This window comes from Mytilus galloprovincialis, chromosome 5 (assembly GCF_965363235.1).
Source record: "Mytilus galloprovincialis chromosome 5, xbMytGall1.hap1.1, whole genome shotgun sequence".
Lineage (NCBI taxonomy): Eukaryota > Metazoa > Mollusca > Bivalvia > Mytilida > Mytilidae > Mytilus > Mytilus galloprovincialis.
In genome coordinates this window covers 45,211,016-45,283,104 of record NC_134842.1, presented here as the reverse complement: position 1 = coordinate 45,283,104, position 72,089 = coordinate 45,211,016, and the positions used below count along the sequence as shown (strand labels likewise).

The window sequence follows — 72,089 nt, the reverse complement described above, 5'->3', positions numbered from 1 at the left end:
GAATTTTATTCACCCTCTATGGATCCGTAGGGGGTTAGTAGTTAACCGTATAACGAATTTATCGCACGATGGACCTTTTCTGCTGCGTTTTGTTGAAAAATAAACAACGAAACAGAACAACATTGATAGATGACGTCACCATTAACGCGTCATGAACCCCCTATGAAATTTACTAACCCCATACGGGGTCACCACGTGACGGCGTTAAACCAATCACAACGTGAAATTTTACCCGCGGGGCGATAATTGCTGATGTGCTTTCCATGCTAACAAACAGAACCACCATATTGAGTTTGTTGTGTAAAAATGTGACAGCCTGGAGTAACTTGTAACGTTTATTTACTATATGCCGGTGTGTCCTAATGTCAAAGATAAGCAAAAGCTTCATCATTTTTTGCTTGTTGCTTTTTAATAATATTTTCAACAAGGGTTTCTCCTAGTTCTGAAAACGTCTCTCCTTTTGCATCACCTGATGGTATGTTCTGTTAACCCAAAGAGTAATAGCCTTCCTCTTTAGAATTTTGAAGCCAACATAATCTGAATCTTTCTTGTTGGTGCCGTCTAGGTGTAGGCAGTTGTATTAGTTGGTATGTTTTAGGGTTTAGCTTCAGCTGCTTTTGCCTATGAAAGAACATGCGATTTAATAACAATAGTTGAGACCAAACTTATTTACCGATGTTATATTTAATAGACTTTGGCAACACAATTGCCCACTCAATCAATATATACTTGCCATATTTCGTTTTGTGTATCACCCCCTCAAAACATTTCTGATTTTTCAGTTTAATATCATCTGCCATTGTTTGTTAACCTTCAACCTGTAGTGGAAATAATTTATTGCTTATTCATATTTCTAATCGCCAGGTTTTTTCATTCATCTGCTTTTATTTCCATTGACTGATACTTACCTTTGCCGTAGCTTTTCATTTCCATTACCAGTGTGTTTTTTTTTGTTTGACACATTTTATTCCTTAAAACTTCCAACTCCTTTACTAGCTGAACAAATTCAAGTGATCAATCATTGAAAATTTCACTTTATTTTGAACCTGATTTTGTAAATCTTAATTGTAATATTTCAGTATTTTTTTTCAATTTCTGATAGCCTCCCATGTGTCTCCCATCTGCCCGTCTACCGCTTGATTGTTCAAAGGTAACTTCCGCACTTGAAAAATACGTTTGAATCAGCTCAACACTCTTTTTTTCTCATTTTCTGCTGTTAGGAAGACACAACTGCTTCCAAATTTGGTTTGGTTAATTTTTTAGCGAGTCGTTTGTTTTGATGATGATACTTGTCACTCATTAGAATGGACAGATTTTCACTAGCACCTGGAGAACTATCTGTTCTGAAATTATTGAACTTCTTATGAATGTTATTTAATTGAAGGCAAATAGTGTTTAATACAGACTGTTATTTAATTGAAGGCAAATAGAGTTTAATACAGACTGTTATTTAATTGAAGGCAAATAGAGTTTAATACAGACTTATTTAATTGAAGGCAAATAGAGTTTAATACAGACATGCATGACAAATCGAAACATCATTTGTCAGAAACTAGTTGCCTAAAAGGGTATTCACCCAATATTCAGGATGTGTCAATGGTTAGTTCTTGCAGAACAATCTTCGCCACAGAAAGAGAACATCTACCACAGACAATTATACATCTGTATGCTAATTGATTTTTAAAGATATATTTAAATGCACTGCAAAAAGTGTGATGGTTTACACGATAATTGTTTGTATTTGAGAAAAATTAATTTTCATAATTACAGAAGTAAGTTATCCATTAACGGATTTTGCGTATAAAACATACCATGTTAATCATCAGTCGATACCGAAACCGTGTGGTAAATAGTAAATGTTTATAATGTTTTATTTACTCCATTACATTGTTTAAAAACAAAAATATGTTATTATTTATTTAGGATGTAAATTACCCATGAAACAAGTTTCGTCTAAAGGAAAGAGCTGCACCTGGTTCTACAGTTTGTACAATATCGTTACGAGTATATATTAATGTCGCGTCAAGGATCATGATAATAGATTCATAAAATTTCTTATGATCAGCCTCATTAATAACTGGGCGGTGGTCAACACTGCCTTTCCCTATTCGTTTCAACTCGACAAACACGGCCTTATAGCACATATTAGCATATAAATGAATCGGATGTGCTTTACGCTATCCATCTAGCTTGTGGTTGTATGACACACTATGTAGATGTCTGTTAAAAGCATTATTATGTTTTTAAACGATGTTGTTTTTTATTGTTCATTATCTTATTTAAGTGCATTCGTGTAAAAGTGTCTCAAATTCATCAAAAATTTCGTCCTGATCAGTTGATTTCAAATAGGCATTAAGTACTCGTATCTAAATTTGGAGTCTATAGTTAAATCATAGTTAACTTTAGATTTACATTATTGTTTCATGGAAAAAAAAATTAGTTCGAGTTATTTCCATTTGAAAAGAAATGTTTTATATAAGACGAATTTCATCAAAATTTAAATTCTTATGGTTCTTTGATATGCTGATTCTAGCAATGTACTTATATTTTGGATATTGGACCATAAAAGGTAAATGTTAAATTTTTAATTTTTCACTTCCTTGACCACATTTGAGTCACAACTAAAACTGTGATTTAGTATAAGAAATACACGGTCCTTGTCAGGGTATTGCTTAAATACTGACCAGGTGAAAGATTTGAATTCGATTTGTGTTTTGACGCGATTTTTAAGCACCGCTGTTGGCCCGTTTTAATTGGTGGAGGAAGCTGTAGTGCCCACCGACCTACGATAGGAAAACTGACAACCCTGTCCATGCCACTGCTGATGGACGTTTCGTCCCCGAGGGTATCACTAGCCCAGTAGTCAACACTTCGGTGTTGACATGAATATCAATAATGTGTTAGTTTTTATAAATTGCCTGTTCACAAAACTTTGATTTTTCCGAAAAACTAAGGATTTTCTTATCCCAGGCATAGATAACCTTAGCAGTATTGGGCACAACTTTTTGGAATTTAGGATCCTCAATGCTCTTCAACTTATTTTGATATGAGCGTCACTGATGAGTCTTATTTATGTAGACGAAACGAGCGTCTGGCGTACTAAATTAGAATCCTGGTATCTTTGATAACCCTTAAGATTGAAGTCGAGTGCCCTGAACGAGTGGGGTTCGAATTCAATCTCAGTGTTGACCGACTAGCGATTGCAGTATTAACTACTTGGACTATTTACCAACGAGCCCGCCTACCCTGGATAAAAGAAATACTTGGTCTTCACGTGATGCTAAGTCGGGACAGGGATTGGTTGATTAATTAAGAGGTAAAGTAAAATGCAATTGAAAACGATTGGTAGCGCTATGTTGAAGATATCTGCATTATAATGTTTATCGGTTTGTTGTACGTTAAGTGTTGATTCTCGATAACGACTAATATGACAAGAGTTGCTTTTGATTGACGGGCTTCAATTAGATAACACAGGCCAAAACATCTTTTGGACTTTTACTGGTAACTTGACGTCCCTAAGTGCGCAATATGAGCTCTTAACTTGTAGTATTTGGTACGGCCATGAAAAGCTGGGAATTTTTTATGATTGATTTCGAGGAATCATATTAAATTTTGAATAATAATAAAGGTAATAGAATTAAAGACTTAAAAGGAATAACAATTGTTACATTGCAGATATTTCGACAAGAAACAGTAAACATTTTATCAATTTAATGATAACTGTAGCCGAATATTAGCATTTGGTGTCGTAATTCGTGCTATCGAAAAAGTTACCTGCGTTCGAACGTTCTTGCTTAAGGACAAACACTCCATAACGAAAGAATTGGATTAAAAAAAAAAGTTGTCTTTTCACAACAAAACATGATTCTAAAACAAATCGAAATAATGAAAATCTTTATTTTATCACTAAACCGGAGAAGGGAGTAAATGGCTATGGAAAAAAAACTGTTATGTAAAGAGTATGCATGATGTGTTTAATTCACAATGTCCCACACAGTTGTTACAGTGTGTAGTTAACACTGTTCATTATTAAACCAAATACATTTTCCTCCTTGTCTTTTGCACAATGCATTCTTTGAAAGGCAAAACTCCTTTTTAGGTGGATATCTACAACCTCTTGACCTTTTACGTATCTTCTGAAAAGATGAATAAGGCATTAATTATAGAATGATATATATTTTTTTGAAAGATATGCCTTCACATAAACAGTAGAGGATCAGGAATTTGTGTCCATACATAAGTTCCTGAGCTCAATCTTAAGAGTTTGGTGTGGTCGAGACTGCTCAATATTTGTTTGTACCAATAACGTTGGTCGGTTGTTTTATGTCATGTTTTGTTTGTCTTTGTTGGGTTTTCTTATTCTCCTTTGGTATATCATATTGTTTACAAATAGTCTAACTATGTTGCATAAACTTACGAAATTACACCTATTGATATACGTGTATATATTTTGTAGCTTATTTTTCAATTATTTCGTGAAAACTAACTTTTGCAGATTAATTAATATGTCAAACATGTCAAATGAAATTTCCTTCCGCATTAACTTCGAGTATTCTGCTTGTGTGTCATATAATTATGCGCACGCAGTTGGGAATTGTTACAAAACAATATTTTGTGAATATTTGCTTAACATGTGTATTTCCAGAGGTATTTTTTAAAACAATGTTCTTAAAATTAATTCAAAATGTTAAACAAGGCATATTGAACGAAAACAATCTTCAATTAAAACAACTTCTTTCTCGGAACCCAATACATATATTATTGGTACATGTAGCTTATCCGTTACGATTTTCTTATATAATATTTTCGTTTGCGAAAATATTTTGACCTCATGAAAGCAAGTACATTATTCATGTTGCATTGAATAACAGACATTAGCTGCATGATTTACGACCATATGATGTTATATGTTTCTTACTGTAAATGGAATGATATGTATTTGGCAAAACTTTTAGGAATTTTGGTTCTCAATGCTCTTCAACTGCGTACTTTATTTGGCCTTTTTAACTTTTTTCGATTCGAGCGTCACTGATGAGTCTTATGTAGACGAAACGCGCGTCTGGCGTATATACTATATTACTTTTGACTTCACACGCAATGAAATCAGCTGTTGTATTCACCAAGTTCAACCTTTCCGGTATTGAATAAATATTTGAAGTTACTAAAAACAAATTTATTTATTGCATTAGGGACATTAAACTGTAGCACTAGTAGTGCAAGTTGTGCCTTCAATAGCAGATGAGAGTGAAAACAAGTTCAACTACCCCAATTGATTTTTAAGTAGCAAGAAATATTGATTTTCGTCCAAAAATCTTACATTTTTAGAATATTTGAAGAATAATAAAAATCCTATATATGCTTTAATTATGTGTACAATACACCTATTAGGTATTAAAGCTGTATCTCAAAAACTGTAGGAGGATAACCGACTTTTTATGTACCAAAAATACCGGACATTTAAAGAAAATTTTATAAAAAAAATCAAAACCCTGTAGACATACACACCTCTATTATAAATAAAAAGCTTTTTAGGTTAAAAACTGAAGGACGTATATGTCCGGACAGAAACAGACTAACGGACAGATGGATTGACGGACAGATCTAAATTAACGAACGTGCTCGACATTTTGTCCCGTAAGGAGAGGGGGAATGTGAAATAGAATTAAGAGGACGTGGATATTAAACAGCTAGGTGAGAAGTACCAGTGCACTCCAGGAATCGGTATAGGTTTGGCATGAAATTTTGTCACTTACATAGAACTCCAGACAAAACAAAATACACATTCGAAATGGCAAACAAATACACATGTTTTTTTGTTTTCGCGCATACTTCATAAGTTTGTTTGACATGGGTCTCATCATGTATTTATGCAAGTAAAATATGTTAAAAGTAACTTCGCTATAGCATGTTTTATTTGATAATCCATATAGGATCTGAGTCAATTGAATGCTACTTTATGATTACATCTTGTCAAAAGAGAGCTCTGACACATATATAAGAAAATCATTGGTGTACCGATATATGCATAGGCTGGAAATACATAATTTTCAGTATAGTATAAGTGTAGTTAACTTAATTTCAGTATCAACTGCTCTTTACCTGGAATTATGTTTATAATTACATTTCATACTTTGGATTTAATACTGACTGCACATGCATAACGTGTAAGATTTATACTGTACGCAGATTTTTTGTCTATCATCAAGAGATTTTTAAGATGCTTAATTCTCTCTTCAATTTCAAATTCAAACTACTTAATTGTGGACAATGCACAGGTCAAGTCCTAAAACTAATGAAATCAAAAATGTGCACGAAATGGATATGATACATAAATCTGTTTTTCTGTAGATGGTTAAATAGAAAACTTCAAAGTGCAAAATATATACGTTTTGATGAAATGATTTTCTTCAGAACTACAAAAAGAGTTTGAATATATTGACAATTTATTATGAAATTCATTTGTAAGATTTCGTTGAAGATTTGAAAATTATAATGAATAAAAATTAATTCACCATATTTCAAGGGACACAACTCGGTATTTGGCTGCACAGTGTTAGACTATTTTGGGTCTAATTTCACGTACAACATATTTCTTTATGAGAGTGACATGTCTTGATGACTGGATACGACATCAAACAATCCGTACGTGATATTTTGATCAATTATGGATCCCGGAAAAATTTCGTACCCCGTGCCGTTTACTTGACGTATTATAATGACTTGTCAAAATATGTAAACAATCGGATTATTTTTCAAATTTTTAGACATGAGCGCCAACGTAGACCACCATGATATTTTATTATGTGAAAGACACATAAGAGTACAGTTGATGGTTGCAAATTTCAAGATGGTCTACGTTGGCGCTGATGTCAAATTTTGTCTCCGAACATGACAAAATTGTAAATTTTTTTTTACACTTTTCGTGTTTAGGGCTTTTCAGGGTCTCAGTTTGAACATATTTGAATACATTACACCTAAAAATAAGGTTATACATGGACGATCAGATACTGCAGTTCATTACACAGGCGTGATGGGTTTCAATTTCAAAGTTTAAAAATTCTGGAAAAAGTGGAGCCAGAAACGGCCCTTATCATACCTTGTCCTTTAGTCCTGGTATCTATGATGAGTTTATTTACCTTTAAAAGGTTTATATAAAATATAAATACCTAAATTACATCATAAAAATTTTGCTAAGACGCATATGTGAAAGAAAGACAATGTGGACAAAAGATGATTTCTACAAAAAAAAAGTTGAGGCTTCCTATATGAAGGACCTCCCTTTGATTTTTATCAAATTACACTATCATTTAAATTTGCACTGCACGACTTGGTATACAAAAATAAACGAAAAGTACCTATACAAATAGCAAAATTAAAATCATAAATTCATAATTTTTTAGGGGCCAGCTGAAGACTACCTACGGTGCCTGATTTTCTCCCTACGTTTAAGACAGAGTTGTGACCTTCTGCTTTTGTCTGCTCTTTGGTTTTGTTGTTGTCTCTGACATGTTTTTAATTTTTTTAAACGAATGGATAACATCTGTCATATTGTAACAGACATTGTCTGACGTACAAAAGGGTGAATTGACATGGTTTTAAAGCTAGTTAAACCTCTCTCTTCCATTAAATTGACAATATGTAAACAAAACAAACAGACAATTTTAGGTTAAACAGTCAAAACTGGGGGTACATCCGTCAACATTGAAAAATTATCCTAATCACCTTGAATCAAAAACTATTGTTTAGTCATAACTTACAGTGCATCTTCTTTTACAGTTAAAATTGTACGAATAAGGACCTCCAGAAAACAGGTAAAACGTCTGAAATGGTGACAGATCACTGAGTTCTCCTTTAAAATCACACGATCCGATTTTTTTAACACTATTGTTAATTCTTCCACCTGTAAGTGAACGAAATATAACAGTTGTTCTTATATATTTGTTTGAAACTCAATCCTTTTGGATCACAATGGTTAATTACATCTCGATAGAGAAGGTGTAGTTGGCGTCTTTCTTCTACTTGCTTTTTGCTATGCTTCTTTTAGATTACATGTTCAAATAGTTAAACCAGCTTTTTTGTTTGATTGCTGTACATTTCTAATTGACGCTAAAGGAATATTGTTGATCTCCAGTGGATTATTTACTAAGTGTTATATGCAGTCATTGTAAAGCTACAATGAATTATTTAAGTTATTTATATCCAGTATACATCGCATATGCATATCATTCATAAAAGGAAAATAAAGAGTTTTCTTTAAACTAATTGAAATTGGTGAACAGTGCATATTAATTCTTTGTATCATTTATTCTGCAAAAAAAGATAAGTGGATATAAAAAAGATGTGTTACAACTTTCCATCAAAGTCACAATTTGTTCAAACGAAAACCACTATTAAAAGATAAGACAAATACGGAAACAACAAATTCAATTCCTCTATGTAAAGCTAGAAAGGAACTTAAAGAAGCAAAGCTATCTCCTACTAAACACCCGGACATGTCTGAAGTTCGATAAAGATGATTTTCGTTTAAAAGAAATAGCCTTTCTCCAGATGGACGATAATAGAACTTGTCCTCCTGGTAAACGAGACAATACAAAAGAAGGAAAAGAGAGGAAGCGTGTTGAAAGACTACTTGAACAATCTGCAACATGGCCAGAAATTTGTGTCAGAGAAAGTGACAAGATTAATTGTCAGAAGAATGTGACCTACCAAGTTGGACTATTTACAGGGTTTCTAATAACATGAGCAACACAACGGGTGCCCAATGTGAAGTAGGATATGCTTACTCTTTCGGAGCACTTGAGATAACCCTCAGTTTTTGAGTGGGTTCGTGTTGCTTAGTCTTTAGTTTTCTTTGATGTGTCTTGTGTACTTTTATTTGCCTGTTTGTCATTTTCATTTTTTTAGCCATAGCGATTTCAGTTTATTTCCGATCTATGAGTTATCCTTTCCCTATGATATATTTCTCTCCTCTTTTATATATTATGTTAAGATTATGTTTGGTCAAAGTTTGTTACATTGCAGCGTTATTACACATCTTCGACTTAGAATTCTTAAGACATGCCGTTCTAACTTTTAAAAAAAAGCTATTCGGACACTAGAAATGTCTTAACTGTTTATTCAATTTACAGATGGTTGTACTGCTGTTGATGTACCACTTAGGCCTATTATGTTAAATATAATGACCAAATAATCAGACTGAGTGTATTTTACTTATGGTAACGTCATTACTACAGCAATACAGATTTTACTTCTAGTTGAGTTTAACTTCTAGTTGAGTGTATCGTAAGATAGTAATGCATGTACTGAAACAAACGGTACTGCATTTAAATTCTGTAGTATATTTAGTTATTTACCCATTAGAATTAATGACTTTCCGACCGGCAAGCTTGTTCCACAGAGAGCACTATTACCTGCAGACTCTATAACTACCTCAGAACCAATTTCTTCTGTAATTCCCTGTTATAAATGTAGTAATGAATTGGTTATCTTAAAAACAAGTTTGAAACAGCAAAAACCAGCAACAGGCTATTATTTAAACTTATAATTACTTTTAATTATGGAATTTGCATAATTTCTTGGGCTTGAAATTTTGAATAAATTCCATGTTAATTTGGTATAATAATGTTTTGAGAATTCATAGCACTTTTAATACAATTTTGTTTGTGTAGATGTGTTGTGCGTGGCACAGACCATTCTAATGAAAATATTTCATCTTGTTTGTAATAAACAGTGTTGTGCGCAGCACAGACCATTAAAGTATTGAATAAACATGGAATTTATTTACAATTTCAAGCACAAGAAACTATGCAAATTCCATAATTAAAAAAAAATGCAAGTTCAAAAAATAAGCTGTTAAGCGTATTTTGGCGCTGATGTACGGATTTAACGAGTAGAACATAAACTACTGAAATAATCAACATTCCAAAAATTTAAGTGTGTGCCTATAAGACTCCACATGTGGAGCAGGCTCTATATCCTTCAGAAGCACCTGAGGTCACCCCTAGTTTCTGGTGGGATTCGTGTTGTTTATTCTTTAGTTTTCTATGTTGTGTCATGTGTTCTATTGTTTGTCTGTGTGTCCTTTTCGTTTTTAGCCATGGCGTTGTCAGATCATTTTTCATTTATGAGTTTGACTGTCCCTCTGGTATCTTCCGTTCCTCTTTTTTTTAAAACAAGATAATGAAACTCTTAGAAAAGTTTGTTTTAATTGTCGAATAAATGTATCTCTTAATTTACAAAACGAATATCCGTCAATATATAGATAAAACTGTGATGTAACAATGTGTTATGTGTGGCTTGTATTCTTTTCATTTTCCTTACTTACGGGCGACGCATGCCTTTTTTGTTACCTCTCCCTTCCTTAATATATTCGTATAGGTTTTTATTGATTGCTATAATACAAATCAATAAAGAAAAAAAACTAACAAAAAGTGGTAAGAAAAAGTCTCAGTTTCACCTTTCTATTTTTTGTAAAACTGGCATCCTTTTTGTGTATAGAATGCAAAATTACCTCGGATCGAATTGATATGTCGTTGATTTTGTTATATTTCAACGAAAAGCGGCGTTGATCTCATTTCCCGTACACAAACACACACATATGTGTATGATGCCTGTCGCACTCTTAATTCGTTTGCATACGAATATTGGCTAATGCTCAGTCAAAACAGTCCTACCAAATTATACTTAATACCGGGCAAGAAGCATGCGCCATTTTGACCAAGATTTGCGTACTATTTATAAGCACCTGAGATATCCCCAGTTTTTTTCTAAGTTCTTATTGCTCAGTCTTTAGCTCTCTGTATTTCCTGTTGGAGTTTTCTTTAAGACATAGCGTTGTAAGTTTATTTTTCGACTGATTAGAAATGTGGTTTAACTTTCCATCCAAGTCACAATTTATAAAAGTAGAATGCTTAGTTTGAATGATCCTTTGTAGATGTTGCTATGGTGTTTTCAACAAAAAGCCAAAGATTTTCCATTTGAAAAAAAATACTGATCCATACCTTCATTTTGTAGAGAATGCTGACAGTGTATTGCCAGATCGCGTCGTTATTAGCAATATCATCAGGTGGGCCTGGAATGAACGTTTCACTGATAACTCTGCCATATAATACTGAAAGCAAAAATCAGTGGTAAAGCATACGATGTTCTAATTTTACAAAAGCACGGAAAATACTATTGGTTTGAATAAATGAAAATCAGGAGCTATGGTGATTTCAAATGTTAAATAGATTGCAAAACCGTTTCCTCTGGGAGAAAGATAATTTGAATATTAAATTTTTAATGCGAGGTTTCAATTGGCTAGCAACAAAACCAGGTTCAACCAACCATTTTTTCTTAAAATGTCCCGTACCAAGACACTTCAAATGTAAGAGAAGATCAAGGACAACAGAAACACTAAAATGCAACAGACACATAAACGAGGTACATGATATTTTAAGAACAAAATGGTGAGTTGAACCTGGTTTAGTGACTAGCCAAACATCCCGCTTTTATGGCGATGTTAAATATAACATTAAAATGGCAACATTACATGACAGGACTACAATACACATAAATGAAAGAACATACAGGACAGAGAACCAACACACAATTATCAATACAATAGCATTAATAGAATATTACGACAATCTAATAGTTATTGAAGATACCCAGTGACGCTCAGGTCAAAATAGCCAAAATAAAATCTAACAAAGATGAAAGCCTTGATGACCAAAAATTCCAAAAACTTGTGCCAAATACGGATAAGGTTATCTGGCTGGGATTAGAAAATCCTTAGTATTCAAAATATTTCATACTTTTGCAAACAGAAAATTTATAAAAATGACTATTAATGATATCAGGGTTCAAAAACCTTTTTTGATCCATTCTCCATGAAACCAAACTCGGCCACAATCATCATTGGGGTATATAGTTTAAAAATGTGTCCGGTGACCTGGCCAACCAACTAAGATGGCCGCCATGGCTAAAAATAGAACATAGGGGTTAAATTCAGTTTTTGGCTTATAACTCAAAAACCAAAGCATTTAGAGCAAATCTGACAGAGGGTAAACTTGTTTATCATATCAAGATCTATCTGCCCTTAAATTTTCAGATGAATCGGACAACCCGTTGTTGGTTTGCTGTCCCTGAATTGGTAATTTTAATGAAATTTTGCTGTTTTTGGTTATTATCTTGAATATTATTATAGATAGAGATAAACTGTAAACATCAATAATGTTCAGCAAAGTAAGATTTACAAATAAGTTAGCATGACCGAAATGGTCAATTGACCCTCTAAGGAGTTATTGTCCTTTATAGTAATTTTTTAACAATTTTCATAAAATTTGTAAATTTTCATCAACACTTTCCACTGAAACTACTGGACCAAGTTCATTATAGATAGAGATAATAGTAAGCAACAAGACTGTTTAGTAAGATGTACAAACACATCACCATCACCAAAACACAATTTTGTCATGAATCCATCTGCTTCCTTTGTTTAATATTAACATAGACCACGGTGAGCGACACAGGCTCTATAGAGCCTCTAGTTAAAGAATGTTTTATGACATTTCCATACCCCTAAAAAACAGAAAACCAAGGGTAAACTAGAAATATTTTGAAAGAGGATGACCTACAAATCAGTATAACTGTTTTATACCAGTTTAATCAATTGAATAATGTTTTAAAAGTCAAGTTCTTAGTGTTTGATTAGTGAGTAATTTGTATTTTGCGTGTAGAAGACTGTTCATTTCTTTAGCTGCTCTTCCCAGAGAATTTGACTATGCTATTGAAACTTTTCGATTTAGATGAGAGCTCGATGTGTTTTGAGCTCTTATAGTGGCTTTTCAATGCAAATCCCCCATGTTTGAAAGGTCAAACTTTTTCAGACAAAGCCTGCATTTGCCCTAGTATCGTTACTCCCCCTCACCAGCCATTTTTTGTACTCCATTTTTACTGAAATTTGCAGTTATCTGGTATTTTACTCTTTGTATAATTAGTTATCAAAGGTACCAGGATTATAATTTAGTACGCCAGACGCGCGTTTCGTCTACATAAGACTCATCAGTGACGCTCATATCAAAATATTTATCAAGCTAAACAAGTAAAAAGTTGAAGAGTATTGACGATCCAAAATTCCAAAAAAATGTGCCAAATACGTCTAAGGAAATCTATGCCAGGGATAAGAAAATCCTTTGTTTTTCGAAAAATTCAAAATTTTGTTAACAGTAAATTTGTAAAAATGACCACATTATTGATATTCATATCAACACCGAAGTGTTGACTACTGGGCTGGTGATGATCAATTATGACAAGCCATTTTTGCATGAAGCAAACTGCAACAATTATGGGATTACAGGGAACCAGATTCGGTCATATTTAAGTACCCGCCACGTCCACTTGTATTTTTGTCTATCTAATGATTATTATAGTTCGTTCTTCTGTTGTACTGTTAAACTACTGTTCCAGGTTAAGGGGGCGGGGGTGGGAATCTCTATAACATGTTTAACCCGCCACATTCTGTGTGTTTGTGCTTGTCAAAAGTCAGGATCCTATACTTCAGTGGTTATTGTTTCTTTATGTGTTACGTATTAAGTCTTCGTTCATTTTTTTGTTCATACAAAATGCTGTTAATTTTCTCGTTTGAATTGTTTCACATTGTCTTTCGGGACCTTTTCAAGCTGACTATACAATAGGGGTGTGCATCATTGTTGAAGGTCGTGCGTTGACCTATAGTTGTATATTTCTGTGTCATTTGGGGTCTTGTAGAGAGTTGTCTCATTAGCAATTATACCACATTTATTTTTATATTCAACGAAAGGACATCATCGATACATCTGAAAGTAAAATTACAGAATTTCGCAAGGTACTTTTTGTTTGTCTTTAAAAAGGTTCTGAATGAGTTCTGCTTCATACGAGTACAAACACATATCGGCCAGTAGGGTTGCAAAATTAGTAACCATTGGAATGCCGACTGTCTGTTGAACTATCAATTCTCCAAACTCAACAAAAATTGTCAATCAAAAAGTCCAGCATTTTGATAATATCATCTTCAGTATATTTTCTTCACAAAATGTGAATTATTAGAGCCCACAAAACAAGGAATTTGTATCTACGATTCACTTTTTTTATAGAACAAAGCTGTGTTGAATGATCTTTCAACTGAGCATCGGGAATAGTAGTGTAAAGCGTAGAACAATCAAAAGTTTTTATGTTGCTGCAAAATTGCAAAGATTGTAATCGAAGATTAAGCAGTAGATCTTTCGAATTTTTGAGAATCCCCATATGGTTAACACCACTTGTAGAAAATAATCATCGCAATGTTTTTGAAGCCCATCTATAACTGTCGAAAGAATAGTAGTCAGTACTTTAGAAAGACGTTAGTCGATACTTTGTAGTTGTTTTGCTTTATAAATATTTTGAAATTAGCGTCCCTGATGAGTCTTTTTTAGACGAAACGTGCGTCTGGCGTACTAACTTATAATCCTGGTACCTTTGATAACTATTAGTCGAACATTTTGATTAGTCAGCTATGTATCGTTCTTTATATAGCAAACACCAAATCTTATTTATAATGCTTTACTTATAACATAAGAATAAGAAGGTGTTGTATTACGTCCTTTTAAGTTATGACTGTAATATATTTTCTTTCTATTCGAAATAACCATAAAAAATGAGGTGCACACTTAATAACCCGCGTAAAGTGTGCACCACATTTTTGATGTAATTTCGAATAGACAGAAATAATATTACAGTCATTTCTTATAATTTAATTCTAAATTCCATCTCAAACCGGCATAAACCACGAAAATACATTGATGACAAAATTATGTCTATGAGCTGATAAACGAAACAACATCAGCCAATCAGAAGACACGTTACATCCAAAATTAAATTATTAAAAAAGGAACGACAAATAAAGTTATTACTTTGTGGATACGTATACCATACGGCATATATAAATAGTGAAAAAAAAGGTTAAACATGCAACACAGAGGCACAAGTGATTGTGGGATAATTTGAAATCTACGTACATGTATATATTCGTTTCTTTGAATAACAGTAACTTCAAACATGGTTCTATTTGGATACTCCTCATTCTTGGTAAAAACCACAACTGAATCAGTAGTATATCATTGCATTATACAGTACAATAAATAAACTCATCATAGATAATAAAGTACAATAAATAAACTCACCATAGATACCAGGACTAAATTTTATATATACGCCAGACCGTATATCATCATAACTTTAAAAAAAGGCCTTTTTCAATTCATACTATTAAATAGCTTTGCAAAGTTAAATAAACGTCCGGTTTCATTTTGTAAAACTTACCGTAAGCTGCCGAGCAGAATTGATCTTGAGGGTGAGGATTTCCATCACACCAACACCCGTGGACATCACTTTTTTCAAAGACTAAAACAATAATTGGCAGGAGAATTTTCAAAGACATCTTAGACATTCCTTACGCTATCGAATTAATTTACAGCAATGGGCTAAGTACATCCTCATATCTTTAAATATTGGATTAGTAAAACATTTGCCAACAAGTTTCAGGGGATAGTAAAGGATGATATGTTGGAACAAAAAACATGAAAGTGGGGCATGTTTCAATATCAAGGCTAGACATGTAAATGTTTACTTATTTGCATAATACAATGAATCTTTTATCACAAGCAGAATGAAAATAAGTGGAAAAAACTTACAAAACACGTTATGAATTAATTGTTCGCCTCATTTGTATTTTTAATTGCATTTTGATAGAATATAAATACGTAAAATAATGCAAAATCAAATAAATTCGTCAAAGCTTGCATAATAGGATTATTTTGAAATATAATGTATTGATAAGTTAAAGTCCATTGCAGATGTGCATATATAAATTGCAAATCGTTCATAAAAACATTAATCCCGTTAAGGTTTACATTTGATGTAAATATTTATCAAAGGTACTAGGTTTACATTTCATGTAATGCTTGCAATATCTGTTAATGCATTGTAATGGAATTTGATGCGACGGTCATACAAGTGAGAGGTTTAGCTAGCTATAAAATCAGGTTAAATCTACCATTTTCTACATAGGAAAATGCCTGTACCAAGTCAGGAATATGACAGTTGCTGTCCATCCGTTTGATGTGTTTGAACGTTTGATTTTGACATTTGATTGGGGACTTTCCTTTTTGATTTTTCCTTGGAGTTCAGTTTTTTTTTTGTGATTTCACTTTTTATGATATATGAACTATGATATGTGAACAATTTCACTGCATATTTTTAATATTATTTCTTTTTTGGCCAGTAGGAAGCACTTATATGATGCTTTGGTTATACCCCTTACAGTTGGATAAGTTTTATTTCTATGTTAACATTTATTACGCTGATATTTGACACAAAACCACAATTGCTCTCAACAAGTTTTAATTTTTGGAGATTTATAAAAATTAACTTGCTCACTTCTTTTGGCATAATGTAATCAATTAACAAATCATTTTTTAATATTTTCGATTCAGAAGACTATCATAAAATTCCTTACTTACTAAGTTTTAAACATGATGCATAACATTCTATTACAGATGACAAACGAGAAATACTGCAAATAACGTCAAAGTCAATGTACTTAACCTTATTTGTACATAATACTTCATAATAATCCTATTATGCAAGCTTTAAACTAAAATAGGCAATTTTCTGTAATAACTATAAAGTTAACGCGTTCATTTTGTTTTTATTTAAAAAAATTACTGGCGTACTTGTACCGTAAAAAAAACCACTGCAGATTAAAAACTGTGTCTACAGATTTTACGGTAAGAATTAAATTTTTAATACTTTTTCATTGAAGATAATGTAGCTGACATCATTATCTGATGATGAATACTCAGAACTGGAATGTGTTCCCGATTTAAACGCAGTATTACTTTTCCATCACCTTTCAAATTCGTTAAACTATACTTCCTTCAGAGAAATATAATGTTTTCCTTTATTATGGCTGGTTTTAGAAACGGAAACCTTAGCTTAATTATCTTGTTTAATTCTTGTAATAGCTCTTGTTAACCCTTATCTTTATTCTCTTACTTGCAATGTATATTCTTTAGAAATATCTGCGCCCTAAGACTTTCCACTGGGATATGTGTCAATATCAAATTCTAACCTCTTCAATCACTCATTACGTTCTTCGATTTATACAAACATTTATTCAAATAGAAAACTCTCTATTTTTTCTCGCATTAATACTCATTTGTCAGAATTATCGCTTTTAAAGAAATCACTGTGTATTCTCTTAGTTTTTCTTTACAGTACATTTTATATCCCCCTCCCTTTTTTCATTTTTTTAAAGAATTTGAAAACATGAATTAAATTATTGCCAGCTTACCCTATTTGCATATCTTCTGGTTTGAAATGTCTAGAACCTTTTTTAAAATTGTTTTGATAACATATTGAAAGCATATCAGAATGTTATAACTGTAATGTTTAGCAGTCAATTATTACAAGATTCAAGATTATATAAAATATCCAATCCTGCCCCTGTCTCCAGTCCACATCTTACTGTATGCCTATTTGTCAATTAAAGTTCACATTTTCTGCCTCAAATGGTCAATTTAGAGTTATTGTCACAACAGTATCATCTGTAACCGTATATCTGACACATTTAGCTAATATATATATATATATATATATATATATATATATATATATATATATATATACTAAAAGAGTCCAAACAAAGCCATATTTGCAATAGTTGTATGTATGCAGATACCAGTTTGAGATATAAAATCACTTAAATTGTTATAGAGATGACTGCTAACATCTGATGTTTGCATTACTTCCAAGCATAGTTATTGTTTTCTTTATCAAGAACTTTCAAATCATAATTATATCATTTACAAGTTAAATTATTTGTTTTATGACCCAGGGGGTAGGCAATTTTCTGTGTTTTTGTCCCTGGTGCCCCAAGTTTCCTAGATCAGTGCTATTTCTAGCAATTTGGAATATTAAGTACATATTCAGAGTAAAACACACTATTGTAAGCTCTGTTGAGATACTTTTGTATTTCTAGCTTGTGTATTTTTTAAGCCGTGGTGACAAAAAAGCAGATTTAGGTTTTACAGCTAACTTTTGGGTTATCGACAGGACACAAATACGCCATGAGTTCCAATGACTGCGAAGAGTAAATATAAACACTTCTTAATAATTTAACTTACATATAATTATGAATACATTTTGTATTTAGGACTTTCGGTAAACTATTTGGACTGTAAACTGTGAATTTATGCTGAGTCATCATATTTCAATATAAACAAATTGCATATGTATATTTACTGGTTACATTCCCAAGTTATGTCTTTATGAGATGGTACACAGAGATCATAACTGGAAACCAGTATGTAATTTTTATGAGTATTCTAAATCTCCCCATAAGAGGTGTGGTTTGAGAAACAGCTGTATTTACCTATACGAAAATTATTTTTAAGTAATCGCACCCTTTGACCTCTTGAAATTATTAAGGATATCCTGGTGTCCTTGACATTACATCAACGTCCTCTTTTGGCTATGTACTGTGCTTATAGTTGTTAATGTCTGTGTCATTTTGGTCTTTTGTGGATAGTTGTCTCATTGGCAATCATACCACATCTTCTTTTTAATATTGTTCAGCTGATCTGTTTTATGTCGTTTTTTTTTATTCTCACTCCCAGTAGTATAATTGAAAGAAATAACACGACGGGTGCCGTATACGGTGCAGGAAATGCACCTAATTTCACTCCCGGTTTTTAGTGGAGTTCGTGTTGTTTCTTAATTATTATATATAACTGTTGAGGTAAATGTCCTTTGGTTTTGTGAGTCTTTGTTTACTCCTTGGTTTTGATTGTTATTGTCTTTTAACTGAATCATGATCCTTCAATGATGTCTAAGCTTCCTCAAGATATCGGTGGACCCCAATATCCGTTTGACTGGGTTAATATGGCGTAGAGTAAATTTTAAAAAAAATCGCGATTTCTTGTCTACGGTTAGTTTTAAATCTATATAAAAAGAGTTCAAAATATTATCAAAGGTAACAGGATTATATCTAAATACACCAGATGAGCGTTTCGTCTACATAACACTTAAGTTTTGTTCAAACGGAAACACACTGAAGATCAATATGTTTAACTTCACATCTTATTGATTAAATTGACTGCTTTAAGGAAAGATTTATCAGGGAATAAAGTGCTTTATTCTGAACTACTGTATAACATTACAATTAAAGTCGGTTAACTTAAATAAACTTAAATACTTTGTGAATGTCATGTTTTCAATAACTGAAGCTATAGACGCATAGGAAAAATCTAAACGAGGAGAGACCGTCACAATCATACAAAATTATGAAAGGCGAGAAAAGGACAAAACAACAGTATTTATTATACTACATAAAAAACTGAGTAACACGAATTCAAACGATAACCAGGATTATCTGGAAGGCTAATAGAGTTTGATAAACATTTGCCACGTTGCTAAAATGTGAAATATTGTCAGTTTAGCGACACTTTCTGTAGATCTTCTTTAAAGGCTAAACAAACATTTTAAACCCATAATTTTCCACAAAAAAAAAAAAAAAAAAAAAAAAAAAAAAAAAAAAAAAACGAAACCAAGTCAGAATTATGACAGTTTTTCTTCCAATCGTTTGATAAATTACAGATTTTGATTTTGTCATTTGATTAGCATGATAATTTTCCTTAATTTTTTTAGGTTTATTTTACCTCATGGAATTACAATTGCTAGCTTGACAATTAAACATAATATTTTAATGATACAATACTCATGTACAAGTACATCAGAAAGTCAGATTAATAGTTTCATATATTGGTCAATCATTTACGTACACGTTGATTGATTTGTGACCACGCTAACAAGTTTCATTATTAACCCAACGACACCGTCTTCTTTCTCGTTTGCACAGTGCATTCCTGGCCAGGCAAATGGTTTGCTTATCATTTTTACCAGCCTCATATTTACAACCTCTTGAATCTTGATCTATTTTCTGAAAATTAGAAACAAATATATAAATATTATCTGTGCTAGTTTAAAGACAGATAGTTACCCTTTTAAGATACACTAGAATTTTATCACAATAATGCATGCCTCCATAGCCCGATGTCTATCCCGATCACCGTATATCGGATTATTTAGCGGGTGTAAAATATCACAACGGTAAGGAGCAACAAAATATACAAATAATTATTAGGGGTTTTATATAGACCGTTTATATAGATCAAGTTGTTAGAAAGCACGAAATGTGTTCATAAATGTTCGCAGAACTTTTTCCTCGATTTACCTGCATCATCCAAAAAAGGGGAATTAACCACTATACGGTAGTTGCTCATTCTTTAATACCTCTCCGATTTGCATTTGATACTTTTTTTTTTATTATTATATATAGTATTTTATTCAACAATGTCTCCACATCTACGTTCTCTTTTCAGCACACGAGTTTCAGAAACTTGGTTTATCGAAATGTAGTCTAAGAAATAAACAATGTTATGAAAGATTTTGAGTTCATTTGTGATCAGATATCAATATTCAATTCAGACTTGTTCTATATGAGAAGTCCAAAACATGAATTTTCTTAAATGATCGGAAAATGATGATGTTAAGAAACGTTTCTTTCTTTTCTTTTTTGTTTAAATTTTACTTTGTATACCAAACAAAGACAGTTGGTGCAGCTCCAACTTCTTACGGATAAAAACATCATGCATGTCATACTGGTGTTAACCTAGTTTTGAAAACTTCATAAACTAAAGCTAGAAAATGATATCTGATTTGAAAAAACCCTTCCCCAACAAGCTAGAAATCACAACTGTTAATGGATAATTAAGACATAACACAATAGAGTCACTTTCTGATCTCAAGGCACATGAATAGATAGAAGGCTTAAACTTGTTTTATGAGATTTAATTCTTCTCTCCGATACGACCCAATCAGTGCAATTTAAAAAGGTACATACAAAAAAATAACTAATTTATTATAAGCAAATGACAAACAACCATAGGAGATCTAACAAGTGCATAGCTTACTTTTGAGTTACTTACGTTGCATCTCCTTCTACAGTTTAAATTGTAAGAATTAACGCCTCTTGTAAACATGTAAAATGTTTGGTACGGTGAAAGACTACTCAGTTGTCTGATAAAATTACACAATCCAATAGATTTCTTCCCATCGGAGCCGGATCTTCCTAAATACAAACATCTTACAATTACAAGTGTTCTATATTACCGAAAGGAACAGTTTAACCTTTAGTTCGAAATGTATTTTGCGTTTGGAGTACTAATTCTTAGCCTAAGAGTTTAGTTTTTATTATTTTCACAATAAATCTTAAGTTTTTATTGGACAAAAAATTTCTTCCTACGAGACGTTTACATTTTCTGACGTTCGACACGCGACGCAATGCATTTGGTTTTTAAATTCTATTGATGCTTTTTGTGCTTTTTTGTTAACTATTTGTTTGTTTTGAGGTTGTGACATAGTGATGACTGCTGTACCCATATTCTGACTTTTTTTTACATATAATTTCTGTTTAGTTCACGCATCGTTATAAATATAACGGAATTTGACGACTGTCATATAAGTGATAGGTTTGGCGCTATAAAACCAGGTTGAATCAACCATTTTCTAATGTAGAAAATGCCTGTTCAATGTTAGGATTATGACAGTTGTTATCGATTCGTTCTTTTGAATTTGCCATTTTATATCTAAATATCTAAAAACTGACTATGAGGGTCAGTTAAAAACAAAACTTTACGACAAAAGAGATTTTACAGACATGTAACCATCATGAGTTTGTTGACCGTTATGGAATATCCGTTATACAGATGATGTCGGATATATTCCTTATGTCGTAACTACAATCCCGCTCCTATTCAACGAATGTGACTTACCAAATTAGACTATTTACCAGCTTTGTAATAACATGAGCAACACAACGGGTGCCAAATGAGGAGCAGAACCTGAAATACCCCCCCCCCCGGCCCCCCCAGTTTTTGAAGGTTTCGTGTTGTTTTTATACTCCTATTTTTTATATTTTATTTATGCATCGTTGTCAACATAATTTAATTAGATGCGACTGTCATACAAGTTAGAGGTTTAGCGCTATAACACCAATCCACCATTTTCTTCATTTGGAAATGTCTGTACCAAGTCAGAAATATGATAGTTGTTGTCCATTCGTTTGATGTGTTTTATTATTTAATTTTGCCATTTGATTAGGGAATTTAAATCGGAAAAAATCCAGAAAATCGTTAAACCTATAGCACAAGAAAAAGGAATTAATTTGTTGTTATATACATTTTAGACTGTGAAATAAAAGATTTCAATTGGGGTAAACTAATGTAAAACATTAAATATAATACATGTATACACATTTTGAGAGGATTTCATTTGCCATGACCAAAACAATCACTGCATCAATCTAAATTTAGCCCGTATATAATATCTCTTGGATTTTGAATATTATTTCTTGAATACAAATGCATTGTTATAATCAAGATACATGTGATAATATGATTTGCATTTGGAAAGTAAACTGATAATTTAATATTGAATATTTATTAAAATATTACCAAAAGAATGTATTTCCACTTCAATTTTTAACAATTGATCTTCATTTTATAACAATAAGCAAATTAAATTCAGGACGTAGTACACTCTATTTGATTTAAAGAGAGGTGGAATTTAACAAAGGAAACATTTAAATTTTTAAAAGTCGATGACAACCTTGCAGCATCCTGGCCAGTGAATGAAAAGTGGCCAACAGAAAATCATCGTAGTACAAAGCATAACAGTGAAAAAAAACTTGTGACTAAGCAAACCCCCCCCCCCCCACCAAAAAAAAAAACAAACAAACAAACAAACAAACAAACAAACAAAACGTGGGAGGTATAATTTGGTGACGACGTATAAACAGCCAAGATGAATAGTACAGCAACATATTCCTTAAACTATTGTCCGATGTATACAAATGAACCGTAATTAGAAAGAAAAAAATAGACTAAAAAGGTTTAGGGGTTTCTGACTTGTAACATGATGACTAATGCGGCGAGGTTAAACACGTTTTGTGAGATCTCCACCCTCTCCTATAGATATAGCAAATGTGGAATAAACAAACACACAACAAAATGCAGACACACTCTGTTCAAGAGAAGTTAAGAGTTCGATGTAAGACTTACTATTAAAATATTTTATGGTGCCTTTATAGCTTGCCGTTCGGTGTGAGACTAGACTTTTACCTGTATTGGTTGACTTGTATAACTAGTGACTTGGATGGCGGGTTGTATGGCACTCATACCACATCTTCTTATATCTGATTACGAAAGTTAAATTAATTTCGTTTACAGAAAGGTATGATTGTTATGATTCGATCAGAACTGTCGATTTTATTCCAAATATTTGTGTTATCCCATATTCAATCAACCTGAATTTACATAATAAAGTAATAGGCCGAACAAGGACATACTATCGACTAAATGTCATACCGAATATTTTTTCATCGGATAGTCAATAAACTTGAATTAACAGAAATAAAGTAATGCGTTTCAATGTCGGGGATATTATTTCCATTTGATTATGTAAATAAAGGCAACAGTAGTATACCGCTGTTCAAACTCATAAATCCATGGACAAACAACAAAATCGGGGTAACAAACTAAAACTGAAGAAAACGCATTAAATATAAGAGAACAACGACACAACACTACAATGTAACACACACAGAAACGGACCAAGCATCAGACAAAATCCCACGAGAATAACAAATATAACATCAAAACCAAATACACGAATTTGGGATAGACAAGTACCGTGACACGTCTTATCGCAATGTGAATTTACTCAAATGTGAATGACGCTTAATTATTTTTAGCTTTATGAGTTTTGAAAGCTTTTCGTCATTAAATTCTGTATTTTACATAGTACCATTGAGACTAACATTCATTTAAGAATTGAATTATTAGATGTAATCAATGTTGTGTTGAATTGACAGTTGTTAGTCCTTTAACTTTTTACTTTGTTTGCGTTTCTTATTTTGTTACCGCTTGATTTATCATTTGAATCTTTTAAGACTTTACTATATGTACAATTTATATGTTGTAGTATATATCAAGAGTTATCCTTTTAGGTCATATAATACGGGTGTGAAACCTTGTTTAACGCCACATTGAGATTATATCAGAAGTAATTGCAAATGTGAATTGATTTATATTCTTCATAATAGCTCAAAGATCAATAAGTATAAAGTTGTGCCATTTCCCGGAATTAACAAGTTTTATACATAAAAAGAGCGGCGATAAATACAACAGGGTAAACATACCCCATTGGAAATAAGCGCATTGCTTTAATTCGCAATACTTCGAAGATACATTTACCAATTTAAAATGTATTTTAAGGACTGGCGCACATAATTTTAGTTATTATTTTTATGTTTCACATTTTTAACATAACTTAAAAATATTTGATATTATTCGTAATACCTTAACTTCTACAATTTACTTACCCATTAGAATATAAGACTTTCCGACAGTAAAACGTACTCCACAGAGCGCACCATTTCCTCTTGTCTCTACAACTACTTCTTGACCAAATCCTTCTGTCACTCCCTGTATAGTAAATGTATTATCGCATGAACGTCTCTTTTCAATTAACATGATAAAAATAGATATTCTAAGATTTGCTTAAACTTGATTACCAGTGAAGCAGACACCTTGATAACAATTTGAGTTAAGAATGTAAAGGTATTTACATATGTATTAAAGATTAAAAATAACATCTGTACACTCTTTCATCATATTCATGGGTTACACCTGAGACTTTTCCTGCAAGTTTATATCTTTTTGTCTAAATATAATTAGGCTGACTAAATTACTGGTGTTGGGAGACAAGGTATAACGTATTACTTTTATCTTGATTATAGAGTAAAAGGGCGAAAGATACAAGAGGAACATTCGAAACTCATAAATCGAAAATAAACTGACACCGCCATGGTTAAAAATGAAAAAGACAAACAGACAAATAAAACTACACAAGAAACAACATAAACTAAAGACTGAGCAACACGAACCCTACAATTTCGGGGTGATCTCAGGTTCTCCGGAAGGGTAAGCAGATCCTGCTCCACATATGGAGTAAGTTTTTTTTTAAAAAGAACTAGATATAAGTTTATTGATTTTCTCTATCTGGTTGGTAAGAATATATAATTCTTGCATACTATATGTCAGCAGTACTTAAACCTTTTGTATTTTAATATTTTATATAATTCTATGTTTAAATTTGTTCAAGTTACATCCCAAAATTATTTAATAACATATTCTTACCTTCATTTTGAAAATTATGCTAAATGTATACTTCCAGATCGCAAAGTTGTTTGCAGTATCATCTGGTGGGCCTGGTATTAATGTCTCCTTGATAACTTTGCCATAGAATACTAGAAAAAGAAAGGAAATGTTGTTGAGCAAACGGTATTAGAATTATAGTACGTACAAGGACGACAATTTGTATTTCTAGGAGGATTTTGAAAATAAATTACTTGCAATTAGCCCAGTAAGAACTGAAAATAAATAACAGATATATAGTAAAGCTATTTTTTATATTCTGTGACTTGACGGGATAGTAGATCGATCCTGAAATTTCAGCATTAGGTGAGAGCATTACTTGATACTTACAGAAATTTTGTTGTTATAAATATGAAAAACGTTCTCACCGGAACTTATTATTTGTTGTTGTTAAAAACATGTCATTTAAAATCTAAATTTCGTAGTGACAACATCTGTTTTTACTTAATTTTGTTTGTTTATGCATCTCAAGCTTGGTTCTTGTTTGAAAACAATACGGCAAACATTGCCCCTAATCTATCTGTCAAATTAAAAAATACAAGTTTATCTTATATGTTCAGGTTATGTTTTTTTTTTTAAATGAACAGTAATACTTGTATTGTGTGATCCATACATGCTGATACATGCAACAATGCTTACAAAATATACAATACCCAGTCAAGCCGGCAACTTCGAGCCTACTCCAACCTCAACCTCCCTCAAAAGTAATCAAAAAGTATACAAGAATAAACGAATTTTAATATAACCTGTTCTCTTCATCATATGCATTATATCTGTGTAATATATGGCTCATTTTTTCAACGATAACAAATATTTTTTTATTCAATCATTTCCTGATATATAAATACCTAACAAGCCAAAGTCGGTGTATGTAGGGTTTTTTTTTTAATTCGAGCGTCACTGTTAAGTCTTTTATTTACGAAATGCATCTATTTGGTGTACTTATTTTAAATATCAGTCCAAATATTTCTTTTCTTGTGGTACTTGCTTTCAAAATGTAGATCATAGAACGTAAATAATACTGAAGCCATTTTTTTTCTTTGAAAACATTGTTGTCTGTAACATGATTTTCAGGTTTACCTTGTTAAACATAATATATAAGATTGATTCCGTTTTGAAGATACAAATGTCAGTTCAGGCCTTTCCTGCAAATACTAATTTTTAAACTTACCGTAGTTAGCTGAACAAAATTGCGATTGAGGGTGCTGGAAACCAAAACATGAACAACCGTGAACATCATCTGTCATCCAAGTTAGGACGATACATAGAAGTAGCACTTTTTGAAACATCCTAGTAATAGTTTCTTTCTCTGGTTTAAAATGTACTACGGTTATTTGAATCATCTTGTCCTTAAATAATTGCACTCCATATGTCATATACATCAAGATCAGGGGATGCTAGAAGGGTGAGTGCACAAAAGAACACAAAATAAACATGTTTGCCATTCAAATGGAGGCTTGAAAAATAGGTGTGACCTCGTATACAATGCAATTTGACTGTTGGGTGCATACATTAGGAACAATCTTACAAACATATATCATAAACATGATAAACGTTACAATCACCCTTCACCTCCCTCGTGAAATATAATCACCTTTTAATTGAGTGAGGAATTATACCAAGTAAAATGTATTCGACGAATTATGTTCTCTAAGCAGCAATATTAATAGGATTGTAAATAAAGTATATGTAAATGTAAATATAACTCTAGTACATTGCAGATGTTAAATAAAACCTCATTTACATCTACCATTTTCCTAAGGTTTTATTTAGATATGTTCTTGTTAACCTTACTTATTCAAATGTTATTAAATATATACATACTTTCACACTAACTAGTAATGTTTCTGTATGATAAGTTATGGAATATTATTTTTTAATAATGTAACTAGTCCATTGATTTATGGGAGTTCGCTCCATTAAACACCGTCTTGTCTCTCTTGTATATGTAAATTGGATCAATTTACAATGGAATCACATGCTCATCCTGATAGCATGCAGATGTTTAATCGAGAAAAGTTTCTCTAATAAAAAGAGGAGATATAATATGATTGGCAATACCACAACTTATTAAATACCAGAATCAAGATGATATGAATGTAAGGAATGCTGGATCAAGGTAGAGCCCTTGATATGAGCAAACACTATACTGAAAGGTTAGCTGTAAAGGGCCAGACCATGTATCCCAACACAATAACAACAACAAAAATACGTGTTGTGACGTATAAAAAAATACATTTCTACACATTTATGTCTTGGGAGATAAAATCATAAAAAAATACAGAGTTCTTCCATTTACTTTCACACTTTACATGTTTTAGACATATTGATGATGTGTCACACATTTCCCTTTTTCATTGGCGCTATTACATGTGTATACGTATCCGATATCTATATGTTTCTAAATCTTACACGATTGCTACTTTTCCTGACATGTTGATTATTTTAATTTTATCAACGTGTGGTTCGTTTGATCTCTATTCCTTATTGTTCAAAATTGGAATTTGTGACGTCGAATTTCCTTGCTTACCTCTGAATTTCCTATTATGATGCCATGGAGAAAGGCAACCATACCTGTTGACGCCACATAGAAAGAACAAATATTTTTGCGGATCAATTATAAGGAAGGATATAATTTGTCTGCATATTGTTTAAAAATTATTAGAGAAACAGATTTCATCACTGAATCTCGTGTAATACGATAGTTATCCACTTTTGACAGTTACATTTTAAATATTTAAAACGATCGGCAAGCCTCGCGTTTTAAATTTAAAAAAAATACTGTCTCGAGTGGAAAAATATCGTATCAGACTCGATGCAGTGATAGATAAAATTGAGAAAGGAAATGAGGACAACAAACCGAATGAGAGCAACCAACAGCCGAAGGCCACCAACGCCATCACGAGTTGGTTGACCGTTATGGAATAACCGTTTCACAAATGATTTCGGATATGTTCCTTACGTCGTAACTACAATCCCCTTCCCTTTCATGAATGTGACCTACCGAATTAGACTATTTACCGGATTTGTTATCACATAAGCAACACGACGGGTGCCACATGTGGAGCAGGATCTGCTTACCCTTTCAGAGCACCTGAGATCACCCCTAGTTTTTGGGGGGTTCGTGTTGTTTATTCTTTAGTTTTTTATGTTGTGTCATGTGTGCTGTTTTTTGGTTGTCTTTTTCATTTTTAGCCATGGCGTTGTCAGTTTGTTTTAGATTTATGACTTTGACTGTCCCTTTGGTATCTTTCGTCCCTCTCTCATAGATGATGTAAAATCTAGTTGATGTATGAATATCAGAAATTTTAATACTGTTATTAATGATGTACGCAATATGATAGGTGTACAGATACAGTAAAGGGTCAAATTTCAAATAAGACCACAGAGTATAAAACGTATAAAGCTTTAAAGATTAGCCCGAGAAAATTTTATTGGCTTAGATTAAGATGATATAAATCAGGCATATTGAGATTTTGAAAAGGCTGTGGTAAAAGTTTTAGACCAACATGATCCCTTGAAAAAAGAAAACAATGTAAACAACCAGCACCATTTATGAACTAGGAACTACGAACATCAGTGTACAAAAAAAAGACAACTGTACAACAGGTATAACAAACAAAAATTAAGTATTGACTTTGAACTATATAGACAACAGAGAAATCTACTAAATAAAATAACAAAAAAATCCATCAATGCAGCATTGTAGGCAGAAATTCTCATAAAAGTGGTTGCGTTAATTGTTCTCTGTCATATTTATAATTCTTCAACCGATTGTTCATAAATCGGACAAAATTTTTTTCTCATTTTATTTTGTTTACATTATGACATGTCTGTGGCTTTTATATACGATTTTAACTATATTGTATGTGTTATGCTCTTTGGGGAAGACTATACAGTGAACCATTGTTGCTTACACCCAGGCCAGTGAATATTTGCTCTATTAAAGGGGCACTAGCTATATCTACGAGATGCATACAAACATTAAATTATTATCATGTTTTTTTATTTGTTCAATCATTAATAAAAATAAAATAGTGAAATAATAATTGGCTATTAGTAGCCTGTGTGGTTCAATTTTGTCCCCCAATAAACCTAGGTAACATCGATAATGAATCATTCACTTGCGAATTAATAATTACACCTCATTGAATCCTTATTCATGTAAACTTCAATTTAAACCCTACGCTAGTGATATATTATGCATGATTTTATGCGTGTTAGGCTATTAAAAGAATGTCAAAATTAAATGTGAAACATAAAGGTAAATCATTTGATTGATTAATTCGATCCACCAAAAAAAAAAAAAAAAACATTTGTATACAGGTAAAATCGAAAATTAACTTATTTTTTAAACCTCAAAATTTGAACATAACAAACACAGAAAAAACCATTTTCACAAGGTACATATCTATTTATATTTTATTTATTATATATCGTGTTATGCATGTTATGAGATCGTTGGTGGTTTCGGGGTCATCTCGATAGTAAATAAGATGGTGTCTAGACTAAAATACACACGAAACGAAGCTACATCTTTCAGAGCCAATCTCTGTAAATTGTTTATTATAGACTTTTAATAATTTGGATAAATGTTTCGCATTGTTATAAATTGAATATGAGAATTTTTAGTCAAATCGGTGAACATAAGTTTTGCACCTAGTGCCCCTTTAACACCTACTCATATCAAATCTACTTATTTCTATTACAATGTATAAAGGATTATTACACTTATCGACAATGACTGCTTTATAACATATTAGATAAATAAAGCAACTGTGTCAAATCAATATCGACGGAGTTTTGACGACAAAACCAAACAAGTACATACTTACACAATATTGTATGCAACCAGACGTTTCTATGGTGTTTTCTTGTTTCAAAAGGTTTTAATGATATGTTGTAATACCATTTTTTCTGATAAACACAATGACTGTATATGTCTCCGATTTATGAGTTCGAATATTCCTTCTTTGTATTCCATCTTTCCTCCCAAAACAAGTTCAGTTGCATTATGAACTTTTATCTTATACCAGCTGAAACCCTAAATATTTTAATAATATTTCTAATCGGATACTAATATGTTGTTATCATTAACTTTATCATGATCTGATATTTATTTAGGACTCCAAAATATGCAAAATACTCGCGTCAAACAAACAAAAAATGCAACTTGCTAAAAATTATGATTAACTTCAAATGTAACTGCATTGTCAACGCAGAATAATCATCATATACCACTGGTTGTACAATATCTAAATTGTCAAAAAAATTACGATTATATTCAAAGCAAGTAGATGACGTTAATTAGTTCCTGCTTTGCTCTACATTATATTGCAGTATGTCTTGAACTACATTACTGTTGATCAATTGAAGAAAACGGTCATCTTTTAAATTTTCAAGTTGAGAAACAGTTTTTATTGTTGATATATGATATCTCCAGGTCCTCCTTTGTTCGGCAGCAAAACCTTGCCAAAACTGCGATTCTGTGCGAACTGCTAATGTTCGCAGACACGTCCGATCATAATGTTGACTTTAAATCATATGCCTCTCTGAACATTCATAACTATCACATCACATTTTAGAGGTGAAAAGTAGTAAGGCAAATATAACTTCCCTATCTAATTTACCATCATTTTTTTAATTAGTTTTAAATATGTTTGCATTGACAGCCCTTTAAGATAAATCAAATGCTTTATAACAAGATGTATCAGGGAATACATAGAGCTCAAAGTATTTAGCACTACTGTATAATTTAACAAGTTAAGCCGATTGTATTTTGTAAATGTATTTTATCACATATTTGTTACGAATACGTTGGGTTTTGAATATGCAATAACCTCAAAATTGCCCGGGGCAAAAAAGAGTTATATTGATATTGTGCCCTGATTCCAAATGACGCCATATCAGTTTTTTTATAAATACAACCATATCAATGACAATTCGGGTGAGCACAGACAGTGCTGACTACCAGGATTGTGATACCGTCGGGGAAATAAATTTCCACCAGCAGTGACATCGACCCAGTGGTTGTAAATAAACTCATCTTAGATACCAGGACTAAATTTTGTCTATACGCCACACGCGCGTTTCATCTTCAAAAGACTCATCAGCGACGCTCGAATCCAAAAAAGGTTAAAATGGCCAAATAAAGTACGAAGTTGAAGAGCATTGAGGACCAAAATTCCTAAAAGTTTTGCCAAATACAGCTAAGGTAATTAATGTCTGAAGTAGAAAAGCCATAGCATGCATAGTATTTCAAAAAATTCAAAATTTTGTAAACAGTTAATTTATAAATATAACCATAACAATGACAATTCGTGTCAGCACACAAAGTGCTGACTACTGGGCTTGTGATAACCTTGGGGAAAAATCTTCACCAGCAGTGGCATCGATCTAGTGGTTGTAAAGACACTCATCATAGATACCAGGACTAAATTTTGTATATACGCCAGACGTATAATCGATGCTTAAGACGCGTCAAGTGAATCAACACATATATCGACACAATCATTGCCAAAAAAAAACCACAAAAAAAAAAAAAAACAACAACAAAAAATAACAGAAGGACAAGCATAAGTATTTATACCACTACATTAACAACGAAAAAAACCCGACAACTAAGTTATCGAATCACAAAGACAACCAAGGGTAATATAAGGTGCCTAATTCACATTTGACACGTGTCTAAATTGTGAAATACTGTCACTCTTATATTGTAGATTTACTTTCCAGCTGAACAAATATGTTAAATTCACCATTTATTACATTAGAAAAAGCCGGTACCACGTTAGGAATATGACAATTGTTTCCAAATCGTGTAACGTGTGTCAGCTGTTGAATTTGTCATTTCTGTTATGATTTTTGCTTGGAGTTTTGTATTTTTTTTAATATTTTTTTTTACCTCAGTGAATTACAATTTTAACCAGATAATTAAAATCATGTAAACAACATTATTTTAATGAGAAAACAGTCATGTACAAGTACATCAGAAAGTCTGACTAATAGTTTCGTTTACTGGTTAATCATTAAGAAAACGTACATGTTGGTTGATTTCATTACCACGTTAACATTCTTCATTATTAACCCAACGACACCGTCCACTTTCTCGTTTGCACAGGGCATTCTTTGCCAGGCAAATGTTAAGTTTGTCATTTTTAACGGGCTCATATTTACAACCTGTTGAATCTGGATCAATTTTCTGAAAATGAGAATGAATATAACAATAGTATATCTAGATCTCAGAAAAATGTGCAGGTTATAGACAGATAACTATCCTTATATGATTATTATAGATGACTGCTAAAGGCCCAACGACAAATTAATATGCATATTCAGGACGTAAACGTGTTAATGTTTTATCAAATTCACCCAAATTCGTACTAAATCGGTATCCTGAGCTGGATTTCTAACATGCTAGTGCCTAAGGTAATATTCATTAATATAATTGACATTATTTTTGCTGAAATTGGAGGTAGACATTTTCAACAAATTATCGGCATTCTTATGGAAATAAGCTGTGCGCCTTTCCTTGCCGACCTCTGATTATTTTCATATGAGTCGGTGTTCCTTCAGACACTCATTAAAAACAAGATCAAAGAAGCCAGGTCATTTAATTTCACATTCAGAAATATTGATGTTCTTTCCATTAACAATCCAAAATTTTTTGATTAGGTCCCTTTAATATATCCCCAAGAACTAGAAAGTTACGAAACAACAGACACGGCTTCCTCCCCCTCATTTTTAGACCTCGAATTAGACAAACACGGTCATCTCAGTTCCAGAATCTATAACAAACGAGACGATTTGATTGAAATTATCAATTTTCCCCAATTTGCTGTCGGTGTGAAAACTTTGCCTGCGTATGGGATATATATATTTCCCAACATATTTGTTTTTCAAGAGCTTGCAGCTGCTACTCAGACTTTGTAAAACGTCAACAGTGTCCGAGTAGAAAGTACCAAGACATTGTTGATAAATATTCCGTATCAGTTTCACAAAAATATATGATGGGCTTGAAGTATATATATTCTGGGTACTGAAGTTGTTAATCATCTTATTTAATACCTTGTCATAGAATAAAATCCATTTAACGTGGCTTTGTTCTAATGCACAACCCGTCATTGTGCTATTGTGCTATGGTAAATTCTTATATTCTTGTCTTTCATTTTTGCTAATGTGCTTTGTGTATATGCCTTTTTGAGTTTCGTTGTTACATAATTCTTTGTGTTATCAGTGGCGGCTCCAGCGGGGAAGAGGTGTAGACGGGGCTTGAATCTCCCTTTTGTTTTGGACGATCAATACATTGGAATGGGAGCATATAGTTTTCCCCACTTACTCTGGGTTGGGATCACCACCTTTTTAAAATGGCGGATCCGACCCTGTTTTTATTGTGATTAAGACATTAACACTATGTTGACAGCTGTACCTAATTTTTTGACAACTGTTCGTTTTGTTCATTTTCTATATAAGGAAACGTTTGTATTAAACTGTTATCCATTCGTTTGATGTGTTTGAGCTTTTTATTTTGCCATTCTATTAAGGAATTTTTGTTTTATATTTTCCCCGGCGTTCGGTATTTTTTTGATTTTACGTTTTACTGAAGGGAGACACATCCCATTACTCGGACACATGATTTTGACTCCGAGTCTATAAGTCTGTGCTATAACTCCTTAATGTCGTGTGCAAAAAAAAAGAAGCATTAAATTGCAATTTGAAAGTCTTTAGTTTACCTGAACTCATGTCCACCTACACTCGTGGCGAGCACTAACACACGAACGCCGAAACGGACAATTGGTTTTCGAAGATACACTGGTTTTATCAGAACCATGTTTTTTTTCTACAAGTTTTCCCCAATTGTTTGCTAAATCTAAGTGTCGGTAATTGCATAGAAAGGTATGTAGCTGTCTTATATTTTATCCCATTTATTTGATTGTTTATTGTAATGCCATCGTGTAATGTTGTAATTTTAATCTTATAATTAGCACTGCCATTAAAGCGGGAGGTTTGGCAAGCCACAAACCAGGTTCAACTCATCATGTTTTCATCAAATGCCCTGTACTAAGTCAGGAAAATGGCAATTGTTCCGTTAAAGTCGTTTCTATGTGTGTTACGTTTCGTTGTTGTGTCGAAGTTCTCTTATATTTGATACGTTTCCCTCAGTTTTAGTTTGTAACCCGCATTTGTGTTTTTTTTTCTCTATCGATTTATGAATTTTGAACAGCGGTATACTACTGTTGCCTGTATATACTACGAAAATTAGAGCGAGAGGCTTGCCCCAAGCTCTTATTTTCATAGTATATACCTTTCTATACAATATCCAATTTAGCACATATTTACAACTTGAGTAATCCTGTAATTAGTCTATTGATATGTTTTGGCTGACTATATGTAGCTCATTTGTATAGTTTTGTAAAACTACTCACTACTATCATTGTAAGATATTGACTCCAGAATGAAAAGATTGTAATCATGGTGTAAGGCCACACCAATTTAATTCCTTGTTCGACGGACCCGCCCGCACATATTTTTTTATTTTTTTTATATTCCCGCTTCCCGCATCCGGAAATGTAATCTTGTCCATTTCCCGCACCGTTTTTTTGTAAATGATATAAAAAGATATCAACATTTGTTTTTAAAATCACAGTCTAAACCTGTATATAACGATTTTAAACCTATAAGCACCCCACCACACTGTGTAAATATCTGTCAGAATATTTGTTTCAGCATGAAACCAATTTATCCAAAATGGGAGTGCTCCGATATAAATATATAACAGCGGAAACACCCGTAAAGAACAAAACGTTGCTTTCTTTTCCCCTTACTCATCACTAGTAGCACGATTTCAGTCTGAAACGGTCATTTTGGTCTGATCACATCTTGATTGACTGGATTTACCGCTAGAAAAAATCGTCAAGATATTTAAGATCGTTAAGTCGCCGTTCAGATCGATAGCCTCATCAGGTAAATCAGTTCGTTAAGGCATGTCAAGACGGAAAAGACTGAATCGTCTAGCGGGTTGTTCAGACCCGTTAAGACCGTGTCAGACCAAAACAGACCATGGATACAAAAGAACGTTAAGAGGCTGTCAGACCGTGTTCAGTCGTGTTCCGATTTTATTAATTTGGACACAAAACGGGTAAAACTTTCCCAGTGTTTATCAGGGGTTGCTCCCCTTTTAAGAATAAAATTAAAATTAAAAAGAAGACGGTATATGTTAACTGAAAGTCTACCATGTCCACTTAATTAACTAAAGAAATAAACAATTCTAATTCATACCTCTTCCTATTTAATTATTTAACATTTTCTATATTAAAAAAAACATAAGTGGTTCAAAGTCATACTGCTGCGCAAACCGCGGCGAATTGAGTTTAAAATCAACCGATTGCCGAAATAATATTTCTTTATTGAATATAAACATCAAAAACTTTATATTTTAAAATGGTTTACAAGTGATTGTATATAAATATTTATGCAATTATAGACTAGTGCCGTGGTAAAAAATTTGTCAACTTGACGTTACTGTAACAGATAATTTTCATACCCTGAAAAATTACGGATGTCGGGATTAACACTTGAAAACGTAATCTAAATATGTTTAATTAAATTGTTGATGTTACTTTTGTTTAATATTGTAAATAATATGCATTATCATTTAACTTTTCATGTTTTCTATATAAATTTCATTTAAGTTATTGTAAACTTGAGACAAGGAAATACTATAACAGTACTATGTATGTCTTTTGTCGTTTTCTGTTTATTGTCATAGCATTGTCCGTTCATTTTTGCCAGACTTGTACATTTGATTTTCCATATTTGTTTTTATTGTGTCTATAATCCAAAAGCCATTTATAACTTTCTTACATACCAGATTTAGAAGCATTCGTTAAAAAATAAAGGTTTAATATTATTGCAAAAGTCTGTGAATTATTGAAAATAGGACGTTCCGGAAAACACAAGTCGCTATATTAAATGCTTGTAAATCTCTGTTACATGTGGTGCGCTTCTATTTAAATACCTTTCTGTTAAATAAGAAAGTGTAAAAACAGTTATTGAAATCCGGTTGAAAAAAAAGGGAAAACGAATAGTGACTATTTAACTTATTTTTCAAATATCGAATACACAAATAAATCTCTAACTATCCACGCTTGCAATTTGTTTTTACTGACAGGTGTCTGCTGGCATTCGATTGGATATCAGTTTTATGTAGGCGTAACCATTCATCCCATTTATCCAATCAACTGTCTTGTGTGCGATCTCATACGGTTCACATAGTCTAGTTTTTTATAATGATAACGATAAAAATTATTCGTGCAGAATATACATACACTATAAAACAAAAATATCCTGTCCAAAAATGACTTACGAGACACCATATTAACCAAATAACTATTGAAAAACTAAGACAGCATACATATAAAATATTATCATTCATAACAATTACTATTTAAAAGGGAAATATTATACTATTAGTATCATGGTCCAAGCATTTTAACAAATTTATCAAAAAAGGACGTTGTTGCAATGGTGTGACAGGGACTTTACGGTGCGTCTAAAATAACCTAGACCGCCTCGGTGCACTATAAGCTCTCGAAACTGCACTAAGACAATGATGGAACAGGCACCATGGAACACTATAGCGAACTTTCTAAACTAATGAAATGTCCATGTGTAGAAAAGTGATCTTACTATATAATGTACGGACATTTAGACTTATTCACTAGCTGTGATATACAGTAAAAGATTTAGCAAGGATAGCAAGGATACAAAAATTACGATATAAATACCGCTAAAAATTCAAAGGGAAGTGTACGCTATGTCGCCCGGAATCCGACACTGACCTGGCAAATTACGACATAATTAATTTTTAAACCATTAGCAACTTTGTAAACAAATATATAGAAAAAATGTCTTTTATTTTCCTTAAACTTGGAATATTATGATAATCAGATAAAGGTAATTTCTGTCAAAAAACGTATGTTACGAAATAATTGAAATCGGATTAAGTTTAGATTAGATTTGTGATCGTTGGAATTTAAATAATCTATCTCTTTATAATTACCTTTTTTAATCAAACGGAACACATACTATAGGAGATGTGGGATATATTTCAATTTGACAGCAACCAAACGACAAAAAATCATAAATGAATCAAGAGCGCATGTTTAGTCTTCAACAAGAAACAGGTGTCTACACAAAAGGTCAAGGTCTGAATCGTCATAAGTTTGTATAAAATTTGTAAATAAAATAAATAAAAAACAATTATATGAATGAGTCTTAACAACTAAATATTCATTATTTACACAAGTTCGAATGATCTAAATAATCTACATTTTTTTATCGTTAGAGACACGTTTGTAAAGCTCATTTTCTGTTCTCTTAAAAAATTTGACTTCTTTTTTTTTCATTTATTACCTACAAAAATTGCTCAACCTTTCATTCTGACAGCGTGAAAGACCAAAACCAAGGTAACACACTATTATAAGTCATAGTATTCGAAAGCAGGAGATTAGTACTCTATCAGACAAAACTGCAATCACGTTTACCAAATACTTAACCAACGCACCACAAACTAGTGTTTTGTACTAAGGCAAACTGGGATTAATTATATATATATATTTTGACAGCTAAGGCGAAATGAGAATAAGCCGTTCACACGGTGTCTTCCCGATTGTCCCACTTTTTGAAATTACAGGTAAAAAGGTAATGAAATTTTGTGGGACAATTGGGAATATGTTTGTGGGACAATTGGGAAGTTTAGATGTGGGACAATTGGGAACTGTTTTTATAATGATTAATTTGTTTTTATAGCGTGTTGCAGTTAATCAAAGGTTACAAATCAATGTAACTTATAAAATATGAACAAAATAAGAACAAATAATAATATTTACAATTGAAGTATCATATAATATGATATGAATAAGTCTTTTAAAAAAAATTAAATTTTTTAGTCTAAGATGGCATATTTTTTTTAATTATTTTTTTTTCGCTTTGAACTAGAAGTCAGTACTGCGAGTACTCTCAGATCTGTACTTAGTGTCTTTGTTGTGGTGATGTCCCAAGCCAGGAGCCTGAAAGTCAGTGGTTGTCGTCTGTTGCCGTGTAACATATTTGTTTTTCGTTCATTAATTTGTACATGAATTATGCCATTAGTTTTCTCGTTTTACATTAGTCATTTTGGGGCCTTTTGTAGCTATGTGGTATGGGATTTGCTCATTGTTGAAGGCCGTATCGTGACCTATAGTTGTTAATTTCTGTGTCATTTGGTCTCTTGGGGAGAGTTGTCTCATTGACAATCATACCATGTACATCTTCTTATTTCTTATGGAAGTCTGGCTCTTCTTAATAATTGGTGAAGAGTCCTGTTGACTGCAAAAACAATGGGAAAATTTGAAAAACAACCTTTAATAGTGATTCTTGGAAAGGCTGATCTGGAAAAATTCTAGACAGCAGCAAATTTAGAGAAAATAGATGGGGGTACAAGAAATGATTTTACAAAAAGCATATGCATCCCATATAAAAAAAAATCTTGCAAATTTCTCAAATATGTATTTTTTCAATCAATTATAACAAAGAAGTTGAAATAATAAGATTTGTGTTCTAAAAAAAGAGAAAATTCCAAAATTGACAAATTGACAGAATGGTCAATTTGACACAAAAAGCAATACAATTTTATAAAATTTCTTATATCAACACCTACTTCTAGTTTTTTTTAAAGTTAGATCTATTCAGATTGGTCCACTCTATCTTTATTGAAAGTATGAAAAAAAAATAAAGTTTAATTGTGAAACTGTGATTTTTTTTTAATGATAATAGCCCAAAAATCGATAACATTTGATGAAAACGGAGAAATTCGTCAGAATTGAGTACTTTCAAATGGCTGTAGCAAAAATAAGTGCACCACTATATGATTTTCGTCACCAATTATTTTTCTAGAGTCATATGTAAACCCAAAAATCTCGTTTAGAAAAAAAGTTTAATTCAAGACCTTAAAAGATTTGCTTCATATTTATCAGAAATATCATATTTTTTTAATCAAAAGTGTATCAATCTAATGATTTAAAAAACTTTTTTTTTATACTTTTATAAATTAATATTAAATGTGCAATAATTAATTCTTGTTTATTTAGCAAAACAAACAACAGTTACCTTGTTTATCTAAGAACATTTTACTACAAAAAATAATGTGGGACAATCAGAACTTTTCATGTGGGACAATTAGAACTCTAAAATTTTAAAAAGTGGGACAATCGGGAATAAACCGTTCACACAGTGTTTTCACAAACCGGTATTTTCTTCGCCCAGGGATATGAATTTGACATTAAAAGTCCCTCAATAACTTTACAAGGTGTCTTCCTCCTATTCCCACTTTTTAAAAATACTATTCCTTCTATTCCCACTTGCAAATAACAATAGATGTTTTGATAAATAATGTGTTTTTATAACAATTAGGGTTAATTAGAATTTCACCTAAGATTTACCTGTAAATTTTTTAAAGCATAACATATTTGGTACACTGTTTAGGTATAATACCTTGTTTATTTGTAATATGTTTCTTTTTTCATCAAATAAATACTTAAAAATAGAGAAAAAATATGATAAATAGATTGGAGTTAGATTTATTTTTAAACTTTTGAATTTGTACTTAAAAATCTAGAAAGGTATAGAGATATATAAATAAGGATATCTGCCGGTCATCCAAAATAAATATTTCTGAAACTCGAAAGTAAGTTAAACTTTAAATAAACGATAATTTAATGCTTTTGGTGATTCCTGTTGGCTTAAGATGTGGAATAAAAGTATACTTTAAAATATAATTACTTGGACCAATAATCAAAGATATAAAATAATGGGTGAAAACTATTAACTTTACTTCATTATTTATTTTGTTTTAAAAAAACAGAATTCATACAGATGCAAAAATAACTTATTACCTGTTCTAATAAAAACAGACACTGGTCAATTAACAGTTGATTAAAAAATGTCTGTACAGAATAATCGTTTGTTTGCACAAGTTTCCCTTCTATTCCCACATGAAATTTTACCTTTTCTTACCAGATTTATCAAAAGTGGGAATAGAGGGAATGAACCCTTTACAATACCCGGCCGTGTCATTTCCGTATATTGTAGGTGGAACGTGTAATATACACAATGAATTTCATACACCAGACATACCAATACAGGTGAATTTTACCTTTTTGGAGGACTCCGAAGAGGTGGTGCATTGCATGTGCGCTAAGTTTGAAAAAAATTCCAATCTTTTATTTGGGGTACGTCTGAATACCGCTAATGACCTCCTGAGTGCACTCAGGACATACAATGTGCACTCAGGATCCTTCATATTCATCGTATTTGCACACAGGATGGGTGCATATATTCGTTACACGCTGCTTATCTAAGAGTTAAATTTTGGTAGAATTTGAAATAGAACTTAGATAGATTTGTTAATTCTTATGAGAAAAATGACACCAATTACTGAGCCGTTTATTATCCAACCAAGCAGGAAAGTCCCTGAATCGACAAAATTGATCGGATTATCTTATTTTTGTTAATGAATTGTGTTGTTAGTACTGGTCCGGGAACACAATTATCCCCCTTCAATTTTCGTTGTCCATTTTCGTTCACAAATATAGTTCCCTTTAATTTCAATATATTTTTTCTTAAATTTTTTTTTTGCCTTTCCTTTGAATTTTTCCCCATTTTTTTGCTATAATGTGAATGTAAGGTCATCTAAGAGAATTTCTGTAAAATTTCTTTTTGATATTTTGAGCAGAAATGAGTGATTTGGTTAGGTAAACATAGGTGGGACTTCCCCTTTTCGTAAGCTCTCTGGCTTAACCCATACTGGTGTCCTTGTGTTTAGAATTAGAATTTAGAATATTTAGAATTTAACCTTAATAAGACAGATCAGTATCTAAAAAAGAATACTTAAATGAACGAATGAACTTTATTACCTTAGAACTACATTTCATAGTAACAGAGAAAATATATATTTACAATTATTAATACCAAGGATTTGTATAGTAAGAAGGATTGGAATCTCGTGGGCTTTTGCATAGACTGTAGTATAACATCTTCTGCGGCGCGAGATTTTGTGAGATTACCCGTGATGCATCTGGAAAATGCTAAACTAGCTCTGATTAATGGCTGACATTTGCATCACCTAAACAAATAGACATCGATATGTAAGTATCTACAATCTATATTTATCAAATATTATGCTTGAAATAAGAAGTTTAAAATGGTTCTGGTGTTATGAATAACTTTTACGATCGCAGTAAGAATACACGGCTCCATAGAATTAATTTGCATATTGACCGAAGTGACCTCACCCTATCCCGCCTATTGGGCGGTCCTATCATCATTTTCTATTTTTATACTCCTTCCTCAAAAAACGGAGATGAGTGATAAAATTTATATTTTCTGATAGATATATGATTTCTTCGTGTATTGAGTAAATTTTGTAGTGATTGATGCATTAGTTTTCCTATTTTTTTACGCTTCTTTGAGTTGATTACAACAAAAATGGCGTTCTGGAGCGAAAATGGGGGTGGCTTGGGAAAAATGAATAAAGTTCTTCAATTGGCCTAGATTAATGTTCAAACATGTTTACAAACGTAAAACATTGGTGATAAAGTGTATTGAAGAAAGCTCAAACCGCTAAATAAGGGAATTGTGATACTTTTCTGTCTTTAAACATCAATGTGGTTCTCAGATGAATCGCAATTTACCAGGCCTAAATTGGGAGGGGATCCAGTTGTCATAATAATCTTCCTTCCTGTTTATACCGAAATGAAATCGTTAAACCATGTGTTTTGAAATAGTTTTACATCAATTTTAACTAGCCATGTTCCATAGAAAACTCCATAGATTTGCCTTTGCCGATGTGGAAAGGGACAATGCATGGATGGTAATATTTTCAAATTTTCAGCCCAGTGTTTACCAGCATCATGGTATTGTGAACGTACATTGTGTACAAATGAATGTACATTTTTACTGACATCAAAATAACAATACACCAACACAGCGCATCTACTTTAATGCCTTTAATGATGTATGGGTAGTGCTGTTTTGGTCTTCATTATAAATCACTGCCCCCCCTTTTATTATGCATGTTATTATTATGGACTCCCTTCTTCTCTATCTGTTTATACCACATATCACATGCATTACAAATTTAAGTCCAATTAATTATTATGCCTGTTAATTATGGCATTTTGCTAGGCTAAATAATGTTTTCCTGCAACAACTTCAAATCCAACAATGCAATGAAAGATGTTTCCTGCAACGGTGTCAAAGCAAAAATCAAAATAGCCTTGCAAGATTTTTTCCTGCAACGGCGTCAAAGCAAATAATTAAAATAGCAAGACATCATAATTTTTTTAAACCTGTGCATTACAAATGTACCCGAGCTTTATCTTTTCTAGACCGAACTGCTCTAAACTATACTTCAGTCAAGTCCAGTTAGAGTTTTATATATATAATATATAAAGGATATTCTGTTATCTAACATTTATTCCTTTTATTGTTATTTTTGATTTTTTGTTTGTTTGCGACATCTTTTGATCCTACAATATTGCAAAACATTTTATTTTAAAACAATAGAAACATTGCTACAAATATAAATTATTCCTGAATTTGCATAAACCCATAGAAATCTAACATAAATTTTGCAAATATAATTATTCGAGCAGAGATCTTGAGGTAGTATTGCTATTGTTAACGACATATTTGATATTGGAATTGTTTAAGCCATATGATATTGCATTATTATTGCCACATGTAACTATATTACACCTTTTTTCAGTATTTTCCAAAATGCTCAAACTGGTGAATGTTAAGAAGAAAAGTCTAGGCACAAGGATTCAAGTCCCCAAAAAAGTCTAAGCAGTTGTGTGCAAACAGCAGTTGGCCATTCATGCACTTATCGTGTGGACTAACATATATACATGATATATATGGCATGCCTTCAAATAGAAATAGAAATACTAGTGTACAACTGAATGCCACTTTTGACCAGAACGTTCCTCTGAATATCATTTATGGAGGATATACCAACAATGTTTCATTGGATCATTAACATTTAATCTCTTCTACCTAAACTTGAAAGCTACGCTTTGTGTGTAGGGAACTTTGATAGTGACTTGATAGATGATCATGTGATACATTTTTTTTGTACCTGGGTTAAATTGGATTATTTCTATATTTTAATATAAAAATAAATCATTGAACATCTTCTTTTAAATTCCATTACATGCCAGATTCATTTAATACTTCAAATCTGCTTGGTGTTGAGTGTATATTGACGATGTACATGTATGTGTAGTAAAATAAGCAAGGAGACATGGGATATGATTGAAATGAGACAACTATCCATTCAATATCAAATGAAGATTTTAAAAACTAGTAGTCTACATGTACAATGATTGAATCAATGAATGTATGTCAATCACCATCAACAAAACCCATGCAGCATAGCAGGTCGATAAATATTATCACATGAAACCAACAGCCCATACATAATACATGCACAAAAAATTGTTTTTATACCAAATTTGAAGTTAAGACATAAGAGTTAAGAGATGCGGGATGTGGTATGATTGCCAATGGAATGAGACCGCTCAGTTCACCAAAGAAACAAATGATGTTGATGTAAGCAATTATTCAATCTATTGTTATTTCTTATCTTGATAGACAAAAAATTGTTTTACATGTATTATACAGTATATTCGTAATTATGAGCTATAAAATCAATACATGTACAAGGCAAAATTGTACAAAAAGTATCTTCTGTTAGACAATAACCATTTTTTGTTATCATGTCCGTCTTAACAAAGACATTTATTGAAAAAATAGTTTTTATCTCAAATTTGAAGTTAAGACCTAAGAGTAAAGAGATGTGGTATGATTGTCAATCGAATGAGACATCTCAGTTCACCAAAGTTCAAATGATGTTGAAGTACCGGTAAGCAATAATTCAATCTTTCCTTGATAGACAAAAGTCAGTGTTGTACATGCATATTAGTAACTGCGCTATAAAGTCAAAACAAGGCAAAATTGTACAAAAAGTATCTTCTGTTAGACAAGAAACATTTTAGTTATGTTTACAAAGACATTTATTGATAAATATCTATAAACACTACAGTTTAGACCTACCAAGCATGAAAGTTACAAACAGAAAAGTATTACTTTTGTTTTAATACTTGATGTAAACTGCTGTTGCATACCTCATATGAAAGTGTACCAATGTACAATCAGAAAAAGATAGTCTTCTTTGATATATGAAAAGTCGCTTTTTTCAAGTTAATTTCTGTATTATACGTGAATATTACATAACCAGGAATAATTCCATGACTGACTACTTGAGAGGCCGTTATACATATATATGACATGTATGACAGAGAGCTGACACTATGAAATTGCCCTATCAAATTCATGCACAAATTGTTGAAAGTTCTCTGATAAGAAACAAAAGTGCATTTAAAGAAGTAATGTTATTAGTACAATTAAAAAATTTTGCTTGCATTGATAATTTATAACACACTGGCTAACGTTTCTTTTATGCCTATATATGTTTATGACGATTGAAACCGGCTACAGTAACATGCAGAGGCAGTTATATAGGGTTTACCAGTGGGCTCCCTCTTTAACAGTACTTGTTCCAAACTTATGATAATGACTAGCCACTATGTATATAAAACGCAATGCAGTAATTCGTCCTGAAATGTGTTGTCAGTTCTTTTTTGCCACAAAAAATGTTTTGCACCTGTTTCTCGAGATTGAAAGAGTTTCCGAAGATGCAAATTCGCATATATAACTATAATGACATAATTTACAAGAATAAGATTTTTTAAAATTTCTTTGACAATTGACTGAAAATAAAAAAATACAGAAGTTAACATACAAACACATTGTCAACTGCCGTTATACACATTGCATTACAATGTCCAACAGTTAAATTATGCTTTTTCGTCAATTGAAACTTGAGTGAAAATCAATAATTATTACGTTTAAGAATGAATAATGTCCTTAACCATTACAACATTGTCTATACGTGACAAAAATAAGAACACAACTCGATGCATGTGTACAAAAAATCACGTTCCGATATCGTAAGTGACGAGTAGTAGTAGTAGTAATAGTGGCGAGTACCGAAGTCTCGCCGCGGAAAAGAGATTACGATAAACCGCGAGATTCCAATCCTTCTTACTATACAAATCCTTGTTAATACCATGCACATTGGTTGAAAAAAAAAACTTGATTTAACTTGCATGTAGCTTGCAGAACCGATTTACCTGTAACATTTGTAGAAATTTAGATTATTTTTATGTAAAATGACCGATAGTGCTGTCTCAATTCAGAGTTTGAACTTTAAAAAACATGATTAAGTGTGTATTAATATAGTACAGAATAGTATAGAATGTGAAAGCGAATCCTTTTATATAAAATTTGCAGCAATATTCCAGTATAAAATGTCTGTCTATCTGTAGCTACATCCAACATTTAATATGTCATGATATAATGATATTCGTCACAGGACTTGTATGAGGTTAGACCCATCACTAATCACTTTTAATTATTCAAGATCAATCGACCTAATCAACATGATAATTGGTATTCAATATAATCATCGGTCATGCCTGACATATTTCATAAAAACGGCGCGTGCCGATGAAAACTCAAATAACTTCTTAAATATTAAATTGATTTTATCGAAACAGAAACTATAAGATAAAGAATTAAATTATCTATCGAATGCATACCTTCACCACCCACTAAAACATATGTTTCATGTCCTGAGTGCACTTTGTATGACCTGAGTGCACTCAGGAGGTCCTGAGCGGTGTTTAGACGTACCGTCTCTTGAGCCGCAGAAATGACAAAGTCTGTCTTGAAAGGGGTTAGTTATTATAACTTAATGAAGTTAATCTCTTTTCATGCTTTTGGAGAGTTGTCTCATTGGCAATCAATACCTGTCCACATCTCGATCTTTTTTTATTTTTTTTATATATATAAAGTTAGACTTCAATGCCCCCCTCCCCCACCACCATTTTTCTTGAAACTCCTCGTAGATTTATAATAGATAGCTTACATATAACATATGTTTTGATAGCTAATAATAAAGATCTTATTTTAGTTTAAAAACGTTACGAATGCTCAGCAAATATTAAGCGTGTTGCATTCGAAGTGATCAGACTACCGCTAGGCCTTTTCAACTCAAAATATATAAAATATCGTTGCATCGGTAAAACTTTGAATCATTTTTGACAAAACTATTAGAATTTAAGACTGCTCTGCTTTTACAATAACTGTTTACTTGTTATCATTTCAATGAATATCGAGTAATATTTGTCGATGGACAGTTGTTGAGTTAATGCACGGTATTGTGATTTTCTTCACAATTGAATTTATAGAACCTTTTGTTAAGAGTCATTGTCATATGTATCAAATTAAAAATAGCTTTCTATTACCAGTTCTTTGGCGTTGCAACACCACTGCATGGTCATCCAATCAAAAAAGGAAAGTTATAATATTTATTTTATTAATAATATAATCTTTTATTCGTAAGCAATACAACTTACAGAAAATAATTATTACAAATATTCAATTACATCAATGAAATATATTTACATTTAAACAATTAGTCAAATAATCATATAAGTAAGTATACCATTATAACAGTACAGCAGAATAGGATCAAATGGATTTCTAGCATTAATGAATGAATTTAATTTCGAGCCTTCTCAGTCAGAAATAAAAACTTCCCTTTAATTGGTAAGTTCCTTTACATTATGAACAGATACTGGTGAGAACCCAACCACTTTAAAAGGGGGTCCCAACCGAGCACAAAAAAAGGGGCGAGTTCCAACTGTATATATATACCCCCATTCAAATGCATTGATCGTCTAAAAAGTTTAAGATTCGACGGTTTTCTCCAACAATATGGTTTAATATATTTCTTTCGAAGTTCATTATACTTTTCACATTCTAAAATAAAATGATATTCATCTTCAATTACTTGTTTATCACACCATATTACAAAATCTCGGATATCTCTCAATATTATAAAATCGACAAGTTTCTATATTCAAACAGTGAACAGACTGATTTATGCGGTATTTACAAATAAATGGTTTTATAAATATAATTTACAGCATGATCTAAATAAAATTGTTGGGGTCAAACACATCTATGCAACATACATTTAGGCGAGTCTTCAAAAAATTAGTTCATTTCACTATTAAGGCAGCAACCATTTGATTTTCTAGGGGGTGGGGGGGGGGGGGGGGTATGGATTTTTTTCCCCAGACAAACATTTTTTTGGCGACAAATTTTTTTTCTTTCAATAATAGCATTACATATAGTGTCAGCTGAGAGTGAAACAAACATTTTTTTTTCTCAGGGTCATAAACAAATTATTTTTTCCAATAAAAAACATGGCCCACCCCTTCCAGCCCCAGAAAATCAAATGGTTGCTGCCTAAAGCTACCATTTAATCTATCTTTGAATTCAATTAAAAACAAGTTCACATTTTTTTAAACCCTAATGTAACCGTATTTTAAAGCGTTGTCATCCGTATCAATAAATTGTTTATCAAAATTGAAGTGCATGAGTATTATTAACGTCTGGGATGAGTGTGAGAATTCTCTGTTGATGGGAATAAACAAAATTTAGCTGAATTTGTATTATTCAAATTAATGAAAAGGCAAGCTAGTGTGTGTTTAAAATGATATTGTTGGAATGGATTTATAGCATGAAAAATGTGTGTAACCGATTTTAGGTTGACTTGGACTGCGAATTTGAAAATAATATATTTGTAAAATCACATTCTATAAGATGACATATTTTGTAAGTAAGTTAACCTTCTATCTTAATTATAGTATCTTTGAAATGCATTTTATAGCTGACTATGCGGTATGTGCTTTGCTCATTGTTGACGGCCGTACGGTGACATATAGTTGTTAATGTCTGTAATTTTGGTCTCTTGTGGACAGTTGTCTCAATCGCAATCATACCACATCTTCTCTTGTATATTTATATAGCTATTACTTACAACTGTCATGTGTCCATGTTCCAGGCTCTTGCCGCTGAAAGAGGTCCCTTTTCAAGTTTAAAAATAGGTGAATAGGTCGGGAAAACTATCAGAAATATATATATGATAAAAAAAATCAGTAAAGTTCCCACTACTTTTTTGGTAAACTTTCTTGCAATTTTATTCATGGACTAGCTAGCATAAAGAATTACATGTACTTTAAATGTATAAAATACATTTTTTCTACAATGATATGTAATTAGGAATGGAAATTAAAAGCCTAATTCAAAAACATAAAAAGGATTTTTTTATTTGTATCTTTAAATATCCTCGAAAATAACTGCGTTTGAAAGCTGCTTTTAATATAATTTACACGTATATCGAAATGTGTTCATACCAATTGTCCCGCTTAATACCGAACCCGCGTAACCTCAGTAAAAATTAAGACATTACACAATCAAAACATTACAATTTTGTTTATTACAGATATTTTATCATATCCACGGTTGAATGCACAATATCCCCACCAAGAGAACCGTCTACTGTTAGAGGTGGGACGACAGCCTTGATGTCGTGTGCAAAAATAATAATCACTTGGTACGGTTTCAGCTTGCGTATTGTAATTTTAAATAGTATAGATCGATTCGTGTTTTAAAATCAAACAAACGCTACTGCTTGCACTGATGATAAAAAAATTACTTTTATATATATATATATATATAAAAAATTTATAAAGGTTCCGCGGAACCCAGTGTCTCGCCTACTTTTGCTGTTAATCACACACTCATCAAAAATGATGAAAAAAATCAATAAAATTATTCCTCTCAATACTATCTTTTGATTGTGAGAAGCTTCTGTCCAAGTTTGGTAAAAATCCAGGCTAGTTTAAGAATCTTAAAAATGTTTTAAATACTTTAACTGCAGACTGTATGTAATGTTAACTTGAAGAAAAACTAAGTCCATTTATAAGTAAAATACGGGAAAAATGGAATTTTATTTTTACAAAATTTACTTCTGGATACTATCTCCTGATCATAAACAAGCTTCTGGCCAAGTTTCTTACAATCCAGGATAGTTTAAGAAAGTTATTAAAATTTTAAAAACTTTAACCACAGAGTGAATGTAATGTTTCCTGGCAGAAAAAACTAAGTCCATTTATAAGTAAAATACGGGAAAAATGGAATTTCATTTTTACAAAATTTACTTCTGGATACTATCTTATGAACATAAACAAGCTTCTGTCCGTTTCATACAATTCAAGGATAGTTTAAGAACGTTATTAAAATTTCAAAAACTTTAACCACAGAGTGAATATTTGTGGACGCCGCCGACGACGACAACGACGCCGACGCCGACGGAATGTAGGATCGCTATGTCTCGCTTTTTCGACTAAAGTCGAAGGCTCGACAAAAACCAATTTATTTGTTACATGTTATTGGTAATAAATTGTATATTTTGAAGATCATATTCCGTAATGTTATGCCCTGCATTCTATTCGGACGAAAAACACTTCTTTCTCAAATGCTCTAAATATAACTTTTATAGAAAAAAAATATTTTGACTCAACGAAAATCAATTCGGAGAGGAAAAGCACTATTAAAGATGACATGCTTAAACTTACAATATTTATACTAAACCCCACATCTCACAGTCAAATTAAAAAATACAGCTTCCTTAATAAGAGTCATTAGAACTGAGGACGGGAGACCCAAAACAATAATTTGAACTGCTACATCTGTATTTTAATATTGTACTGTAAATTTTTGTATATATGTTATGTTTGTCAGAGATTAGTTTTTTTTTATTTATATGACAATGAAAGTATTTGATTATAAAAATACAAGGCAAACGTTTTGTTAATAGTTCGTTAGAAATCATTGAAATATATAAGAATTTTCAAAGAATATTGTTCATACACACAAAAGTCATTATAATAAAATTGAGAATGGGAATGGGGAATGTGTCAAAGAGACAACAGCCCGACCATAGAGAAGACAACAACAGAAGGTCACCAAAAGGTCTTCAATGCAGCGAGAAATAATGTCTGCATCCGTTGCTGCATATATATTCTTACGACGCTAAAAACGACGATTTTCCAGTAAAAATTTCAAATATATTTGTCAAATATGTGAGAAAATACGTAACCCTACGACATAAAAACTTTATTTGGGTATTTTGATTTAATTCAAGATAAAATAAACACTTGATCATGATCAAGCATGTGAACAATCTTCTTTGAAAATAAGTTTTATTTATGCATAGGTCGACTTCGTTCTCTACTTCTATTTTTTCGAGTGAAGAACGAGTACAATACAACTGATTTTGTGTCAAATACAGTTGAACAAATTGAAGTTTTTAACGACCTTGACTGGCTATACAGATACAGCCCCTGCACGGTCGGCCCTGGATTGCGCCTTATTGGGCATTAAATAATTTATTTTTTTACCATGTGGTAATTAACATAATTTGGAATGAAAAAAATATTAATAAAAGTTTACTGAAAGTGCAAACATTTGAATAAATAAATGATTAAAAAATTGATAAATAAGTATATAAGTAGATAAATTAAAATTTAAATACAGTTGGGTACGAAATAATAGCTTAAACCTACGAAAGCCGAGAAGGACCATTCAAAATACAAAATTCAAAATTCATAATTCATAATTCAAAACATCAAGAATTCCGATTCCGATTCCCGCCGTTTCTTTGTCACGTGGTCTCTGTGCCTCGACTTTCCTCGGTGAAGGATGGCTGCTGGTTAAGATGTTATAGTGTTTATTATAATGTTAAGAAATGTATACTAATTTATTAATTGAAGTAATGAATAATAATTAGAAAAAGGCTAAAGAAATTATGCTAACAATTTTGTTGCAATTACACAAAAAAAAAAAAAAAATTAGGATGAATAGGACTCTTTGAAAAACGGTATTGAAATATTTATGTTTTGTAAATATTTACCTCTTACTCATTTGCTTTATAACTGTTTATTTGTGTACATAGAAAATTAATGGCTTATTTGACAAATGGCTAGTTTTATTATCTGCAGTTAAAGTTGAACTGTCAGATTAATTAAGACAAGTAACGATGTTTTGGGTTGTAGGGTAATAAAATTAGTTATGCCTATTTGTTTTGTCTAAAGAGAAAGTAATTAAACTCTATGATAAAGGTCAGTTGGTCAAGATACTAGAAGCTGTAGTACTGTCACGACTGTAAGAATTTTCCTTGATTGTTTTAATCAATATAGATACTGAAGGACTTGGTTTTTATAGTTTATATGTTTAAACTTTGTAGCTAAGTTTGTCAATGCATCTGAAGTAATGTAAAGTGAATGAACAGATAACGTATTATTTAGTTCATGGGAATTACCATATGATACATTGTCGTATTGTTGTGCCATAGTATGGTTATGTCTGTCCGTCTGTGTTAGTTCGTATAATAAGTCAACGTTCGGTATAGTCAGGTACTGTTTTACACCAGGAACGGTGAAATCGAAGACATCCAAAACCTTTTATAAACATGGAACTATTTTATTGCCAATCAGCCAATTATTGTACAACTTAATAATATCTTTGACTCATTGGCACTCATACCATAATGCACATCTTCTTCAGTGACGGATCCAGAAATTTTCATAAGTGGGGGCCGACGGACTGACCTAAGAGGGGGTTCGCCCCAGGCACGCTTCAGTGATTCCCTATATAAACAACCAAATTTTTTCCCAAAAAGGGAGGCCCGGGCCCCTGCCCCCTAAATCCAACTAGGTTCTTATATCTATCTTTACGATTACGTCGCTTCTATATATCATTGTCCATATTTAGCAAACGACAGTATGAATATTTTGTGTATGAGTGACAAATGATTCGATGACATACTTATCAGCCTTCGGTAGTTGTTAGTGTATAATCTGTATAATGCAGGTTTTAATCTTTCAAATTTCTTCCTTTATATGTCATGCATCAAATAATAAGTAGTATTATACATGTGAAAATTAAGGTGATAAAATCTAAGGTATAAAGTAGTGATTAAGACCAACAAGTCCGTTGTGTATATACCGCAACGGATTTCTTAGTGCACTAAGAAGAAAGTTTTAGCACCAATGACTCTCACTAAAACGACGTTTTAAGTCCCCAGAGAACATGGATATAAGAGAATATAATTATTAGTATGTAACTCATATCTATGGTATCAATAGATATAGTAATTGTGAAGTTAAATGACTTTTTAATCAGCGTGTGCCACTCGGCACGTGACCAAGACCTTAATGCAAATTCCCAATTATCACAATAAAAAGGGTGAAACAGCTTGTATGATTGGAACTTTCAAACTAAATGGTAGACCCAACCCCCAACATAGCAGGGTTCAAATTTTGAGTTGGAGCCGTTAGACTGCTCTATAATTTGATATAATTTGTCTCGAAAGCAGAATTACACTGCACTGTGAGTATTTGTTTGATAATCACGCGCGATTTTATTATTTAAAGGAAATGCTTTACGAAATAACTAAGATCAGTGTATTTGTACTCGTAACAAAAAGGAGAAAAGATTGGGCTGCCTCTCTTCAATTTTGTCCAGTTACCAAAGTAAAATCAAAATTAAATTCTCCGACGATGCACATGGTGATATATTGTATATGTCATTCCAACACTTACACTTGTTCTTTTATTTGTGTGGCAATTTTAATGACCATTTTAATTCAAAGCTTGGATTTGCATCCTTCATTCTCCAGTATGTTTGAATTTCTACATACATCACAGTCAGTAATTAAAGTTGTGTGTTAAACGTCAATACGAAAGCAAACAATCCATAGTAAAAAAGATATTTAGAGGGCACATATGTATCTTTGGTCTGACAGCACGTATACACCACAGATGTCGTAAAATATATAAACATATAAAAAAAATCGAAAAAAAAAACCATTATTTTTTTAAGACAAAACAGAGAAAAGAACTGATAAGTGCGGGTAATCCATGCGTCTTGCCTCCTTTATGTTTCGATATCTTAAAAATTAATTATTCTTTTATCTATTATAACACGTGAAAACTACACCGGTGAGTTCCATACATGTCATAAACTTACAGATTGTCCTGAACATGCATGAAGTATTTGCCACTGGACTTTAAACAACAATCAATCACACTACAACTTATAGTATATATAGTTGTGAAATACAAAATGTAATTTATAATGATACATTTAGATAAATAAATAGAATACAAATACACACTACTTTATATAACTGACACAATTTAAAGGAATACTCTCTAAACTATATAAGTAGAGAAGCGAAACGTTTCTTTTGAATACTTAAACAAACTTCCTAACAGTACATTTTTTTAAGGGTTTTCCATGCGGCGACCAAATATTTTGCATGGTCTTTTGGTATAGTGTTTAGACATATATGATATTGTAAGGACCTTTAACGTATGATAGATTCACATTCGTTATTTTGCTCAATATAAAAAAAACATAAGCATTAATTTATGTTAAAAACTGAAGGTCAGACATCACTAATACGTGTATACACAAATTCATTCATTCTTTATTAACGTTTAGACCTTTTCATCAAGAATGATGATGAGAGTAATTGTAAAATATAATAGGCATGTACTTTCTTACGTTATGGATCATTGATTTTGTTACCTGTTGACCCGGTTGATTACTAGCACGTGCCATTGAGCTCGACCATTTTAACTAAAACAGATTTTATTTTAAATTAACGCCATATATATACAAAGTATAGACAAAGTACTATATACATATTATATGGATAAGAAAATAAATATTATAAGGATATATTGTTTGAATGAACATTTTTATACGGTGATACCTTAATGAGACTGAATGCAGTATATGATCAGGTTTCGGGATCCGGGAAGTCTTTTTTCGAATTTCCGGATGTCGGGAAAATTTTTGTTCCAACTTTAATAGAGTAACTCGCACGAAAAAAAAATAAACATACAAAAAAAGCAACAGCTTCAACGGTAAACTAGGACATATATCAACAGAAAACGAATTAAAGAAACTGTCTTGCATGAAACAAAAATATGCATGACTGTGTTAATTTGCCTCTGCTGCATTTCTGTGGATTGTCTCATTGGCAATCTTACACCATCTCCTTAACTTTTTTAGGTTACGTTTAGGATTTTCGGTTACTAATCTTCAAATACAAAAAACATTTTCACCGGTGTTCACAACATTTCAAGGTTAAATTTATGGCATACATTCTGGTGTGTATACAATTAACATACGTCCTTGCATTTAATTATCGATATATATTTATATAAACTAACATTTATTAAAAAATAAACAACATATATAGACGAATAATTTATTAGTTCTTCAACAAAACTAGAAAAGAAATCAACACAAGATTTAATCTTTTTTTTTTTAATTAATCAAAATATACTTCAAATTCTAATATTAAAATACATATATACATGTATTAATCTAAAATGCATTATCGAGTAGAAGGGGCGCAACTCGTGGTATCAAACCGGTATACTGAACGGATCTAAACACGGTCTGAAAATTTTGAATATTCTTTTGTATCCATGGTCTGTTTTGGTCTGACACGGTCTTAACGGGTCTAAACAACCCGCTAGATGATTCAGTCTTTTCCGTCTTGACATGCCTTAACGAACTGATTTACCTGATGAGGCTATCGATCTGAACGGCGACTTAACGATCTTAAATATCTTGACGATTTTTTCTAGCGGTAAATCCAGTCAATCAAGATGTGATCAGACCAAAATGACCGTTTCAGACTGAAATCGTGCTACTAGTGCATATTCCCTATCAAATGTTCGTTGTTAGAATAAAGTACAAAGAACTTCTGAAGGATTTGCCTTCAACTGCAATTATATTGTATGCTGGCGAAACAAAACTATCCATAGCCGCTGCATGTTTATGCACCTGTCCTGATTGATTAAGGGGTCTGTCGTTCAGCAGTTGTCGTTTGTTGATGCGGTTCATTTGTATTTTCCCGTTTGCCGGTTTGGATATATAAATTAGATCGTTGGTTTTCCTGTTCGAATTATGTACACTAATTATTTTAAGGTCCTTTATAGCTTGCTATAGATGACGGTCTGGATCAAAGCCCTGTGTAAAAGACCGTACTTTGACCTGTATTTGTCATTATCAGGTTGGGAGCAACCCTCCCTCAGACAAGGGGTCATTTTACTGATGTAGAAATGAAAATAGAGACATCAAGAATTTGTATAGTGCTACTAAAAAACCTTTGAAAACTTAAAATTTTTTACTCAAAAAGAGGAGAAATACATCATATTTTATACCACTTTTCTAAAAGAGGGTTCCACTTATTTTAAATAATATTGAACTGTTAAAGTAAATATGTTTACATGGTAAAAGTCCGGGAATATTACAAAATTCTTGGACATGTTTTGACCATTTTATACCAGATAGATATATAGTTCTTTTGGAAAATATGAGCCCTTTTGTACTAAAAAGTGTGTTTCTTTTACAAAACAATATATTATAACTTATATCAGGAACTTTCTATACTTACTTACTTATAGAAAGTCCCTGCTTATATTGACCCCTCATAAAAGGGATATTTATAAAATTAAGGGGTTGTTCCCAAACTGATTATGACTAGAATAGAGAATTGTCTCATTGTCAGTCATACCTATATAGACCAGATTTAATTAATCAGTTATTTCTTGGTGAACAGGGAAAAATTTCTTCATAAATTAAAGAAAAGTTAAAGTACAAGTGATAAATCAAGTTTTAATAAATGTCAAAACCTACTATTTTATGTTTACAAAAAAAAAAAATAATCGCTCGCCTTAACTTTTCAAGCTTCGCCTCAAAAATTTGCAAATTAAATATTTTTTATTAAAATTTTCAAATCGCTAGCTCGCCCCAAATTTTGGAGTCCAAAAATCCGTAGAACAAGAAATTAAATTGATGTGGCCTAAGTATGTTTTATTGATATAAAGCTGTGATTTACTATACATGATAAATTTTAAAACATATAGCCATGTAGATAGTTTGCAGTCGCAGGTCCAAAAAGAGGGTGATGATCAATGCTTTAAATAAGAACATACAGTTGGACCCCCTCCCCTTTTTTGAGGGTTCGAACCCCTTTTAAAATTGGATGGACCTGCCCCAGGTATGTACCCATAGGTAGACTAGTAGATAGTTTACATGCATGAAATAGCTGTCACTGGACATTAAGCAATTAATAATCAATCAACTCATGAGGAAATAGATGAAATTGCTTTAATTTTCCTTCACAAGGTTTCTTGGTTGACTCTATTTTTGGGTACAATGTAATTAGATGGAAGATAAATTATTACAATTTTAGATGGCATTGTACTCTAATCAAGTTATAAATAACCATATGTGTTATTTTATTGTCAAAAGCATTGTTAGATCCAAAGATTAAGTAATGGGGTGTTTAAAAATTAATTTGAAAACTAATTACACACACTATTTTATTTAATTTGGAACACAACATTTTCAAAATAGCCAGTAGCAATTTTTTTTTAATATCTTGATTACGATGCAATGGAATCTGACCCTTGTTGTCATTCGTGCGTAGTTACTTAGTACACGGAAAAAGTATGTACTATGAAAGTTAGAAGGCAAATTCAAGCAATTTGATTGGACGAAACGTTGTGTAAGTATGTGCATGTGTGCTAAGATACTTCTGTCCATTTTGTGACTTTCGAATTGTTGTCTAGAGAATCAACATTATAACGGACCAATCACATACAAGAATTTGTAAATATGTAATTCATATAAGTGAAATGTATTTGAAAAAAAACGAAGTTAACTATAGTAAATGCATGCACTGTATATGTGTATTCGTGTGAATAATTTGCATTCCTGGCCTAAAACGAGATTTATCTCCCCTTGTCATGGAAGTAGTGGTAAATGAGAGTATTCCAAGTTCTTTTGTGAGATATTACAATAACATTGTTTAATGCTTTATTTGCTAGACAAACACTCTGATCGTCGTAGAGGTATGATTAAGCATCTACAACATTGGATGTAAAACCAATGCGCGCATTGATCATTGTAAATTTTGAAATATTGATAATCATTTTTAATTTCAGTGTCATTTAACCAACACGAATACTTTTGAATATAAATTTTCTGATAATATCAAAGAATGCATGCGCGCAGATCTTATCAAATGGTTCTGCCTTCCTTCACACTTGATGAAAATAATTTGTTGTATGATTGTTGACGAGACAACGTTTCACAAGAAACCAAATAACACTGTTGGATTACAATGTTTTGTTAGGATCATGAACTCTCAAATTCTATGAAGTTTTTTTCTTTTATTTACCTGTGCAATTTATTGCTCAAGCTCCCGTCATCATGAATGTAACAGTTTTTTTTTTAAATAGAATCGATGTCTAAGCTACTAACTTCTCTCAGTCACATTCAATACTTGGATATAAAATTAAAATCACTATAAAACAATTCTTACCTCAGGAATATATGTTAATAACATATATACACAAAGAATTTACAATGCTATACGTATACTTTAAGTTTAAGTTACTTACGTTGCATCCCCTTCTGCAGTTGAAATTGTAAGAACTACCACCTCTTGTAAACAGATATATCGATTGGAAAGGTGACAGACTGCTTACTTGTTTGATGAAATCACAGGATCCAATAGATTTCTTTCCACCGGAGCTTCTCCCTATAGACAAATATCGTATAATTACCAGTTGATTTCATTTACAAAAGGAACAGCTTACCCTGTAGTTATACATATATTAAATCGCAACTGACGTTATTATTCCTAGACACAAGAGTGTTGTGTCATTATTATTACAATTTTAAAATCACCAGCGTATATTATATTTGAGAAATAGAAAACGGAAATACGAGGAATAGCATTGAATGTTGAATACACTATTGGTTACCAATTTGTTGTTAAGGACATATACATGCTATAGTATTGCAATCTATTTTATCAGTAATCAAAGACGGGCTTCAAAGTTATTGTGAAACTGCCTATTCTAAAGGTGGTTTGAATCAGATGTGGATACTTAAAAATTCCGAAGATCTTTTAGAGTACATACAATCTAACTCTCTTTCATCTTGTAATAGCATTAAAACATTTGACTTTTCTACACTTTATCCAAGTATTCCACATCCAAAACCAAAAGACAAATTGAAAGAGTTGGTATTGCTTTGTTGCATTAAATTTCATAAAAAAAAATCCGACGAAGATACAGATATCTTGTCTTAGGAAGGGATAAATCCTACTCGGTAAAGGATCACTCTAATTCAAGCAAAAAATTCTCTGAAACTAACATTATCAAGATGCTTGATTTCTTGATTGACAACATATTTGTTACTTTCAGTACCTAAGGTAAAATGTAAATCCCGTAAGTAGTCAGTACTTCAATAAGACAGCAACCAGACAACAACACAAGGCCAGAAGAAAATTAAAAAGGAAAAGACATCTTATGATATGCATTTGTCGAGGGGGAGGGGCAGTGTCCTGATCCCGAAATCTCGGACTTTAAAACATCAAATCCCGAGGTCCCGAAATCTATAGAAATTTAAATCCCGCCATCCCGAAATTCGAAAAAAGAATAGCCGGATCCAGATAGGATCAATCCCGAAATCCCGTGCTTAAAGAAACCCGATCCCGGAGTCCCGTTAAACCCCCCCCCCCCCCCTCGTTAGCACTGTGTATCATCGCCACCGGAAAATTGGTACTAACGAAGAGAAGAGAAATAGAAAAAAAAAAGTAAACAAGTTAAGAATGCATTCCAATGAAAGCATTTTCACTCATTTGATGAGGGTGCCACTTAAGAAATGATTTTCTGATATATAATTCTTTAAATTAATAGGCCGATAAGTACAAATTAATACAAGATTTTATGTAATATTCCAAAAATTGCCACTAAGAACCGGAAAATTTTGAGGTCGATCGTCCTCTGTCGCCCCATTCTAAAGAAATTTAACTGTTTTTCATTATTTTTCCAGACACGTTTTTAGATTATGATAGTGTGACATCATAATTACTGAAATTTGCTGTCAAAAACATGTTTTTAAAAAAAAAATATGGACAAAAACATTGTTTGTTTGTTGTACGGCGAATTGCAGGACGTTGTACGGCGAATTTCAAAATAACAACAGTTACTGTTGTCTGTACCATGTGTACGGCGTCTTGCAATATGTTATAATTTTAAGAGGAAATTAATCACTGTTTTTAAAAATAATATCAAGTGACGATATTTTGTTGATATGAAAGCTTTACAGGCTAACAGATATACAAAATGTCTACTTATCAAATATTATTAAATATATGCCGTTAATTCAGTTCAGAAGGTCTCTTTGAGTACCGCTTTTCGATTTTGTACAAAAAGTTTTTTTTCAACCATATTATCCTAAATACATCCATAGATCGTTATACTACTAACGACTGTTGTCTTATTTGTTGTTAGGGTGAAATTTTGTAAGTTCAATAAAATAAACAGTCTATTCACCTTTTGTTGGTGCTAACTGTTTTTAGATAAAAACAGTAGAGATGTGGTATGATAGCAAATAAGATAACTATCCATCAGGATCAGAGACATATATACACATATATATGTGTATACATGTATATGTCTCTGTCAGGATCAAATAAAGTGTATGTAAGCAATTATATGCTATCGTACGGCCTTCAACAACGAAAACTCGTACCTTATGGTCGGCAATAAAAAGCACGGACCGAAAAATGTGGAAGGATCCACAAAAAAACTAACGACTTAACTCATTACAAAACAATTTATGAAAACAACAAATAAGATAGAGATGAAGCAACGATAACCTTAGGATCGAGAATTCGGACAGACACATAAAATTGTTTAATAATTTAATTTCTGAAATGATTCATTTGTAAAAAGAAAAATTGAGAAAATACTTTGATTTCACCGAAAGTAAGGAGAAACAAATCGTGAATTGCCTTTCGAATTAATTTTCTTGTCAGTTTTTTTTTTTGAAACTATATAATTTGTATACATCTTAAATGCTGTCAAGCAAATGGTATTTCTATCTATGCATTTTATCTAATGCTTAATTAGAAGAGGTAGTGGTCCGTTAACATGTTAACAACACCTCGATTTTGGCAAAAAACAGTTAACAACATATTTTAAATGCTGATAAGAGTTAACAGCAACTTTAATTTACCCTTTTTCCAAACGAATCCGAAAGCAATGAAAAGTGGAAGTGCATCAATAATTTGAAAACCGCTGTACAAAGTTGCAGAAATGCCAAGCTCCATAAGAAATCTTTTATAATGCTGACTAATTTTCAGAATACACACGGAAGTACCATATTTTTTTATTGACACATGGACAGACAATTGAACGGATGGAAAATCAGACGGAGTGATTGACTCCAAGAAAAAGGACTCATTGCTTACATGATTTTATTAAAAGGAATTACGAAGGTTTACTATTTTTTTTTAATCATCAAAACCAGTCTATAAATCAGAAAGTAACATGGAAGGTGTCACAAGTTGTAGCACTCTTTCATCTCCAAGTCCCAATTAAGAACTATGAGCTGATATTAAAAAAAAGCCTTGGTCCATCTTTACATTTATGAAGTCTTAGACTAGCAAATTTGACATCAATTTGAGAACCAAGTCCTCATTTTCGGCCTCTTCTACCAGGCCACACTGTTCAGTTATTTTACGCATTGCAAATTGAAAAGGTTCTTTATTTTTGAAAATTCCGTCTAGGTACTTTTGGTCAATATAACATTCCATATACATCTGAATTATTTTCATCATAGGACTGACCAGGATTTTAGCTGGATAAGAAGTGGCCTTTCTTTTTCACGTTTTGGATACATTACAAATAGAAGCCAGAAATAACTATATTGGTTAGACGTATAAAGAGGGCCATGAGATATCCCTTAACATGTTTAACACTGTCGCATTTGTTGCACCTGCATGACCCAACTTGAGTCCGTAACCTTTGCTATATAGTCTTGTATTTATTTATTTTTTTAAATTTTGGTTCATTTATATGTTTCAAGAAACAAACTTTGAACTTCTACCCCCTTTTTGTAGTTAAATGATTGCTCACTTAGGAGATAGCTTCAGGTATACCAATACACAGTTACAAGTTTAGTTTCGCATTATAGCCATGGTGAATTTTCTAAACATGAAAGTTTTTGTACAATTGAATTGATTTTTAGATAGTTGAATAATAGTATAGCCTTCCTAGTTGGTTTATATGAACATTTAGACTGTTCTTAGCATGTTTTATAAGCCATTTTTCAGTTTGACCGTCCATACGTTCCTATCCGTACCACTATAGATTTAGAAATTTTGTATTGTTTTTCAACAAATATTTGAGTCTCGATCTTTTCAATTCAATTTTATTGAAAAACAGAAGAAATACATATGATTATTTTTACCTCTTGATAGATATATGTCTATGGTTTCAGGAAAGCTGTCACTCTTATTGATTGAAATTTTCCTTTGGACCAAATTTTTGAGATCTATGTGACATGTTCAACCCTCTATTTTGCAATATTTGGTATCAAATAAATGCTAATTGTTGCCATGGTCACACAAAAAAAAAGATTATATTTCACCATTATTACTATTGGAAATCAAATCTATGGACGATTCTCTTTCCATAAATATACACATGCATAACTCAAATATTAGCTTTTTTTATCAGGATGGAAGGGAAAGAGGTTGTTTAAAAATTATGAGTGTCAGTTCTAAGTTTTTTCCTATCTGTGAATTGACACACCACCCTAGTGCATAATTTTCTCGCTGCGTTGGGTTGTTTCTTCTATTTGGTCGGCCTTCTGTTTTTTTTTGACATTTTCCTCATTTCTATTATCAATTTTATCAAGGATTTTCTATACTCAAAGATTTTTTGAAGACATGTACAGTTACATTTATGCTGTTTATGTTACTCCTTTGCGGAAGCAACGTAAAGAAAGAGATGGACAGCACATTTTAATAAACAGAAAAAAATAATGTCAAAAACAGTGAACACTTTAAGTATTAAGTAACAGATAACAGGAATCTCAATTTCAAATAAACAGTTAACAGCATTGCAAATTTTAACGAAACAGATTACAGACAGAGGGTCGAAAACAGTTAACAGTTTTTAAAATTCATCAGTCAAATAACAGTTTTAAACAAATTTAAACCATGAAAAGGACAAAAACAGTTTAACATAAAAAGGTATCCCCCCCCAAAAAAAACCCTTAGATATTTGAACTTAATACTTTATTTTCTTTAAAAGGACGATAAATAACTATTCTAAAGTTAGCAAGTTGCCATACAGTATATTTGTCAACACGAGCAAGTTGCCGTACCCTAGAATTTATTTTTTATGGTCAATATTCTTTAAAATACATCTTTTTGATAACAAATTTCAGTAAATATGATGCCACACTATAATAATCTAAAAGCGTGTCTGGAAAAATAATGAAAAACAGTTCAATATCTTGAGAATGGGGCGACAGAGGACGATAGATCTCAAAATTTTCCGGTACTAAGGGCAAGTTTTGGAGTATTACACAAAATCTGTATTACTTTTGTGCTTATCGGCCTGATAATTTAAAGAATTATATATCAGAAAATTATTTCTTAAGCGGCACCCTCATCAAATGAGTGGAAATGCTTTAAATTGAATGAATTCTGAACTTGTTTACTTTTTTTTTCTATGTCTCTCCGCTTCGTTAGTACCCAATTTCCGGTGACGATGATACACAGTGGTTCGTGTAGATGGACTAAATAACAAAACACAATATTTCCAGTCATGTCTCAGCCTGTGTGCGATTGTTTATTTTTCTTGGTTTTTTTTTTCGGTTTGAGGGGGGGGGGGGGATTTCTGTAGGCATATTAAACATAAATATGTACATCTGTTTTTATGTCATATCTCAACCTCCGTATGTTTGGTTTCCTTGGTAATGTTTTTACACGATGTATTTTCTGGAAAAGACCGTGCAATGTCTTCAGAGAAAGTGAAATTCAGAGAGAGAAGCACATTAATGTATTGTCACATATAATTAGATCTCAAAGGGAGTTGCAGAATAACGGATACTGGCGAATGTCAAAATTGAACAAAAAAGTTTGAAAAATTATAAAGAATAACATTGGAAAATAAAATAATTATTTAATACAATAGTGTATACCATGTACAGAATTAAGAAATTATGTAATGTTAGAAGAATTTTACAAAATCGTTAATTGAAGATTTTACAGAATAAGCGTTATATTTAAAGATAAAAAACATTTAGGTCCATACTTCATATGGACCCTTAAACAATCGTTGGATTATCTCGCTGGTCAGAAATGAATAAAAAATCACTGGTCAATTTAAAGGTTGTTGTAAGTGATGCAATATATTCTTATTTTCCTGTTCCCCTTATGTAACTTCCAGTTTTATTGAAGTTTACATCCATCAAAGCCTTAGTTTAATTTAGTTTGCTGTTATTACTACCCCCTTTTTTATTTGTCGCATGTTGTGTATCATGTACTGATTTTATATATACTTCGAGCATACATATGTACACTTATGGAACAATAACCATTTAGTAAACTTTTTAAAACGTTTTTGTAGACTTGTATACAATAAATTTTATACAGAACAAAAAAGATATTAACAAAGATGTCAGTTTGTCTGCGTGTTTTACTTGTTAACTTACAGATTTATAAATAACCACACGACACTCTTTCAAGAATTTGTAGAATCATTGATATGATGTTTGTTTATATAAGCGATGTTAAGCAGCAGTATATGTTCTGTCGTGATATAGTTCCAAAACACAAGCTATTACATGTTCCGCTGCTAAAGAAACCGTTATTTTTTTTTCAAAAGTGGCCAAATCATATATCGGAACGGAGAAAAAGTGTAAACAGATGACTTACAAGATAGTCTAAGAGATTTATGAATTGGTTACCCAAAAATGACAAAGTTCAACTATCTCTCATTAGAGCAATTATTAATAAAGATCAAAACCCTGACCACATGCAAACAGACGGCAAAGTGAAAACGTTCTAGGATTCAAACTGTAGATTTCTTTGCGGGATAACTATAAAGGGGGACGGACGGACGGAAGGACGGGCGGCCAGACGGAATGACGGGTTGACAGACGTACAGGGGTAGATGAGGGGGGCATAAAAAAATATAGCTTCAATTACATCTTTTATTGCGTCAACTTGTAGACAGTAACCATGATGATTTCTATTTTTAAGTTTTTACCATTTTTGCGTTTATGTACTTACAATTTATTTTTGTCTGAATTAGTAATTGTTTAAGATATGTATATTGATAATGAACATACATGTATCATATTTTTTTTACAACGTATAATTTCTTTTGAAAATGTTCCATAAAAGAGGGTCTGATTGGGGTTTACGGAATACAGAATAATGGGCAAAAATTGCGGAATAAAATCCAAAAAAGAAAAAACGAAAAAGAGTATAATGGGGTGCTAAAATATAAAGAATAAAGAATATTGGTAATACTAAATAAAAATTAATGATAATTATCCAGACTCTTGTGATACAAAAGAATCTATCAATACGAAACACATAATCATCGTGCATAATCAACACGAAGAATATTGGAAACTATTAGCATGATAACTTGACGTTATATAATAAAAATTACGACGTCATGAATTTTGATGGTTTTTTTTTTTGTCAAAATGTTGGGTTTGCGTCGCTTCTACAGGGAAAACGAAGTCGGTGACCATATTTTTTTTAATATCATCTAATTCGTAAGACAAAGAGGAAGAAAATATTAATTTAAAAAAAAATTCTATGTAGCGGTTCACGTGATTTATACCGGAAACAGAAAATTGTAGAAGAAAAATATAGATTTACCCTATATATTCAATGTAATTTAGTACCCTCTCGGACCATTTTAAAAACGGTCCTTGATCCTTGACCTTAATACAAGAACTTTTTAGGAAGAAAGATAAGAAGTTAGCAATATACTTTAACTCTACTTTCCGCTAAGTCGATTGAAAACAAAACTTTACGACAAAAGAGATGATTTCAGCTTTCCAATTGTGAACTTTCCATTTCTAAGTAGCAATATTCCAGCAGCATCTGCATGTGGTGTATATATCTCCCAATTGATACGATATTCCCGTGCTTACATTTTCCATCATGATTTTCTTGATAGAGGGTTGTTGCTCACAAGGAAGCTATTAAATCAAAACTTCCAAATGGTGAAGTTTAAATCATATCTTCGTAAATTTTACAGACGCCATCACAAGTTATTTGACCGTTATGGCATAACCGTTTCCCAAATGATATCGGATATGTTCCTTACGTCGTAAGTACAATCCACTTCCCTTTGATGACTGTGACCTACCGAATTATACTATTTACCGGATTTGTTATCTCATAAACAACACGACGGGTGCCACATGTGAAGGAGGATCTGCTTACCCTTCCGGAGCACCTGCGATCACCCTTAGTTTTTTGTGGGGTTCGTGTTGTTTATTCTTTAGTTTTCTATGTTGTGTCATGTGTTCTATTGTTTGTCTGTTTGTCCTTTTCATTTTTAGCCAATGATGAGTCAAATTACATACACTGTCCGGAACCACGTGAAAACTTCGACTCATCCGAAATTTCGAGTCAACCGAGTTTGAGACAACGAGAGTTAACTGTATTTCACATTGGTATCTTTACACAGCTTTGCTTTAACATGTCTTTTTACTTTTGACCTTAGATATGTATCCCTAATAATTTTATTAAATATGTATTTGCATTCAGGTATCGCAGATGAAATTAATTCGTTCATAATGTGTTAGTTTACGGTTTTTTTATTGAGTTAAGCCTTCCAATTGACTTTTTTATTGTGTGTTTTTCTATGTTGTGTTGTAATACTATTGTTTCAGAAAATGGGAGAAGCTTTCGTACAATTAAGACGTTTAATCCCGCTGCAAATGTTTGCATCTCTCCTAAGTCAGGAATCTGATGTACAGTAGTTGTCCATTGTTTATCTAATGTATACGTGTTTCTCGTTTCTCGTTTTTTTATATAAATTAGACCGTTGGTTTTCCCTTTTGAATGGTTTTACATGAGTAGTTTTGGGGCTCTTTATAGCTTGTGGATCGATGTGAACCAAAGCTCCGTGTTGAAGGCCGTACCTTAACCTATGATGGTTTATTTTATAAATTGTTATTTGGTTGGAGAGTTGTCTCATTGGCACTCATACCAGATTTTCCTATGTCTATGTATCGAACAAGTTATTCAAAGGCAGCTTATATAGAAGTGAACCAATGCATTCTACATTAAACATGTATTTACCCATCAGAATATACGACTCTCCGACCGTAAAACGTACTCCACAGAGCCCACTATTTCCTGCAGTCTCTACAACTATTTCTTGACCAGCACCTTCTGTCACTCCCTGTGTTATATATGTATAGCATAATAGAAGTATTTGTAATCAATGAAAATAATTTGCATTGATAACAATATGTTATATGTTGTAAATCAATTTATGTGACGCACAGTTAATATATCGGTTGTGGTGTCCATGTGTTCTGTCGTAGATTCATGAGGGTGCTCTTTGCTATTCTGAGGTTTACATTTTTTAATAAAGAACTTTATTATTACTTATAATTGTGCTGAGTGTGTTTAAGTTTGTTTGTACTGTACTCCTGCCCAGGAGTAATGCTACTGTAGCGGTATTGTTGACATTGAAATATAAGCGGGGGTTTGGCTAGTCATAACGCCATTTTCAAACCACAATGTTGTCTTCGTACATCCTGAACCAAATTTAGGGTTATTGCAGCTGTTATCTACATGCCGCTTCTATATTGGCTGTTGCTTCTGTTGTAGTTCAGTGTTTCGGTTGTTTCGTTATTTCCTCCTACAGTCAATGTTTTTCTCTTGTTATTAGTTTGTTACTCGGATTTAATTTTGCCTAAACGAATTATGACTCTTGAACATCGGTATACTCTTTTATCTTTATAAAACAGTGAATCAGACACTATGATAAAAACAATGTAAAGTTTAACATTCAATATGTATGAAAAATGAAAATACAGCTAACTCGATTATTGAATTAAAATCAAATTAAGTAACCGAATTCGTTAAAATTGATAATTTTAATACATTTGACACATTTCCCTTGAAATATAAATGAAATATTGACATTACCATTATCTCCTATACTTTTCTATTAATATGATTGGTTAAAAGTATTTGCGTAGGACCACGTATATTTCATATAAGATTAGTAGGGTTTCATAATAGGTTAATATGCCAGGGCTTATTTCAATACACGGTAAGTAGTGGTGTTACATTTACATCCAAACAATACAATGTGCAGGAATAATCTAAAAGGTTTCAACAGAAAACGAAAATTATGATGAAGGATTGAACTATCTTTTTTAAACACGTTTAGAGTTAAGAACTTTTTATTGTTGGTATTTGTTTTTGTATAGACCAATGCAAGTAGGTTGTATTTACGGCTTGATAACTTTGATAAGCCAATAGTCTAAATACCAGATCTTAAGGTAGTCAGTATGCTATATTAGTTACACAGTGTGCAGTTGTCCTAATACGAGAATTTATCGGGTCAATAAAATGCATATCGATATGAATTTAATTGACCCGATAAATTACGTATTAGGACAATTGAACACTGTGTAACGAATTTATCCTGATTTGTATATTACATATTATTATATTCAAATTCAATATTATACAAATATGGCCTTTGTACATGTTGCATAAGGTCGATACAAGGATATATTGACCTGCAAGAAGTATATTGTCTGAGGACAAAGGCTATATTTGTTACATTATTAATTTCAGACCATTATGCATATTTGTATCAAAATCGTCATTTGATTATGTTTGAATTTTATAGATATCATATTGTCTCCTTGACAATTACAACATATTAGTTGTTATTAAATTCAGTTTTTTTGTTTGTTTGCAATCTTATGTCTTTGAAATTATTTTCCGTCTAATAATCGATCACAGATATCATTTGTTTAAAAACGTTTAACGATTTCCTGAAATTCATTACATGACGTCACAAAGTAAATCGGTTTTTAGATAATCTAAAAATAACCGTGCAATATGCTCTGTGTAATATGCTTTTTGCTATCCGCCGTTTTCTCTGTACCTTCGAAAATATAGTTTAACACGTGACTATCCCTAAACAAATGAAATTTGTTAAAATATAATAAAATAAATATCGTATCACACTCGATGCAATGGTAGAATCTTTATATATATATTGGGTCAGTAAATTCCAGATTGGGATTCGAGCTTTGCGTTCACCCAACATGGAATTTACTGACCCTATATATACCGTATATAATAACACACTACGTAACTAATAATATACTAAATCATTTAGTTTACTACTGCATATCTATCAAGTTGTTCAGAATACAATTTCTTTAAAATATATGCGAGAAGTGGTTCCAATAATGTATGTTATAATATTTAAACTATATGCGTCGTTACATTTATAGCATTATCCCAAATCCATACACTGAAAATGCAATTACATTTTTTCCATTATTAATTTAACTACTGACTCGTACCTTCATTTTGAAAACAATGCGAAATGTATATTTCCAGACCGCAAAATTGTTTCCAATATCATCTGGTGGGCCTGGTATAAATGTTTCCTTTGTTACTCTGCCGTGAAATACTGAAAAATATGCAATATTGTATACCAAACAATTTTATTACGACAGTACGTGAAATATAAGGGAACGACAGTTAGATTTTCTAGGAGAAATATGAAAATGGCCCACTTGACCTGGTTAACAATGAAATTTAATAACCAGCATAGCAAATAGGAAAAATGATCAAATTATGCATTCAAACAAACAGGAAGTAAATTTGTAGAAAGTTAAAATCAAATTGGAAGTCTTAGCAACAGATGAAAGTTAATTATCAATCTGGTAAAACCCTCCCCGAATATTAAATGATCGTCGCTTACCATGCTTACTTAATCATAGAAAAGTGACATAAGGCAAGACAATAACTCTGTTGATCCCTGGGAGTTGAATTCATAACAAGTGAAATGTTAAAAATTTACGAGTCTGTCAATTATCATTACATATATCTAAAATCGACACATCTGTGTTCTATTGGAAGTACAGCGTAGTTAGAGACTTATGTTTGATAGTCTCAAGTTAATATGCCGAAACTTTTATTGGGTAATATCGAATGCGATTGTAAACGTTTACTTAATATGATCCTCATATCATATATAGAATAACACAATATATTGGTTTAATAAACGTTATTTCGGAATCATTTATTTTCGTGAGTACCAATTTTCGTGGATGAACGTCTTTCATCACAAAGTAGTTCTAACACTTACCGTAGTCAGCTGAACAGAATTGTGATTGCGGATGCTGGAAACCAAAACACGAACAACCGTGGACATTATGTGTTATCCAAGTTAGGACGATACACAATAGTAGCACTTTTTGAAACATCCTTATGGTTTCTTTCTCTTTTCTAAAAAGTACTATGCATAATAATTTAAACTTTCGTGTCTTTAAATATGTGCAGTGCAGATGTTATGTAACTTATCATAAGGGGAAGATATAAGGGTGAGTGTACAGAAGAACATGGCATTAACACGTTTTCATTTCAAATGGAGGCTGGACAAATCGTTTTTGACCGCGTGTACAATGCAATTCGACTGTTGATTATACATCAGAACCAATCTTGCGACTAAATAACATTAGAATTATAATTACCCTTCACCTCCCTCGTGAAACATAATCACATTTTAATTGAGCTTGGAATTATATCATGTAAAATGTATGTCAAGCAATTGTGTTCACTGATGAGTAATATTAATAGGATTGTAAATAAAGTATATGTAAATGTAAATATAACTATAGTGCATTGCAGATGTTCAATTAAAAACTCATTCACATCTACATATTAACAATATTACGAGTCATGTTTCTGTATGCTTTTTTTATCATGCTTGTTCAACCCTTTTGATTATGTAACTGGTTCACTGCTTGCTACTTGTTCGTTAAATCAAATATCGTCTGGTATTTTCTGTTTTCCAGAATATCACCATATCTGTAAATTTGGTCAATTTCCAACGCAACCACTCGGTCATCCTAATAGTAGATATCAATTGAATCTAGAACATATGCTATGTAAAATGAGATAAAGTGATATAATTGGCAATGCAAAAACTTGCCAGAATCCCATGACATGGCATGGATTTTTGGAGCTTCGAGTCACAGCATGACGTTTAACAATGAGAAAAACCCATGCCCTCAAGTCAGTTATAAGGGCCACACCACGTCAAAGTTTGAAATGCGATTAATGATTACACTATGAACAGTGATGAACAAAAAAACGGTATTAAAAAACTTTTTTTAACAGTGGCACTCTTATGCATCTCAAATACATATCCCAGAGAATTTGAAACTACATACACTGTCAAAACTGAAAAAGTCATTTATATCTTAATCTTGCTCTCGATAACTTTCAGAAAGAATAATATGACGAGATCAATTTACCTTTGATGTGATACCATCGTGCATTATCACATTATAAGGATTATATTTGGAGAGATGCGTTCCTTACACACAATTATGACTATCAAAGTTATTACGAAAAATGAATGATGAAATTGACACTAACGGAATTCACAGATTGTGATATTTTGACTGCATGCTTATTTATTTAAAGATGACTCACCCGGTTCAGGATTATTCCTTTTGATTTAACTGCCTGAGAAACCCTGTCCGATATTTTATTTTAAGAAGATTTAGGTATGAAACATTTCGTGATGCGAATATTGGAATCAGGATCCTTTGCGAAGTACATGTATTCTAAAAATACACAAATAAAATTAATGCTGTTTGCTTCACACAACAATTAATATTGCCGCTATTATCATTTCCCTGTTGACAGTGGCTGTCTATCCAATAATAATTGGTAGTCTTTCGTTGAACAGTTTTACCATGTATAGAACATTTTCAACTTGCGATTTTCGGACAGAATCTGTTTGTAAAAATGAGTTCTAACTTTGACAGTTGTTATTATAAGATTGACGGTGAGCAAAATTAAAATACACCGCTCTAACAGCAACATTTTGACTTGTCTCTATGTTTAGAAAGCCTCCGAATGCACCATTTACTGTCGCTGATGCATTTGTTGACTGTGTTACATCTTTTAAGACAATTGTCCTGTTAAAAATACTTCATTATGTGAGTACACAACTTGGTTTTGTTTGGAAGACATTTGGTGGATTTTTAATCGACTATGATACAAGAGGGAATTTGGCTGGCTGTGGAGCCTGGTTTTCGTCAGTCATTTCTGCAACATAAAATGTATATACTAAGTAAGGAATATGACAGTTGTTATCCATTCGTATGATGTGTTTGAACTTTTGATTTGGCCATTTGATCAGGGGTTTCCCTTTGTGAGTTTTTCTCTCTGTTTAGTATATTTGTGATTTTATTTTTTGATGCAAGGGAACAGATGTTGAATCTATATGCCTAGCTGTTTTTGAAAGAATGATATCTTTAAAATCTAAGAACCAAAAAAGTCTTTTCAGTACAAAACAATTGGAATGGTTCAGAATTTTTCGCAAGAGTAACAATTTTCTTATTTGATGAAATAATTAATTATTTGACTGATTATTTTTTTTCCATAAAATGTATAAACATTTCTGGATGACACTGAGAGTTTAACAGTATTTGAATCATCACTTTACAATTTTTATAATTTATTGT

General features: G+C 32.1%; 2 protein-coding genes across 2 annotated transcripts; both read right to left on the bottom strand.

Moving 5' to 3' along the window:
• Positions 1 to 19,802: 19,802 nt before the first annotated feature.
• LOC143074554 (metalloproteinase inhibitor 4-like) lies at positions 19,803 to 26,646 on the bottom strand. The gene is made up of 5 exons (XM_076249952.1): positions 26,506 to 26,646; positions 25,317 to 25,426; positions 24,500 to 24,602; positions 21,045 to 21,187; positions 19,803 to 19,996 (listed from the first exon to the last, which is right to left on the bottom strand). The coding sequence occupies exons 1-5, from the start codon at positions 26,621 to 26,623 to the stop codon at positions 19,862 to 19,864; spliced, it is 609 nt and encodes a 202-aa protein (XP_076106067.1). The 5' UTR covers positions 26,624 to 26,646; the 3' UTR covers positions 19,803 to 19,861.
• Positions 26,647 to 32,278: 5,632 nt separating this feature from the next.
• LOC143074553 (uncharacterized) lies at positions 32,279 to 69,926 on the bottom strand. The gene is made up of 5 exons (XM_076249951.1): positions 69,698 to 69,926; positions 68,907 to 69,016; positions 66,646 to 66,748; positions 57,905 to 58,044; positions 32,279 to 32,535 (listed from the first exon to the last, which is right to left on the bottom strand). Exons 1-5 carry the CDS (start codon positions 69,813 to 69,815, stop codon positions 32,401 to 32,403), a joined length of 606 nt encoding a protein of 201 aa, XP_076106066.1. The 5' UTR covers positions 69,816 to 69,926; the 3' UTR covers positions 32,279 to 32,400.
• Positions 69,927 to 72,089: the final 2,163 nt, after the last annotated feature.

What these genes read in the sequence shown, in the direction of transcription:
- LOC143074554 (XM_076249952.1), bottom strand. Translation starts at nt 26,623, where the DNA reads ATGTTTCAAAAAGTGCTACTTCTATGTATCGTCCTAACTTGGATGACA. An exon ending in ATTTTGTTCAGCTAACTACG is followed by an intron (nt 25,427 to 26,505) that starts GTAAGTTTAAAA and finishes TTCTTTTTCTAG; the next exon opens with TATTCTATGGCAAAGTTATC. An exon ending in ACTGTAGAAGGAGATGCAAC is followed by an intron (nt 19,997 to 21,044) that starts GTAAGTAACTCA and finishes TCTAATTTTCAG; the next exon opens with AAAATAGATCAAGATTCAAG.
- LOC143074553 (XM_076249951.1), bottom strand. Translation starts at nt 69,815, where the DNA reads ATGTTTCAAAAAGTGCTACTATTGTGTATCGTCCTAACTTGGATAACA. An exon ending in GCATTGTTTTCAAAATGAAG is followed by an intron (nt 66,749 to 68,906) that starts GTACGAGTCAGT and finishes TATATAACACAG; the next exon opens with GGAGTGACAGAAGGTGCTGG. An exon ending in AGAGTCGTATATTCTGATGG is followed by an intron (nt 58,045 to 66,645) that starts GTAAATACATGT and finishes ATTTGTCTATAG; the next exon opens with GGAGAAGCTCCGGTGGAAAG.